This window comes from Gigantopelta aegis, unplaced genomic scaffold, assembly GCF_016097555.1.
Source record: "Gigantopelta aegis isolate Gae_Host unplaced genomic scaffold, Gae_host_genome ctg3148_pilon_pilon, whole genome shotgun sequence".
Taxonomy (NCBI): domain Eukaryota; kingdom Metazoa; phylum Mollusca; class Gastropoda; order Neomphalida; family Peltospiridae; genus Gigantopelta; species Gigantopelta aegis.
In genome coordinates, this window is record NW_024533200.1 from 12783 (window position 1) to 84871 (window position 72089).

The 72089-nt window shown below is 32.9% G+C and overlaps 1 protein-coding gene across 1 annotated transcript; it reads left to right on the forward strand.

Moving 5' to 3' along the window:
- The first annotated feature begins 14651 nt into the window (after positions 1-14651).
- LOC121391952 (tubulin-folding cofactor B-like) lies at positions 14652-18009 on the forward strand. The gene is made up of 6 exons (XM_041523397.1): positions 14652-14765; positions 14832-14975; positions 15267-15366; positions 15604-15774; positions 17758-17830; positions 17892-18009. The coding sequence occupies exons 1-6, from the start codon at positions 14652-14654 to the stop codon at positions 18007-18009; spliced, it is 720 nt and encodes a 239-aa protein (XP_041379331.1).
- The last annotated feature ends 54080 nt before the right edge of the window (positions 18010-72089 follow it).

Sequence of the window (72089 nt, forward strand, 5' to 3'; positions counted from 1 at the left end):
ACAATGATTAAAAGAGGATTGTTGGAAATGGGGGGATGGGGGGGCGGGCTGACAAATGGTAGTTCAAGTAATAATGGCAATAAAAAGAAATCAGGACCAACAAAATGGTGTGTCATTAGTTAAGTTGGAAAAACATTATGTACTGTCTCTGCTATAGGTGATAAAGCTAGTGATGATGAAATGATACTGATAGGGATACTGATATGCAAGGTGCTCGAGACTTAGCTGCCATGCAGTCCCCTCTATCCCTCCTGATGAAGTGAGACAAAGTCGGAGAAGGAGCCAGCAAGAACAGAAGGAGAAAGTGGTGATGCTGAGAGTGGAAGCCAAGGAGAGCAGCAAAATGATGAGGAGGAAGAAGTAGAAGAACGTATGTTAGGAATGTGCTGAGTTCTTTTTTAAAATTTTGTTTTTTTAGGTCAAGGATTTCGTTTGGGTCTTGGGACTTTATCTTTTATAGTGTGTTAGTGGTAAAGCAGTCATGACATACTGGAGACTGGGTTGTCATCCTCATCTTGTTTTTTGGCTATTCTCATTGTAAGTACACCATAAAATCAGTACCAGGGACCTATGTAGGGATGGTCATACTGTCTATTACCAGTATCTATAGGGATAGTTCAGACTGTCTATTACCAGTATCTATGTAGGGGATGTAACATGTGTGCTAGATAATTGACTTATTAGAACCTCGTTTTTTAATTATTTGTGATGTTTTTCTGTGAGAGCCAAATCATAAACAAAATGTATAAATTGCCCATTAATCTGTATGACCTACTTATATTAAGTAAAGCATTCTCAGGAGTCCTTGAATGGGCTTAGTTGATAAACCACTAGCCTTAGACTATAGTGATCAGGAAAGTCTTAGTTAGCAGGTTTTTCTGGACTGGACTATGTATCAGAATTTAGAAGATCCTTGAGTTTCTAGACATGTTTTCAAGTGACAATTGCACATTAGTATAATAATCCCTTTCTGTCGGGGTCTTTGTATGACACGTTGATATTGGGTATTGTCCGTCGAGCATTACCTGCTTTCCTATCTCCATCTTCTGTGGCCTTATCTTCTACTTCACATCACAAATATCTTCTTGCTCCTTTTGCTGTTGTCCTTTCTCTCAACACAGACGTTCATATAATGTGTGTGTGTGTGTTGTGTGTCATTTACAGCTCTTTTTTGTAATAGTTATTTGCTAACACAAGGGCACATTATGTATATAATGATAATGTTTCAACAATGTTCTATTAAATGCCTTTTAGTCCATTATTACACAGTTAAGATTGGACGTGGTTTAATCTCCTATACTCCATTACTTCATCTACTTCACACACTAATAAACTACACTAGTCATGTGAACATACCATTTCTATTAGGTCAACATGTAGATAGATATATATACAGTTAGTACTACACACTTCGTCATCACTACTACGCACTTGGTCATTTGATAGTACCACATACAGTAATACTACACACTAGCTGTTGATAAAGCTATATCACAGGCTGAACCATATTGATTTGAAATCAAAGGAATTAATATAAACAATATAGAAATAATGAGAATTAGCATTGTTGTTGTTGATAATAGTTTTTCTCCAATTAATTGAATTAAAGAAAGGATGTGATTTTATGTCTGCAATGCCGTTTAATCCTGAACCTAGTCGTGCAGGAAGATATACACACAACATATACATCAGTACTTACCAATTCTTTCTGCAGGATTGACTTGTAACAGCTGGAACAAAAATATAATGGATAAAATAATGATCGATGAATGAGTTTATGAATAAATGTATCAACAGATAGATTAATTGATGATTTGATTATAACAGTGTTAATGAACAGATCAATATGTATCACACACTTGTTGTAGAAATGATTTTGCTTCAGGAGATACAGTAGTTGGAATAGTAAGAGGAATATGAGAATGAACACCTCCAGGATGACAGTCAGTTAACAGCTAAAATTGAAGGAAAGAAAAGTCAACGTATGCATACAATGTTGTTGGCTATTGCTACTGACCTTTCCTGGTAAGTAATTCAAATAAAATGGCTCCTAAACTCCACCAATCTGCACTATCGTTGCTTCTTCCAATCCCTGAAGTTCTGAAAATATGACGACAGAATGATATATATTTATTGATAGTACTAGTATAGTTCACCTGGTGCTACATACATCATTTGAACTGCTTCAATTTTAATTGAATAAGGGACATAGTCCCATTTACCAAAGTAAGTCAACTTAACATCACCTAATGAGGAGAGAGACATAGACGGATAAAACCATTTTCCAACATAATCTTATACAAACCTGTTTCATCCAATAAAATATTATTTGGATGAAGGTCTCTAATAATAAAACAACAAAACAAAGATGTAAAAACAAGAATTCTAACGAACAAAATCATACTTGCAATGATGCCATTTATATGTAAATGTTCTAAAGCCAATACAATCTGTGCTATCCACTTTTTGATGTCATATTCCAATTGGAGTTTCCATTCCTCAGTGATGTTTAAAGCAGTGAGATCAGGAGAGTTACTTAGAGACATGACAGGAGAAAAATGAGGAGTTTTTGACCAGAAGACCTATCAAATAAATAATATATGGAAATATACAATATATGGGACATATGTACAATATATGGGACATATGTACAATATATGGGACATATGTACAATATATGGGACATATGTACAATATATGGGACATATGTACAATATATGGGACATGTGTACAATATATGGGACATATGTACAATATATGGAATATGTACCATATATGGGACATATTGTACAATATATGGAATATGTACAATATATGGGACATGTGTACAATATATGGGATATGTGTACAATATATGGGACATACGTATAATATATGGAATATGTACAATATATGGGACATGTGTACAACAACATATGGGACATGTGTACAATATATGGAATATGTAGAATATAATGTACACAATATATGGAGTATGTGCAAAATGTACATATTTGTTGAATGGTGTTAACAAAATGAATGAATGAATGGCAAATATGACTTACTTTTTTATTTCATCTACTGGTTTGGTGATCCAGAATTTTGGGTGAATTCATGTTTTTAGATAAAGAGGAAGACGGAGCAGAATGAACTGAGATAGGTAGATGTTTCAGATGAGGGTGTGGTAGGAGTGGGCGGGACAACACTAATTACAGTATGCTCACTAGAAGTGGGTTGGTCTTCTAGTTCACTCAATGGGTGTAATTTGTCAAATTGGTTTTCTACTTCAGTTAAGGGGTGTGGTTTATTTGGTTCATTTTCACTTCATTAAATGGGTGTGACACATCAGAATGACTTTCTATTTCATCCAGGAGGTTTGATTTATCTTCAGTAACAATTGTATTTTCCATAGTATCATCAGGAACATTTACAGAATTAAACTGGGTTCTCTTCATCTAAAGCATCAGTAGTACCTTTAGTTTGTTGAAATGGGTTCTTCATGCAAATTCAGTCTTGACTTCTTCCACTGGGATCATTGTCGTAAAAGCCATTAATTGTCTTTCTAACTCCATCAGGTTAGTATCATCTTGAAGTTCTCTCAACTGTCTCCTCAATTGCCTCTTCTAATTCATCTTCTAACTCTTCCTTGAGTTCTAATACAGTCTTTTTCCTTTGATAATTCTTCCTCCAATTGTTTCTCAAGATTAGCTTGGTCTCCCTTGGTTTGCAGGGTCTGACGTCAGCTCCATTAATTGTTTACGAAGTTCACTCAAAATATCTCTTTCTTCTTCTTCTTCTTCTTCTTCTTCTTCTTTGATCTCTTGGTCTTCTAATTGTTTTCGTAACTCATCTACTCATCTTCTCCAAATGACTGTCTGTTTGGCTATCAGTACTTACACCACCCAGACTATTGTAACAGTAATGAATTGGGAGGAGCTAATTGGTTAGTTCTTCCAGTAAATTTTCCATATATTTGTCATCATCTTCATTTCCAGTAGATGTAGTCTGATTTGTGTCATCCACTAACGTAGCATCTTCTGTCTCTCCCTCTCCCATCTCCTTCCAGCCTTTGTTCTTCCTCTCCTTCACTTTCTCCACAAATCACCACCCTCGTCATTTCTGAACTACAGTTGTTGTATTTTTGTTTTGTTTCTTAGATGTCTCTTTCTTGGATTTCTTTCTCTTTTCTTTTCTCTTTTTCTTGTTTAATTTGTGGTCTCGTATAGACTGGACATGATCCACTAACCTACCACCTTGAACACATGTTCTAATAACAAGAAAATCCGGTTTGACTGGGTCTCATAGTGGTGCAATAACTTAACCATTAAGGACATTGTGACTACAGAACAAGAGAGTCAGACATTTATAACTATTTATAAATAGCATACTGGTGTTCTATTTTACTCCGAGAAGCTTTTCCTTGAAGTTGAGTTTTTTCTTGTTGTGTTAAATGTTTATGTAAGACCTGATGGAAATACAAGAAATTAACTTCAGCTGAAATATTTAGAGATCCACTAACCTTAAAGACAAACTTCTGGTTTGTATGTTTGCTCTGTACTAGTTTACCTAATAGTACTATTTTATTAATAGTTATAATGTAACCTTGGTTACCTTGTTAGTTAGAATATCAATGATTTGAAAATCGTGTAACAAGTGAGGTTTAGCACTGCCAGTTGATTGAGCATTAGCCAACTACACAGAAATGTATGATAAACAATCATTCAAGCTTGGGATATCATGCGTTAAAGTTTAAAAGTTCAACTCAATAGGTTATACAAGTTAGTTTATTACTTGTAATTTCTGTTCTTTTTCATCAGTTTTCCTTGCAATATTTCAGCATATTGTAAGTATTCAGCAGTCTTTATACGCACAGCATCTCGTCTTGACGTGCTATTATCAGCTACAGAAAGAGAAATCAAATCAAAACTTCCTCTCTCTCACTTACTTTGAACTCATTAAGCAGTACATCCACACCAGCTTTAAACAAATCAAAGGCCTCTTCAATTTGACCAGTTTTTCTCATACTCCAAGCCCTTGAGTGATGAGTTTGCCAGCTTGTACAATATAGGTACCATTGTTGGGAGGTATAGATGGGACTGCTGCGTCTCTCCTCTTTTATCTTCTCACTCTTTTGGGGACTTAAAGAACGACTTCTCTTTCCCTCATGTCCATCTTTTCAACAGCAGTTGTAAATGAGTCTAGTAAATTAAAAATTTAGTTATTTCTTTTAAATAGGTTGTAAAATAGTAAATTTGTTATCCTATAATTATAGCTGTTGTTAATAATATTATTAACATGTAATAGTAATCCATATTAGATTGTAGTATAACATTCTATCCTTATATATTATACTGATATTTCTCTATACACATTATTACTGCACATATGGTGTGGTCTATGTTAATATTTGTGGTTTTGAAGGATTATGAATATAATGAACATCAGAAATACCAACTAATCAAAAAATTTCCTTATCTACAGAACATTTATTATTATATACATACAATACTATTCATATTACTACTATAATACATACAAGAACTATTTATATTACTATTATACATACAACAATCTACTAACTACCTCATATTACTATTATATACATACAATACTACTCATATTACTATTATATAACATACAATACTATTTATATTCTACTATATATACATACAATACTACTCATTATTACTATTATATACATACAATACTACTCATATTACTATTATTATACATACAATACAAACATATTACTATTATATACATACACATACTACACATATTACTATTATATACATACAATACTACTCATATACTATTATATACATACAATACTACTCATATTACTATTATATACATACAATACTACTCATATTACTTTATATACATACAATACTAACACATATTCTCTATATACATACAATACTACTCATATTATACTAATATTATATTACACATAGAATACCCAAACCTATCTACTATTATATATACCATACATAACTACTACTCATATTACTATTATATACATACAAGACTACTCATATTACTATTATATATACATACAATACTACTCATATTACTATTATACATATCAATACTACACATATTACTATTAGATATATACATACTAACTCATTTACTATTATATATACATACAATACTATATTTAATTACTATTATTATATTATACATACAATACTACTCATATTATATTATATATACATACAATACTATTTATATTACTATTATATATACATACAAATACTACTCATATTACAACATCACAATGACGAAAAGAAAAAAAACTCACTTTAGAGGTTTGCCCTTTGATTAGTAGTAGATGGATCTAAGCCTTCAATTAAGCTATCAAAATCATCAGTCATTGTACCTCCACTTAGTGCCAGAGCTTGTGACCACCAGTCTGGTCGCACTTAGAGTGTTCTAAGAGTAGGGTTACTAGCATTAAAACTTTAAAATGAAACTTATAATTCTTGTTTGACCATAAACAGTGATACCTAGAAATAAAACTTGTATTTAAACACATGTCATTGCACATATAGATTACAGTGATATTACTTATACATAATGACACATAGTGACTTACTTACCTCAGCCTGTGACAGAGATTTCTCTGTTCGTGTTGGAGTAGAAGGTAATGGTAAATCTTCTACTCTGACTGGTTCATTGACTTCATGTGACAGTGATAGTTCTGTACACTGGCTCTTCTTCTAGCTTCTTCTTCTGCATCTCCTTCATATAGAGTTGTGTCCTCTCCAGTCTCTCTTAACTTTAAGTTGTGTTCCAGACCCCACGTGATATCATCACTGAATTAGGTCGTTGTAGGCCTCCAGTGGTTGGCATAGCAACATCCCCTAAATCTGTTTTCTTCACATCTTCATTTTCATGTGTATTTGACTCATTCTCAAATCATCAGTTCCTTCAGTTACTGATGAGGGGTGGGGTTGTGGAATGAGAGGGGGTGGGGTTGTGGAATTGCTACAGGAAGTATACGGACAACAGCTGCTCCCTAAAGAGAGAATCAAGTGTCACATGCCAAACAGATACCTCAATAATAGTGTAAACATAACACATACAAGGTCATCCTGGATGGTCTACAATATGTAATACACCTTAGCTGTGCATGCATTTATACCATATAAGGTAGTATTCTGTGCATGGTAAGTTCAATACAAATTCTCTATTGGACTAAACTTTGACATATAAAGACAGTTTGTTGCTATAAAGAATATTGTTTAGTGTTCTATGTTTCATAATAATGAATGATAGTTTCTTATCAACAAAAAATAATTCTACCTTAGAAAGTTAAAGAATGGTACTGATGTAGATATGTGGATCTGTTTACTAGCAGATACAGTAACGATTCTGCAGATAAGCGCCTCTCCTCTATGACTGACTCTTTGAATCGATCTAGGAAAGAAAGAACAGACTCAGAGTCACCAGACAAATAATAGATACAGACAGACAGACAGACAGATGAGGCAATGAATTGAATCATACCGAAGTAATTTGCTTTAACTAATTGTTGGTAGATTCCTCTGTGGAGAAGAGCCAATGTCAATTTGTTCTAATTGTTTTGCTAGCTGTTGACAATCTGAGAATCTCTTACAAATCTCACACTAACAGATAAGAAGACAGAATTCAAACAAGAAGAAAAATACACCATAATATAATATCAATCATCACAAACAGTAGAGTCTATCTAGTATATAATATTAGTCTCATTGAAGACGGGATGTAATCTAGTACTTTTTAAAATATACAACTTACTTCCTCAATAACAGGTTGGCCTTTGAGAGGTCTCTGTTATTACCTAACAACACATTGACAATATATCAATTCACATAATGATCACATGATCAGACAAACGTTAACTCGTCTTAAACTGACCTTGAACTGGACTTTATATACAGTATATCCAGCTGGTGACTTCTCTGCATCTACTATGTGAAAGCTACCCTCTACTATATTTACTGCCGACTTGTGAAAAGACAGCACCGGTCCTATTCTATCTCGTCTACTGAATCTGGTGCTCTTGCCATGTCGGCTTATGGACTTTTTGGTCAGCCACACCCCAGCATAACTGTAATGGGCGTGGTAGCATCGATAGAAAGGTTAAATTTTTTATCATGGGTTTGCTGTCTATCTTGAAGAAAATGAGCAGAAGAGAAAAAGATGGTAGAATTTTGATGCTGTAAGTGACATATTTTGACGTAAATTCTCTTTATATTCTACTTATTAAGAGGTCTGGACAATGCTGAAAGACAACAATTCTGAAGAAATTCATCGGAGAAAGATAAAATAACAACAATATCTCCTACCTTTGGCTTCATATCAAAACTGTCAAAAAAAAAAAAAAAAAAAAAACATAAAGGGTTAATAATAGATACAATGCAATTAGTATACCCTCTAACATAACAGTGGTCACACAGATTAGTTAGGACCAATATAGCATTCTGGTATTAATAATTCTTAGGTATATTTACTATTTTCTAGCCATATTTTGTATTTCTTTAGATTTAAGTTAAAATTTGGGACGTGGAGGTCAGAAATCATTAAGGTCATATGGAGGAACTATTTCGAATGTACTGACGGTGTCCTATGGGTAGTTGATAGTGCTGATCATCGGAGATTAGAAGATTGTAAGGCAGAGTTACACGGCCTCTTAAAGGAAGAAGTAAGAATAGAACTAAATACTATTAATTAAGAACTTTCTTTTTTTTTATTGTAGAGGTTAGCTGGTGCTACATTATTGATTTTTTGCTAACAACAAGATTTACCTGGAGCATTGTCTGCAGAGGAAATAAGACAAGTTAGTAAACCAATATAGTAAACTGCACATGATATAATCTGTAAAAGCAGGAACCATAACATTGTTTATAGCAATTTACTAATGAGAAGTTTTTAAGTGCATGTCCTTTACTAAGCATCTTACAGTAAACACACTTACTTGGCTACTGTGCATTCTGTAACCAATAAGTTTGTTTTCTCTGTTCTTTTTCTAGGCTTTGGAACTAGACAATATTAAGACACATCATTGGCAGATACAAGCCTGTAGTGCAGTAACTGGTGAAAGATTATTGGATGGAATGAATTGGCTGACAAGTGACATTAGCTCAGGATTTTTACTATGGATTAATTCATTTATAATAATATACATATATAGTGAATCACTTATAACAAGATTACACCATTATCAAAGATTTATAAGCTATTGTAATTCAATGTTGGTCAATTCTTTGAAAAACATTTTTTTGTTACTCATCTTGTTTAGTCTCATTCCCAGACACCTAAAACGTGGATATCTGGGAGTGAGACTAGACCTTGCTAATGTGTCATGTATAGTAGTAGTCTGGGAATGAAAGTACTTTATGCTGCATGTGTAGTCTGGGAATGAGACTATTTGTAAGAATTGTATATGAATCAATTTGACTTTAACAATGAATTATTAAATAGAAAAACGATTAATCATTTTCTGGGACTACTTTATCATTAGTTTTAACATTAATATTATTTATTCATGAAGATATATAATAGTCCTTGTCTTAATTTCATACCTTAGGGTAAGTTTATGGAGACAAATTGACTGCACTTGAAACCACTTCCTGTATCTAAAAATTTGAACTATAATTATTATTAACTATAATTATATAACATTACGTGAGAGGGTATTTTAAAATTAAGAGCTTTAGTTTTTAATTTAACGAGCAGCTACAAAGTAAATGTCAAGACTGATAGTTTATTTAGTGATACTAACTACAATGAATCTAGCAGTAACAGGTTAGTAATATCATAATAGATGCATAATATTGTGTCTTTATAGCTAGACCTACTGCTTGCAGTGATGATAGTATCCAATTTGTTCAACAAGCCAAAATGAACAATACATTGGGTGTCTCGTACTATGGAATTGTTAATTGGACAAAATGGACATCATTCAGATAATGAAGACATTAGTCCATCATCTGGTAGTGGTAGTGGCAGTGGTAGTGGTGATAGTGGTGATAATGGACCACTTGATATTAAATGCAGTACTGGTGAAGTTGCAGGAGTTGTCTGTCAAAGTAAGTGGCCATTTTTTTGAAGATGTCCCACACATTATCATTCCTATAGCCTCATTTAAACATGATATATGTAATACTGGTGATGTGAGATGAGTGGTATAAAAGAAGGTCGAGTTGAGCTATGTGTTTAACATATATGGGCTGGTATATGCAATAATAGCTGGGACAATGTGGATGCTTCAGTTGTATGCAAACAACTAGGCTTTCCAGCAGAAAGTTAGTACACCAATGTAATCACTTTGTAAAAATACTCTCCCATTTTCAGATGCCACTGCTGTTAATGGTTACATCTTCAGTGGAGCCCTTCTTCCTATCTTCTTTGATAACATAGACTGTAATTTAAATAGTCTTAGCATCTTAAACTGTTCTTATCGAATTATTGGAGAACGCATTTGTGGAATCCATGAAACAGCTGGCGTCATATGTCAAGTATGCAACGAGGGAGCTATTAGATTATTAACTAGTAATGGTGAACCAATTGAAACATACAATACAAGTGAAGAGACAAAAGGGATTGTCCAGTTTTTGTGTTGACAATGAATGGGTTGTCATATGTGATACTGTTAACTTCTGGACTAAGTACGAAGCCAAACTAGTCTGCCAGCAATTAGGCTATTCATCACAAGGTATAAAAGGGACAGTACATTTAATATTATTTTCTTTTACAATAGATGCAATGGCACTACATCTGTCAATGGATATAATCCCTGTTATATTACCACAATCAGTGAGATGTGATGGAACAGTATCTCAGACTCAGTTACTCCACTGTATACAACCATCAACTAATGTTTATTGTTCTGATCATAACACTATAAGTGGCATTATATGCTGCAGTTCAATGCCAAAACAGGATTAAATAAATGTTATTGTTACTTTAAATGTATTTAATTGTAGCTAACAAAAAAGATTTTTGTAAGTGCACTGCAGTTCTTACCAAACAGGATTAAATAAATGTTATTGTTACATTACATTAACATAGCTAACTTTAAAAGAAAAGATTTCTTTCTAAAACATTAAACAGTGATCATTTCATGAACTGTAGATATAGCTATTATTTGAATGTGCAGTTCACAGTGTCCAGTACCTGACAGACACAGCTTTAAAATTTGATAATATATGTGACCTAATTTGCAAAAAGGGACCACTTCTGTCAAAACATTTGTGACCTGACTTTTGAACAAACTACTGTTAAAACATCTCAAACATCTCAGTTTTGTATACATAAGTTGATACATATGCATAACTATTCTACATGTATGTAAAACTGTTTATTGTTATGTTTTAACAGTGTTTTTTTTCACAAAATCAGGTCACAAATGTTGTGACAGAAGTGGTCCCTTTTTGCAAATCAGGTCACATATGGTTTGTGTTTGTGACTTCTACTAAATGGATCACATCCCTTTATGGTAAAATCATCTGTACACTTCTAGTATAAAGAAATCCACATGATTAATGAAGACCTACAAATGAGCATCAAACAATCCCCACATCCTGCCTGTAAATGCAATTATGCTCTTTCATTTACCACATTATCAGCTCTTAGAAGACTTATTTGGTTATAAATATAAAGTTATTCCAATATATAGACATATAATACAAGAATAACAAATACCAATAATTACACCTATTTACAACTGAATATACTATTTCCAGAGTTTTAAACATTTTGCAGAGCAAAGAAATAATTCAATGGGAACACGAGTTGAAACCATCTGATCAACAGCAGTAACAGTAGTTGACACTTTGTGTAGATCCAATCCAGCAATATAATGAAGATAAACTTCAAAGCATGCTTTATTACACAAACACTTTTTGGCCGAATCCAAATAATGACAAAGCATCACAGGAACTGTTTGTGGATCATAACAACCTAGAATAAAAATTATTATAAATATATTGGGTGCTGACATTGTGGTCCAAACCCCTGCCAGTTTTGGGTAATTAGATTAATTTATCTATAACAGACTTGTTGTATAAGGATATCAGATTTTGAATCTCTAATTCTTGCTGTTTTAGCATTATTTGTGTACCTGTATTGTTTGACAGCTCGAGCAGCTAACTCCATTAATCCTGGATGACTAAGGTTTTTACAGCGCCTCACTAGTCCACTGGCTTGAAAGGATACCAAATAAATCTAAAGACTCGAGTCGAAGTTTAGAAAAAGAATGGGGCAAAACAGCAAGTTGATTTGATGATGCAGACAGATAACGAAGAGATGATAACTTGCCAAATGTCCGAGGGAGAAGTTGTAACTTATTACAGTCTATTTTTTAATTGAATAAGTGATTTGAATTGTGAAAATGTATGAGGAAGAAAGTCAAGTTTGTTTCTAGATACATCTAAGGTTTTTAAATTCTCTGCTAAATTTCCATAACACAATCCAACAGGGAGTTCATTTAGGCTATTACCAGCTATTTTAAGTTCAGCTAAAGCAAGGACTTTCATTTGTTCTGGAAGAGTCTTGATATCATTACCACTCAAATCTAAACAACGTAAATTAATTAGTTCCAGCATACGTCTGTCTATTCTGTGTAGACCTATCTCGTTAGCGTGTATGGTCTCGAGAGTTGAGGGGAATCCTTGAATGGGGTAATCACCACGAGATTTTATGACCAGTTTTGTAGGAGGTTTGTCTAAGTCTTTCATTTTTGGAGGTAGAAGAGGTGCTATTGAAACAGTTTGTTGATCTTTAGGAGATAACTTCAGTAAAGTGAGAAACTCTTTGAGTTTAGTAGGATCAGCCTGAAAAAAAAATCAATTAAGACAACAAATATAATATGATGTTATAAATTTTCTAATAAGTAAGCACCAAACAGCCATTTAAATATTATTATTGATAATCAATGATCTTGCTTACTTTGCTGATTGAGAGGTCATGAGCTGGTTCTTTGAACCGAATTGTTGCTTTACCATCTTTTAAAAACTTTCCAAAAATATTAGTAATATTTCTTTGACCTATATTAAAAAAGTATATAATTTCTTAGCCACACCCCAAGACAATAGTGAACAAAATATAATAGTGTAGTTTCTAAACACTAGCTCTACATCTATTAACAGTAATATTTGTATTTCTATAATTATTAATCATACAAATTTACCTTATATTTTAATCCATTTACATTCTTAACTGTTGATACAATTAAATGAAGTCCTCTCCTTTTTTTGATGAGCCACTTTCTCCTCCCTTTCTTCCAATAGAAAGTATAGCTCTGGAACGTTTGCTTCTACCATCTCCTCCATTGGTCTGGGCAAGGATGTACACAATCTCCAAGTCACACGCCAGCTTCATCTCGGCATATTGTTTTGGTGACTCGTAACGGATTCATACAACCGCTGTATTTTGGCGGGAGTAAAAACGTTGCAGTAGTTCCCATATATCACGTGACTTAATAGCTTATCACAACACTTGTTACGCACGACTTCCTCGTGCCGTACCCCCTTTGAAGAACGCGTGCTAGCTCAGTTTCCATGACAACGGCCATTTTTTTCAAAATTGGAGGGAACTTTCAAAAGCCTATCACTCACCTTACCAGTATATGTACCTTAGCTTTGTGTGTGGCCAGTTCATTGCTTTTCAGTTGCGAACTTCATACACTCTGCTCTCTTTACTAACTAAAGACAAGCTCAAACGATGAATACTCCTATCAACAAGATGACCTCTAGTGTGTTCTTGACTCCTCCTTCATCTCTGGACAAAGACAGCCAAGAGCTAACAACTATGGCTCCTCTCTCGCCACCTCCTATCTTTTCTCTTCTAACACCAACTAAAGATGCTATAACAACAGAAGCTGTGGACTTCATCTCTAAACTCTACCCTTCATTCCGCCACATCAGTGACCAGATTTTGTCAAGCCTTGATCCAGTTGATCTCACTAACTGTCTTGCTGTCTGTAAGAGCTGGAGGCAGGCTGTTATCTCGAACAAGAGCTGTGTAAAAAAGATCAAAAATTACAGAAAACTAATCAAGAAAGATTCTGAAAATCTTCACCACATTAAATCTCAACTACAAACTCTACACAACCTCGTAGACCATTTGGAACAACATCTATTAATGTCATTACCACTACTACTGTCTCTATGGAGTCTCTTAAAGTCACTCCCAATACAATCACTACAAATGCCACTACCAGCCTGAGATATTGTCCCCAGTGCAGCTCTCCAGCTAGAAAGATTGATGTCCATAAAGCTTATTGTAAAATCTGTGATTACAACTTCTGTTGTCAATGTTTCAAGTCATCACACGAACAGAACTGTATAAGAGAACTTAGTCCTAAGAGACCAGCTGACTCTGACTCTATCGTTGGTAGCAAGAAGAGCAAAAAGAGATTAAGAAGACTTTAGTTTGTATTTGTTATATTTATCAACTGATGTTTTGTATTTGTTTTAATGTTTAATATTTTTTTTGTTTTAAATCATTTTTCACTTCATTATTCAACATCATAAATAATCTTTAAAATCTACTTTCAGTTAATTCACTACTATATCTATAGAAGTCTAAAATAAAATTTGAGTAGCCCGCCAAGTTATTATTATTATTATTATTAGTCGGGTTTCCCTTTGACAGCATGCTCGTTTTGAAAGAAGAATCAAATGGCTATTATAAATGAAACATCAGGTTATGTGAATGTATTTCTAAGCAGCAATGTCTCCACTTTTACTTCGCAAAAGAGATTCCCTCTCTCTACCACTATAGCAGAGTTAAAGGTAAGATATGATTGAGTGTATTTATAGGGTGCGTCTTACAATCATCATGGTTCTAATATGTGTTAGGGTAAATTGGAGCTAATTACAGGAGCTAATTCAAGTACAATGCAGCTGCAGCTTCTTGACAGACAGAGAAAATTGATTCAATCATTAGATGATGACACAACATCATTAGAGGCTTGTCATGTTCACAATGACATGATCATACATGTAAGTAAGTATTATGTTTTGTCTCCATTACCTAGTATACTACCTTCTATGAGAGTGAGATATTGAAGATTAAAACTGTCGTATAAAGTAAAACGATACATTATTGAAAGATAGATACTATTGTATAGCATCCTTGGTAGAGAAATACTTCATTGTGATTATTTTACTTAATCCTTTCCCCTAAACCTAAATTCTACCATAGAATTTTCACTTGGTTATTGAAGTAACATTAGTTACTGTGGGTGTGGTTGAATTGATGAGACTCCACCCACAATTTCATAATCCATACAGGTGATTGATAGTGATCCATCAAAATCTCTGGGAGAATTTGAAGATTTATCTAAAGTTGAGAAATATGAAATGCCAGAAGAGGAATATGCTAAAAGAGGAGGTATTGATATAACCTTACATTGACATCCTAGACAACTTATTAGGCTCAGAAATATTTTTTAATATATCCCTATTTATGGTGATAGTAATTTCTACAGCATAAATTAACTAATTTCTTATTGAGATAAGCTTATGAATAGAACTGCAATAGTTGGATTAGTCACTATTATTCATTAATATATTATTATACAGTCAATTCAATGATGATATAAATGTCTATAGTCTATAATAACTTTAGAGTCCTTACGTGCTTTCAAGGAGAAGATGAAGCTTGGTCGATTTGCTGAGAGAGACCCAGAAAGCAAGCTCAAAGAAGAGGAAGAGGCAACTAAAGCAATCAGTATAGGTGCTCGTTGTGAAGTGACAACTCCTAAAGCTCCACCCAGAAGAGGTGTTGTGATGTTTGTAGGTATGTAACAAGTAACTAACTATACCTATACATACAATGTTTTAATATTTAACTCCTTTTTATATAAATAAGAATGGGGTTAAATTTAATATATACATACATACATATATATAATATATATAGAACAGAATTAAAGGACAAAAGAACAGAGCTCTCGCTGTGTTGCTGTTACTCCGAGTTTCACGCGTTATGCGATCGTAAGACAGCTGGATACTACTCTGTTTGCAGGCTGGTTATATAGCATCGAGGTGTTAACTATAGTGTTAACTATTTCGCAAAACAGCACACCACAATCTCACAGCAAGACACCGAAATCATCTTCCACTCTAGGAAATCCCTACTCTTCGACAAAGACAAACCATGGATAAACGAGAGGGAAACAGCCTGTTCGACGTGACGATGGGAAGTTACGACGGAGCGGAAGTTTGTGAGCTGGTTGGTATCTACGTACTCAACACCCTCGCAAACAAGTACGATAAAAGCAAGATAGGCCTGTACAGAGACGATGGGCTAGCAGCTTTCAAAAACATCTCAGGCAGTAAAGCAGACAAAATCAAAAAGGATATAACTAAGATCTTCAAAGAGGCTGGCCTCAGAATCACCATCCAAGCCAACCTGAAAGTTGTAAATTTCCTTGACATCACCCTAAACTTGAACAATGGTAAGTACTACCCTTATAGAAAGCCGAACGACAAACCAGTCTACATACACAAACAGTCCAACCACCCACCTAACATCATCAAGAACCTGCCAGATTCGATCAGCAGACGCATCTCCGACATCTCGCATGACAAGGAAATCTTCAACCAAGCTGCCCCCTCTATGCAGACGCACTCAAATCCTGCGGCTACTCGGAAAATCTACATTACAGCGACGAGCAACCAAAAAAGAGCAGACGTAACCGACAGCGCAACATCATATGGTTCAACCCACCATTCAGCAAAAACGTATCAACAAACGTAGGTCAAAAATTCCTAAAGCTGATCGCCAAGCATTTCCCGGAAGACTCAAGGCTACACAAAATATTCAACAAAAAACACTGTTAAGGTCAGCTACAGCTGCATGCCAAACCTAGCCAACATCATCAAGGCACACAATAATGAGGTCTCAAAGGACACCAACACGCGCACGCAGAAACCCTGCAACTGCCGAAAAAAAGACCTATGCCCACTAAACGGCGAATGCCAGTCCAATAACATCATCTACAATGCAGAAGTCGAGAACATGAGAGGAAATGAGAAAAAGGTGTACATAGGCCTAACCGAAAACGCCTTCAGCAGAGATATTCCAACCACATGCAATCAATCAGGCACGAGAAATACGGAAATAGCACGGAACTATCGAAGTATGTTTGGCAATTGAAGAAAGAAGGCGAGGAATTCAAAATCACCTGGTCAATAAACCGAAGGGCACAAGCCTACTCCAACACAACAAAGCGGTGCGACCTTTGCCTAACGGAAAAGCTCTCTATCATCAACGCCGACAAAACCACCACCCTGAATAAAAGATCCGAACTCGTTTCAAAATGCCGACACGAAAACAAGTACTATTTAGCACACTTCTCTAGGGATAAGACATAGTTAACACCTCGATGCTATATAACCAGCCTGCAAACAGAGTAGTATCCAGCTGTTTGACGATCGCATAACGCGTGAAACTCGGGAGTAACAGCAACACAGCGAGAGCTCTGTTCTTTTGTCCTTTAATTCTGTTCTAACCCGCTCTGTCTAAACGACATCGAGCACTCTTCAACAGACTTAGATACTTCAGTATATATAATATATATATATATATATATATATATATATATATATATATATATATATATATAATATTTAAATGTATATTACTACTTATATATTGATGTTATATTTCTAGTGTGGCAATTTAATTATAATACAAATATAATATGAACATATCATTAATGACATTAAAATAAATCTGTTCACAAACTGTCCTATAAGTTCCCAATATCTTTTTAAGGAAAGACGCATTTCAAAGAGGGATATTGGATTGGAGTCAAATGCGATGAACCACTTGGAAAAAATGATGGCAGGTTATTTATATATAATAGTAATTATTTGCGAGTATTAATATATTGTTTTATCTCATAATAGTGTTGATGGACAAAGGTATTTTGACTGCCCTCCAAAATATGGACTATTTGTAAAACCCAACTCAGTTAAAGTGGGTGATTATCCTGAAGAGACACTTAGTGATGATGAAGAGATGTAACTATATTTTAACCCTTTAATGTCTTAGTCAATATTGTTTCTTTTGGAGTTGAGTTAGATTTCTTATAAAACACTTATGATTCAATGTCAAATGTTGTAATGCTCTAAACTCTGTTTGTGTGCAATAAATCTTAATTTTGAATGAAAATAAAGCAGTACTATAAACACAGTTTATGGTTTCGGGGGCATTTTAATTGACTAATTCAACTAAAGTAAGTAAACTCTTTATTTAATCAAAATTCTATTAACTGAGTATTCTAATGATATTGATACTAGCAATAAATAAGTGAGGTTTAAGTTCTAATATATATCTCATTAGGTAATTCACTAGATATCATAAACTGTTGCACTACTAAACTGAGTTAAAGGACATGTACAGATGGTGATGGTAAATCCCAATACACTAAAAATGCTTTATGTTGAAACTATAAATAGCATTGATTATATTCATATTAACATTTTTCATGGGTGGATCTCTCAGATACTATATATCCATATTTTACATTTTAAGGGTGGATATCTCTGGCCACATTTTATTTTAAGGGTGGATATCTCTGATCATATTTTATTTTAAGGGTGGATATTTCTGTTTGAGATATTATGTTTAAGTATAAGTCAATTTTGAACTGCAAAATGAAGTCTGTTTGGATTGCTCTATCAATTTTTTTGCTGATTTTAGTCCAGCCTGCTGAATTAAAAGACCAGGTCATGAATCACTTGAACATCTTGATATCTGGCATGAATGCATCCATGATAAGGTACAGTGGCTACTATTTCATCAAATTGCATGCAAACAATACTTCTGTTTTTACTGCAAAAATATACAATGCAATTATTATCTATCCACATTGTTTGTACTATTGTTTTCATTAGGTTGCTGTTCAAAAGTTTCCACATCATTTCAAGGAAGAAGAGAGAAACGTGATGTCGAAGAAACATTTGCTCCAGCTAGAATTCATTTAGTGCAAGATGCATCATTGCAAGAGGATGAGCTTCTAGCAGACCTTGTTAATAATACTGACAGTGCATTTTGGAGAGCTATTGATGTACTATCTAAAGCACTGATGGTTCGTCCTCTTCAGTCTAACCATACAATCACACCCACATGCACTGAGTATACTACTGGTCCCAATACAGGATACTGCATTTCAGGCACACTAGATCAAACTTGTGGAATATTTTCTGTCCCTGATGAACTGACAAGTTATGTCATTAGTTGTCCAAGTTATAATTCTAACTGTTCAAAAGAAGGTCCAGATGGACCTGGTGTTGCAGCAGATTATATTTTAATTGTAGGAGCACGTGACAGTAAGCATATAACATGATATTTGTATTTTGTTTGTTAATCTAAAAGCAATGATAAATTATTGATAGTATTGAGTATGGTATCCATTTTGCAGTACTCAAAAATGGGTGTACTGTTGTATTCCCCATTCAACCAATATACGAAAATTTATAGTCTAGAATAATTATAATCATTAACCATCTCCTTAATTTACTTCATGAATAAAATAGATTCTATCTATATTAAGTTTATATACTTGTTTATACTTTATCAACCCTTTCTGTTTTTGAAATCTTTCTATCACAAATCTTTACTTTTTTTAGCATACTGCAGTTTGTTTAGCTCAGTTTTAGCATTTGCATCTGGCTGTGATGTTACTAATGATGAATACACTCGTCTTTCAGCTGGTTATATTAACATTTGTCTCAATGTACGAATTAATAGAGGGATGAATTGACGGATGGACAAATGGATGGACAGATGAATAAGTGGATGGATATTATAATAATAGGCAAAAACTGACAATGCAAATAGTCAAATGACTAATCCTCTCTTATCAAATAGAATATAAAGAACTCACTTCCTATTATATTCAACACTGACCATCTTATGTTTACTTTAATTATACATGAATTGACTCATGCCTTTGGATTCTCAGCACATCATTTCAAAAGTAAATCATTTCCTTTTTTTTATTTTTTCTGCATTGTTTACCAGTACATTAGCATACCACTCAAACTTTACACTTGTTATGCACCACAAATTAATGTGCTTATTTACAAAAGTCATAATTATGTCAATATCATTATTATCAAACAACATACAGTTTGGACAATTAGCACTACAATTGTATTATTCCTATTACCTACATCAAGATTGTACTATGAGTATAGCTATGAAGTAGAGTGCATCATTTCCACCATACTATTTGCTATACAAGTTCATTATAGCTTTTTTTTTGTTTTCAGTTATTATCGCTACAACCCTTTCCAATATGTGTACAAAAATGGACAAGTAATTCCAGCCTTTAATTCTCACTGGTAAGCTCCCACAAAAGTATATTGTACATTATAATATGACATTTCTTTATTAGGTAAATGAAGAAGCTAGAAACTACTTTAACTGTCCATCATTAGATTATGTTCCATTAGAGAATCATGGAGGATCAGGCAGTGCTAAGTATGTGTATCATTATATAATGTGAAGTAATTATATATCTCATCCCTTTATATCACACAGCTCTCATTGGGAAGGTCGTGTATTCAATCACGAAACAATGATCCCCTATATCTACTGTATGTAATTTGTTAATAACTCATGAAAGTCTTTGACCTTAGTATTTTTCAGACAATAATTATATATTATTTACCTTAGTGATTATGCAGTGTATAGTAACTTTACATGGAAACTATTTGAAGACTCAGGATGGTACAAAGTCAACTATACTTTTACTGAGACTATCGAGCAATTCAACTTAGAGTGGGGAAAAGGTAAGTCAATAGATAATTGTTACAAACAAGTAAGTTTGTTTTTTACAAACAAATAAATGGTCATTATAACATAATAATTATGAAGTTTTAGTCTCTTGTGAAATTAATAGCTATACTCTTGGCTTTAAATAACCTCACAATTAATTAAGTGTTCTTTAACGAACTTTTATATCATATGTGGCTGTTTGTGTGTTTGTGTGTTAACTGTTGCACTTAAAGATAATTATTTTTAGTTATATGAAGAAGTTTATACTTCCTTTTTAATAGGTCTTGGATGTGAATTTGTTGAAGGATCATGCTCAATTCTAAATCCTCTTAACAATTCTTGTACTACTCATGGCAATTTTCAATGTACTGTAGACCATGTTGCTAAAGTAAGCAATTAGAAATGATTACATAACACAGTACATGATATTGTTAGGGATACTGTCGAACTGATTACACTTTCTTTCCTGGATGTCCCATGGCTCTCGGTTATTATGCTTGTCTCTATCAAGATAACTACAATGTATTCAACACAAGTAAGTGACATCTCTTACAAAGATATATTTTCTATAATCTTTTTTTAGGTAATTACGTGACTTGTTTCAAAGATATGGACCAAATGCACGATGTTTTGAAACTAGTCTAGATGCTTGCTCTCATATACCAGCCTGTCTTGATACTTATATTGTTAGATACAATGGTACTGGACAATTGGCCTACCAAATCTTTGGACATGATAGTAAGCGAACATTATAGCTTATACATTGGCATTACTATCTATGTCTCTCTCTCCTTCTCTCTTTCTCAGGCTACAATGACAGTCCTGTTTGGTGCCCAGAAGGAAAATATGTGGGAACTAGGAGATCGATATATTCTGTGTCCATATGTTGAGATTATAGCATTACATACAAAACCTGAAGATATTCCTACTGTGGATTATGTACCACCTTCATGTTAGCAGACATTAATTTAACTATGTTACTAGCTCCTTCCTTCTTTAGTATGTCATCAGAGTTGTGTTACATGTGCAGCTCCTAAAAATGCCTCTCAATGTACATCTTGTCCATTGGGTTCAATGCTTGTAGGTCCTGCACCGAATGCATGTAATGATACAGATTATATAGATCTACGTAAGTCCAATTACTGAAAATGACTTCATTTATTTATTTTCATCTTTTCTTTACAGAATGCAGTAAGTTATAATACTTATTAACAAACTCATTACAATTTTTTCATTTTATTGTTACATTATTTGTCTGTCTCCATTTTAGACATGCCAGTTCCTCCAACAGGTTTGATCTGACAATACTTCATCATATGTACTTTAGAACTATTTTCATTTTTATAGGATCATCATCTGGTTCAGGATCAGCTGATTATTTAGTTTTCCTTGATCTTGGATCACTAGCTAATGTGTTTAGTAATGTTGATGATGGTACTAGACTAGTTAATCTTCCTTCATCATTTCATATTGGAAATCTAAACTTCTTAACTTCATATGTGAGATTTAGTGACTATGTTGTCATGATAATATTTGTGTTTACTTTGTCATTTAGATAAGTTCAAATGGTCTAATCAGTTTTGGAACATCCTTTTCAAGCTATACCCCAACATCATTCCCATTGTCATCTGTAACAGTTATAGCACCATTTTGGGATGATATCCGATTAACTCAAACAGGAATAGTGAGTATGGTATTGTCACTACTCTACTAATAGCCAAGTATCATTGAGGAAGTGGAAATTTCTAGAACTAAATCAAAATGTTACTTTAGACTTAGATTGGGTGTTGGTGGCAAAGTGGGTGACTGTCTGTCCTTATGGAAACTCTAATTGTGCTCAGTAAATTATACTATATTATTTTAAAAGATATAGTTATATTTCTTTAATTTATAGCCTAACACATTCCAAGTTGTGGTTGCATCTGAAGGATCAACATCATATGCTTATTTACTTATAAATGTGATCTTTTACAAGGGACTAGACACAATGCAGCAATGGTTATAGTGCTGGACTTGACTATTATGAAAATCATCCACTTTCCAGAACATCAAATGTTATAAATATTGACTGTGTAAATTATCCACATTCTGTTTGGTCAAATGTAGTTTACAAACTAAGTGAAGGTTAGAATTATAACAAAAGTAGTCATTTAATAAAAAACCATTATTATGTGTTAGTCATTTTGGATGGTTTATGCTTTAAGTGCAATTTGTATGTTATATGTTAAAGACTGTATATATATGTTAAAGACTGTATTAAGTAAATGGGCTAGTCTATTTAAGCTAGGCAGCTTTCAGACTTTTAAAGTTAGCTGTAGTTACTGTAATGAACTATTATAATGTTAAGTGCTCAGATATGAGTAAGAAATTTACTGTTTGTAGTTAAGGTTAAAGTGTGTGGACCTGTACAAAACTTTACCTCTACAGGTATTGTTATTAATACTACTTGACTAATTAATAATTAATAAGGGAAAACTTCAGGATATTTTCATTTGCCTTCCTATCACTATACAATATCACTTTACTCTCTCAAGTTTTGTGTTCTCATTACAACTGTTTGTTTTTAATTAGATAATCATGTTTTCTCATCTTTATAGATATAAGTAGTGGATCTTTCAGTTTCTTCATCTCCTATTCCTTCCACAACTGCTACATCATCAACTATAGTCATACCTACTCCAACTGGTATCTAGGTAAATTTATACTTGTATATAAATTTAACTGTATATAGGTATAACTGTATAACATGAGGTAATATTAATAGGTAATAATGGGTTATAATAGTACTGTGTATGTATGTAGGTATAATATGGGTAATAGTAATAGGTAATAATAGTAAACTGTAATATAATGGTAAAGATTATAATGAATTAGTAATTATAATAGTAAGAGTTATACCAGTATATATTATATTGTTTTGTAATTGACCCCATGTCTTATTATAATAGCAATAGTGTTTAATTAGGTATGTATTTTGAGGTGTTACATCAACAGTGAGCCAAACTAAAAGAATATTATATTTTTATAATATCATCAGTATGTACTTTATAATATCATAAACACAGTAGATATATCCCTACCTTAATAAAAGAATTACAGTGTTTAATGGAAAGTATTGTTAAAGATTTTAATATGACAGTTTGACAAATTACCCAATATTGTAGTAGTACACCAACAATGAATGAAGATAAAAACACGTTTGTTTAAATGTGGATAGTCATAACTTCTTCTTTGTCATTATGTACTAAATGATACAGTAGTTTGGGGTTCTGCTCTAAATTGGTTTTAATCTTGTTTTGTTTAATAAACAGACATAGAACCATTTCTACATGTCTTTCTGGTTTATAAAATATTTTATATTTTATACACTTATTTTATATAGGATCTGGTTCAGGATCAGCTGATTATTAGTTTCCTTGATCTTGGACCACTAGCTAATGTGTTTAGTAATGTTGATGATGGTACTAAGACTAGTTAATCTTCCTTCATCATTTCATATTGGAAAATCTAAATTCTTAACTTCATATGTGAGATTTAGTGACTATGTTGTTATGATAATATTTATGTTTACTTTGTCATTTAGATAAGTTCAAAAGGGTCTAATCAGTTTTGGAACATCTTTTCAAGCTATACCCCAACATCATTTCCATTGTCATCTGTAACAGTTATAGCACCATTTTGGGATGATATCCGATTAACTCAAACAGGAATAGTTGAGTATGGTATTGTCACTCCTACTAATAGCCAAGTATCATTGAGGAAGTGGAAATTTTCTTAGAACTAAATCAAAATGTTACTTTAGACTTAGATTGGGTGTTGGTGGCAAAGTGGGTGATGTCTGTCCTTATGGAAACTCTAATTGTGCTCAGGTAAAATTATACTATATTATTTTAAAAGATATAGTTATATTTCTTTAATTTATAGCCTAACACATTCCAAGTTGTGGTTGCATCTGAGGATCAACATCATATGCTATATTTTACTTATAAATGTGATCTTTTACATGGGACTAGGACACAATGCAGCAATTGGTTATAGTGCCCTGGACTTGACTATTATGAAAATCATCCACTTTCCAGAACATCAAATGTTATAAAATATGACTGTGTTAATTATCCACATTCTGTTGGTCAAATGTAGTTTACAAACTGAACGAAGGTAAGAATTATATCAAAAGTAGTCATTTAATAAACCATTATTATGTGGATGTCAGTAAGATTTTGGATGATTATATATTATATGTACAATGTGTGTATGTTAAAGACAAGTATGAAACAATAGTTAATTTGTTAAAAAAGCAGCTAGCTGACCTAAGTATTATTAGTGTACCGAGGAGAGAAGTTCTGACTTTAATATATGTCTAGTTGAAAATTCAGCAGAATATCAATGTTAGTATTGTACTAATATTTTTTATGCAGAAACTGCTAATGGAACAACAGCTAGTGATACTCCACTCCTTCAACAAGTAGTGCATTTCTTTCAACAACTGTATTATTTTTCTACTGTTTCTTCACCAACTGATACATCATCAACTACAGTTACACCTACTCAACTGATACTCTAGGTAAATACTTTAAATAAAATACTCCCATTCATTTATAATTTCAGGTTTGTGTGTGGCACTCAATCTCACTACTCTGGATGTTGTGTGTCTTCTCTATCACCAACCTGTTTATTAATGGATGCTGGTGTGATCAAGTTTGTCATGTTTTTCAGGATGTTGTAGTGATGTAACTGATATTGGTTGTTATCCTGTCACCAGTAGCTCCACATCATCTACACCCACTTCTTCCATGAGTAGTTAACTACTAGTGAAACTATTCACTTCTCCAACAAGTACTTCAACAACTAGTGAAACTGCACTTGATCCAACAAGTACTTCATCTTCTCTTATTCCTTCTCCAACTGAGACATTGTATCAGCTACAGTTACACCTACTCCAACTGGTATTCTAGGTAAATAATATAAATAGAAATAGTTGTTATTTATCAGGCATGTGATGTTGAATTGATGAACTTTTGTGCCTGTTGTAAATGCTATTAACAGTGGTAAAATGATTACTTTGGGAAGCATCAAATTAGTATAAAATATGAGCGAAATTAAAAAAATTTTACATTATATTTTAGTAATATAATCTTCTGTCATATAAATTGAAACTCATATTGTAACCAGCATTGTATATAAAGGATGTATAGAGGATAAGAATGTCAAGGATTTAATTTAGTGGTTTGTCAAATGAAAAATTGAAATTAATCCACCACAACAAAATAATTATTATAGATAAGGACAGTAATGTCTACTATTTTGTCATTACTTATAATTTGTGTCATTATGTTACTATAACACTTATGGTATTTCCATTATCACTTTGTTCATACAGAATTATTCCTGTATTCATTATACTTTAGAACTATTTTCATTTTTATCAGGATCAATCATCTGGTTCAGGATCAGATGATTATTTAGTTTTCTTGATCTTGGATCAATAGCTAATGTGTTTAGTAATATTGATGATGGTACTAGACTAGTTAATCTTCCTTCATCATTTCATATGGAAATCTAAACTTCCTAACTTCATATGTGAGATTTAGTGACTATGTTGTTATGAATATTTGTGCCTTCACTTTGTCATTTAGATAAGTCTCAAATGGTCTAATCAGTTTTGAACATCATTTTCAAGCATTTTCCCCAACTTCATTCCCACTGTAATCTGTAACAGCTTTTTCCTTTGTTATAGCACCATTGGGGGATGATATCATATTGACTCAAACCAGGAAATAGTTGAGTATGGGTATTGTCACTCCTACTAATAGCCCAAGTATCATTGAGGGAAGTGGAAAACTTTCTTAGAACTAAACCAAAAATATAGATTTGGACTTAGACTGGGTGTTGCGGTGGCAAAGGTGGGGAGTGCTGTCCTTTTCTTTCTAACTGTGCTCAAGTAAATTAAACTATATTATTTTTAAAAGATATATTATAGATTTCTATAATTTATAGCCTAACACATGCCAAGTTGTGGTTGCATCTGAAGGATTCAACATCATATGCTATATTTACTATAAATGTGATCTTTTACAATGGACTAGTAACACATTGCAACAATTGGGGTATAGTGCTGGACTTGACTATTATGAAAAACCATCCACTTTCCAGAACATCAAATGTCATTATAAATATTGACTGTGGACAATTATCCACATTCTGTCTTGGTCAAATGTAGTTTACAAACTAAGTGAAGGTAAGAAATTACATCAAAAGTAGTCATTTAATAATCCTATTATGTGCAGCCATTTTGGATGGTTATAGCTTTAAGTACAATTGTATGTATGTTAAAGGACTGTATAAGTAAATGGGCTAGTCTATTTAAGCTAGGCAGCTTTAAGACTTTTAAAGTTAGCTGCAGTATACTTAATGTGAAGTTTTTAGATATGAGTAAGAATTTTACTGTTTATAGTTAGATGAAAGTGTGTGGACCTGTACAAAACTTTACATCTACAGGTATTTTTGTTAATACTACTTTAGGCCTAGAATTGACTAATTAATAAGGGAAGAACTTAAGGGTATTTTATTTGCATTCCTTCACGATACAAAACTCACTTTACGTCTCTCCAGTTCTGTATTCTCATTGCAATATCACTTATATTAGATAAATCATATTTTTTCAATCTTATAGATATAAGTAGTGGATCTTAACACTTTCTTCATCTCCCATTCCTTCACAAATGATAATCATCAACTATAGTCGTACCTAACTCCAACTGGTATTCTAGGTAAATTATACTTTGTATATAATTTAAGCATGTATTAGGTATAACTGTATAACATGAGGTATAATATAGGTGAATAATGGTTATATAATAGGTTACTGTGTATGTATGTAGGTATAATATGGGTAATAGTAATAGGTAATAATAGTAATTGTAAAATAATGGTAAAGATTATAATGAATTAAGTAATTATAATAGTAAGAGTAATACCAGTATATATTATATTGTTTGTAATTGACCTATGTCTTATTATATAGCAATAAGTTTAATTAGTGTATGTATTTGAGGTTATACCATCAAACAGGTGAGCTTAAAGTAAAAGAACATTATATTTCTATAATCATATACAGTATGTACTTTATAATATCATAACACAGTAGCCTATATCCCTACCTTAATAAAAAGAATTATAGTGTTAATGGAAAAGTATTGTTAAAGATTTAATATGACAGTTGACAAATTCACCCAATTATTGTAGTAGTACACCAACAGTGAATAAAGATAAAAAACACGTTGTTTAAATGTGGATAGTCATAAAATTCTTCTTTTCATTATGTACTAAATGATACCGTAGTTTGGGGTTTCTACTCTAAATTTGTTTTAATCTTGTTTTGTTTAATAAAACAGTATAGAACCATTTATACATGTCCTTTCTGGTTTTATAAAATACTTTATATTTTATACACTTATTTTATATAGGATCTGGTTCAGGATCAGCTGACTATTTAACTTTCCTGATATTGGATCACTAGCTAATGTGTTTGTGATGCTAATGATGGTACTAGACTAGTTTAATCTTCCTCATCATTTTATATTGGAAATCTAAACTTCTTAACTTCATATGTGAGATTTAGTGACTATGTTGTATGCTAATATTTGTGTTCACTTTGTCATTTAGATAAGTTCAAATGGTCTAATCAGTTTTGGAACATTCATTTTCAAGCTTTTCACCAACATCCCATTCCACTGTCATCTGTAAACAGTTATAGCACCATTTGGGATGATATCATATTGACTCAAACAGGAATAGTTGAGTACGCGTATTGTCACTCCTACTAATAGCCAAGTACTCATTGAGGAAGTGGAAAATTTCTTGAAATAAATCAAAATGTTGATTTAGAGTTAGACTTAGAATGGGTATGGTGGCAAAGTGGGTGACGGTCTGTCCTTTTGGAGACACTAATTGTGCTCAAGTAAATTATACTATATTATTTTAAAGGTATTATTATATTTCTTTAATTTATAGGCCCTAACACATTCCAAGTTGTGGTTGCATCTGAAGGATCAACATCATATGCTATATTTACTTATAAATGTGATCTTTTACAATGGAACTATTATAATGCAGCAATTGGTATAGTGCTGGAGCTGGAGTATTATGAAAATAATCACTTTCCAGAACATCAAATGTTATAAATATTGACTGTGTCAATTATCCACATTCTATTTTGGTCAAATGTAGTTTACAAACTGAAGTGAAGGTATGATTATATCAAAAGTAGTCATTTAATAAACCATATATGGGATGTCAGTAATATTTTGAATGAGTTATATATTATATGTACAGTGTGTGTATGTTAAAGACAAGTATGAAACAACATTTGTTAAAAAGCCAGCTATGACCTACGTATTATTAGTGTAACGAGGAGAGAAGTTCTGACGTTAATTATGTCTAGTTGAATTTCAGCAGAATATAAAGTTAGTATTGTGCTAAAATTTTTTATGCAGAAATGCTAATGGAAAAACAGCTAGTGATACTCCACTTCCTTCAACAAGTAGTGCATTCCTTCAACAACTATATTATCTTCTCTGTTTCTCACCAACTGATACATCATCAACTACAGTTACACCTACTCCAACTGGTACTCTAGGTAAATACTTTAAAAAAATACTCCCATTCATTTTATAAAATTTCAGGTTGTGTGTGGCACTCAATCTCACTTACTCTGGATGTTGTGTGTCTTCTCTATCACAACCTGTTCTATGGAATGGATGCTGGTGTGATCAAGTTTGTCATGTTTTTCAGGACTGTTGTAGTGATGTAAACTGATATTGGTTGTTATCCTGTCACTAGTAGCTCCACATCATCTACACCCACTTCTTCCATGAGTAGTTTAACTACTAGTGAAACTATACTTATCCAATGAGTACTTCAACAACTCTTGAAACTCCCTTCTCCAACTGATACATCAACAACTATGAAAGTTATACTTTAGTCCAACAAGTACTTCTTAGGTAGTGAAAATATACTTAGAAATAAACAGTATTTCAAAAGTATGTTGAAACTGATCACTTCTCCAACAAGTAAATTCAAATTACTAGTGAAACTAAACTTCCTCCCAACAAGTACTTAAAACAATTAGAAGCATCACTTCCTAGTATCAAGTATTATTAGCTGTGAAACTCCACTTGTTACACAATTTTACTTAATACAACTATCTGTCAATATAACTAGAAGTAACAGCAGTACTTCAAGGATGTATAGTGGAAATCCACCTCTCCAGCAACTATTCAACAGATAGTGAAAACTATAATTACTCTAACAAGTACTTCAAGTACTAGCGAAAACCAGTTGCTCCAACAAGTATTATAACAACTAGTACCACACTATCTCCATCACCATCATCTTCACCTTCACATTTGTGTATCAATAATGCTGTTCGTATCAATTCAGGCAGAGTAGTAGAATGGTGTGTAGAGGGAGAGTGGAGTCCAGTTTGTTATGATTCCTTCTGGAATTATGAAGATGTTATTGTCTTGTGTAAAGAACTTGGATTAGAATGGAGTGGTAAGTTTACTGGTAGAATGAAGAAATAATAACTTTGTAATAATATTTTCATTATAGGAGCTTTTGTTAGGATCAGCAGATACTTCGGGTTATGATCCAGCTAAAGTGGGTAATGTAAAATGTACTGGATCAGAGAACTCACTTTCATCATGTGATTATGATACATTAACTCCTGGTCAATGTACTACTGAAAGATAGCTAGTGCAATACTGTGTTGAAGGTAAGTATAACTGGAATTAATTATTATTGTTTCTTTTCTCATTATTAGGAATATCTGATGTTTGTCTTGTATAAAACAAAGTAGAATGTGCCATGGATGGTATACTGAATGGTGAACAATGTGTATGTTTGCTACCATGCTATATATTATGTAGTACAGATTTCATAAATTTTTTGCATGTATTTCACTTTTATAGGACTATTACTGGCTCAATGTTGTCAGGCGTTATTTACTTCAATCCTGATTTAGTTGATCTCTCTACTACTACAATGTGAGTGACTTGCTATGTTTTTGACACAGAATTGGAGGAACACTTGGCTTATTAGAATGTTTCTTTCTTTGATTTTTATTACATTTGCTCATAGAAGTCTAATTTATTTTAAGTGCTGTATATAACAAAAACAGTGATTTAAACAAAAGTTAAGAATAGGCTGTCTCAATCATGAATTCAGTCAAGTTTAGTTATTATTTACTTTCCACTTACCACACACAAACTAAATAGGATACAAATAAGAGAGCTTCTGGATGCTTTGTCATTTGACCTTTGATAAGGAACTCACATGAGTAAAGTGAGTCAGTAAATTTAAAAAGTTGTTTACATTGATCTCTTTTAGTCGATTTAATGAAAGATAGGGCATTATAGTATTTATAGTTCAAATGTCTTCTTTTATTTTAATAGTCTTTTCCAATTTTACAGTGATGGATCTTACAGACAATTGGCTACCTCACCTGCTGAATCAACTTTTCTATTGGATCAACTTGGGTGATCATCTCAAAGTATCCATAGAAATGTATTCACGAAAGGAATGCTGATCAGTTTGAAGAAGATAAATAGTCAGAAACCACCAGGCAGCCTTGTGTAAACATGGTTTAGAGCAGCATAAGTAAGTGTGTCATTAATTATAGGATACACTTTTATATAATATAACTGAATTGTTAGCTTAATTTTTAACATACATTTAGGTTCTTTAGTGACTCCAGTGGTTACATTGAAGGAATTCTGAAATATCCCACATCACTTGCTATCCTGTACTTGTATTGTTTTTTTGGGTAGGAATATAGTAACTACTTCAACTTTTAGATATCAAACTACTAACCACCCCTCTGAGGGTCTTGCTTTTACAAATGATCCATACGCACACTGGTGAGTAATGACACTGCTGTATGGTCATGACATCAAATTGTCCAGATCTTATCCATCATCCATCTGTCAAGTAGTGATGGACTAATGTCTTTTTTTTATATGTTTAACCATTCATCCATCCATTGATTGAATATATTAATGATGGATAAGAATGGATGGACAAGACACCTTAGATGAATGGATAAAACAGGTTGGATAGACTGAATGGAGTCACAATGGGCAAATGGATATTGGTTACTACTAGATGGCAATGGATAGTTCCAATAGATAGATAGATTAACAAGGAAAAAGGTCATACTGTGAGATGAACACACAACACACAACACACACATCAACACACACACATGGGGCAATGAATATGCGCCAAGATCAGTGAATATGTTATCTCTTACTAATTCATCAACTATGATCCATCTCTTTTCAACAGCCTACCTTCTGGAGGAGTACTCACTAAATTCTATAATTCCAGACATTAGTTGTCAACTTCTTTACAGTTTTCTTGTACTGTGTGGTAGCGAGTACCAAGCCGGCACCTCTATGTAAGTAGGGTCCTGAACCAAGAGCAAAAAATACTATGTCAATGTACCAGTTCATTGTCATAGTCCATACACTTCATGTAGTGCTGTATTTGAGACTGATCCATCTGCTATTTCAGGCTATTATCCTATTATTAATGTTGAAGGAGTAGTTACTGTAGTGTACTGTATTAAACCATGATATACATTATAATGGCTACATAGTTTTTTACTTGTAGGGAATTTTAGATTTGTTCATTTTTAGTTTCTTTTTAATATTTAGTAATTAACCATGCTGTAATAATCCTTTTGACTAATACTTTCTGTAAGATTTTATAATAATTGACTATAGTAGTAGTCTTTGATATATATTATATATATCAAGAAGTTTTGGCTCTATCTGCACACGACATGTGAACATATGGAAAAACTGACTACAGTAAAATTTCATTTCAGGTACGGAAGGACTTGTAACAGGACATGTTGTTAACAAAGTAAACATAAACATGAAACATAATGGTTGGGGTTCATAAATTCTCATTTTTTTCAGTGCACAAGAGTCATCACAAAAATGTTTGCCAGTTGTGTTAACATTGAAACAGGTGAAGGTAGTGTGAAAATAGAGGTAGTTGAAGACTGTAAAACTGTTAAGTTATTTTGTATTCATGTTTTACTGGGTAAAGGGGTGGGAACTCTCAGTTTAGGAGGTGTTCCAGTACAAACCATTTGCAAAATATGAAGTCTACTTGCATTGTTTTATCAGTTCTCCTGTTGATTCTACTGCAGTCCTATAGAATTGAAAGGTCATGGATCACCTGAAAAGTTAGATATTGGCATGAATGTATCCATGATGAGGTACAGCAATCAAAATTTTTATTATAAAAATACACATTGCAATAATTATTTATCAGTTAATATAGTTTTATTGTTTAGCACTATTGGTTTCTTTAGGTAGCTATTCAAAAGTTTCCACATCACTTCAAAGTGGAAGAAGAAAACGTGTCATTGAAGAGTTTGCTCCAGCTAGAATTCATTTAGTACAAGATCAATCGTTGCAAGAAGATAAGCTTCTAGCAGATCTGTTAATAACAGTGACAGTGCATTTTGGAGAGCTATTGATGTATTATCTAAAGCACTGATGGTTCGTCCTCTTCAGTCTAATCATACATTTTCACCATTCTGTGATGTATATACTGATGGTCCCAATGCTGGGTACTGTATTACAGGCACAATACGCAAATCTTGTGGCATCTTTACTGTTCCTGATGAGCTAGTGAATTATGTGATGAGTTGCCCAACTAATAATTCTAATTGTTCAAAAGAAGGTCCAGATGGACCTGGTGTTGCTGCAGACTACATTTTAATGTAGGAGCACTTGACAAGTAAGCTTATATGTTTAATTGGTAAATTTACAAAAGTAACATTTGTCTAAGTTCATAGTATATAGTGTGTCCAAATACACATCTTGGAGGTCCAATAGGGTGGTATAACTATGTTCATTTGATTCTACATTTATTAAAGCGAGATTCTTTAGAGTTGCAGCTGAATATAATGTATCAATATGATTTTGTAGAATTTACTGGACCTTTCATAAACTGTAATTTTGTATTGTCTTTGAAGAAACTATCTAGGGAATTGATAAAAAAGATTGTTTCTGTCTTCCTCTTTGTCTTCAACTCTTTGTAAGCAATCTGAGAAAAAGCTAAGGATAATTGTATTCATATTCTCCAATCAGCCCATAATGAATTATACATTAACATAGATCTTAACTAGATTCATAGTAATGTTGTTAACATGTGTACTGCTGTTTCAAATATGATATAATCCATCTCTATCTTTTCTTTTAGCATACTGTGTTAGCAGTACTTCAACATTAGCTTTTGCATCAGGTTGTGATATTGATGAACATAATCGTCTTTCAGTGGTTACATCAACATTTGTCTTAATGTATGAAATGGATGTATGGATAGATAAATGGATGGATGGAAAATAAATGAGAATGATGATCAGACAGATGGTGGATGAAAAAAAGAGAGAGAAATATAGAACAAGGGATGGACAAAATAATAAAAGATATACAATTAAGTGACAAATGACTAATCCTCTCTTATTAAATAGAATATAAAGAACTCACTTCCTATTATATTCAACACTGACCATCTTATGTTTACTTTAATTATACATGAATTGACTCATGCCTTTGGATTCTCAGCTTATTATATTTCAAAAGTAAGCTATTGAGTGTTGTTAATTAATTGATATTATAACGATAATTAATTAATTAATAATTAATTAATACATACTTATTAGTTAATTCATGTCTTTGTTTCTAGTTTTTATCAATACAATCCTCTTCAAGTAGTCTACCAAAATGGTGAATATATTCTTGTTTTTAATTCCTCAGTAGTAAGTTGACCACAAAAAGTAGTTATATAGCACATTATAATATGATGTGATTTATTAGGTAAATGAAGAAGCTGAAACTACTTTAACTGTCCATCATTAGATTATGTTCCATTAGAGAATCATGGAGGATCAGGCAGTGCATAGTATGTGTATCATTATATAATGTGAAGTAATTATATATATCTCATTCCCTTTATATCACACAGCTCTCATTGGGAAGGTCGTGTACTCAATCATGAAACAATGATCCCTATATCTCACTGTATGTAATTTGTTAATAAACTCATGAAAGTATTTTCATTTTTCAGACAATATAATTATATATTATTATTTACCTTAGTGATTATGCAGTGTATAGTAACTTTACATGGAAAACTTATTTGAAGACTCAGGATGGTACAAAGTCAAACTATACATTCATCAATACTATTGAACAATACAACTTAGAATGGGGAAAAGGTGAGTTGACATATCACTAGTAAATAATAATAACAATGTTTATATATTGAGTGGACTCTGTTGAAAAATTAAAATTCATGGATATGCTCCTAGCCTCATGAATTTATGTTATGACTTTACTATTGGGATCACATCCTCAAACCTCTTATTTAATTCTATTAAAATACAATATTTAATTCATATTGGTCTTTCACAGGTCATGGCTGTGATTTTGTTGAAGGACCATGTACCAGTACAAAACCCAATTGATCATTCTTGTTCTACTGTTGGTCGTTATCAATGTACTTTTGATCATGTCTCCAAGGTATACTACTACTAAATATATCATTATAATATGAACATCTGATTTATTTGTACTGTTAGGGTGTTTGTCGAAATGATTATACTTTCTTTCCTGGTTGTCTCATAGCTAATGCTTATCATGCCTGTCTTTATCAAGACAATTACAATCCATACAATACAAGTGAGGAATTTATATGAGCTAATTATATCTATACTTTGTTTTTAGGTAATTCTATTGACTTGTTTCAAAAGTATGGACCAAATGCACGATGTTTTGAAACTAGTCTAGATGCTTGCTCTCATATACCAGCCTGTCTTGATACTTATATTGTTAGATACAATGGTACTGGACAATTGGCCTACCAAATCTTTGGACATGATAGTAAGCGAACATTATAGCATTATACATTGGCATTACTATCTATGTCTCTCTCTCTTCTCTCTTTCTCAGGCTACACTGACAGTCCTGTTTGGTGCCCAGAAGGAAAATATGTGGAACTAGGAGATCGATATATTCTGTGTCCATATGTTGAGATTATAGCATTACATACAAAACCTGAAGATATTCCTACTGTGGATTATGTACCACCTTCATGTTAGCAGAATTAATTTAACTATCCTACTAGCTCCTTCCTTCTTTAGTATGTCATCAGAGTTGTGTTACATGTGCAGCTCCTGAAAATGCTTCTCAGTGTACATCTTGTCCATTGGGTTCAATGCTTGTAGGTCCTGCACCAAATGCATGTAATGATACAGACTATATAGATCTACGTAAGTCCAATTACTGGAATGTGACTTCATTATTTATTTCCATCTTTTCTTTACAGAATGCAGTAAGTTGATACACATATTGCTGTACGTAAATGTATTCAAAATTTTTGATTTTATCATATTTAATAATTTTATGTTAACTTTAATTAGGCACAGCAACAGCCAACAGCCCCTGTTCCAACACCGGCTGCAGGTTTCAATATAAATTAAAATTCTTGAAAATTGATAATTTTTTCAGGACCATGTGCTGCATCTGGACACACTAATGGGTGTTGTACAGGTGGTAGCTGTAGAGCAGGAAGCTGTACTGTGATATTTCGTGTTACATATTTAACGATTGCTGTTCAGATATCCGAGATATTGGCTGCTATCCACGTGAGTATCAACTAGTCTCAATTGTTACAATGATGTCCTCGTATTTATGAAGATATTGTATGTAGATAAATCATGTAATGTCTGGTTATATATACACATAGTTTACTGTATGTAGTTTTATATGCTTAATAGTATAATACCAAGAAACTTACTGGCAAATATTGTGGTAGTTACTTTAACATTATCAGAAGTATTGATTTACATATAGTATTAAGATACATCATGTCCTTAAAATGGCTTTTTTGTATAGCTGGCCTCCTTCATCAAGTACTCTCGTTCTTCTTCTTATTCCCTTCTCCAACTGATTACATCATCAACTTCAGTTATACCTACTCCACTGGTACTCCAGTAAGTAATATAAATAGAACATGGTAATTATTATCAAGCATGTTGTGTTGAATTGATGCAGAACCATTTGTGCTTGTGTGAACATGTATTTTGAGAAGTATCATTGTGTATCAATGTTTATGCTCAAATTAAAATAATGTTTACATTAGTTTTTATAATGTAATAATCTGTCAATATAATAGAACTGTATTATAATAATTATAATATATAAAAGATATGTACATTTGTATAGTAGATAATATTGTCAAGGATTTTATTTAGTGGTTTGCCAAATGGCAAATTCAAATTAATTCACACAACACAATAATTTTATGGATAAGGACAGTAATGTCTACTATTTTGTCATTACTTATAATTTGTTTCATTATGTTTCTATACACTTCTGGTGTTTTTCATCACCATTTTGTTCATAACTAAATTTTCCTATTTTGTTTATACTATAATACCACTTTCATTTATATAGGATCTGTTCAGGATTAACTGTTGACTTAGTTTTCTTTGATCTTGGATCACTAGCTAATGTGTTTAGTAATACTGATGATGGTACTAGACTAGTTAATCTTCCTTCAACATTTCATATTGGGAACCTCACTTTCTTAACTTTATATGTGAGGTTTAATCATATTTTTATAATTATGGTTTACTCATAATTAGATAAGCTCAAATGGTCTACTCAGTTTTGGGCAACCATATTCACAACATTTCCAACATTATTCCCTCTGTCATCTGTAACAGTTTATAGCACCATTTTGGGATGATATCATATTGACTCAAACAGGAATAGTTGAGTATGGTATTGTCCACTCTACTAATAGTCCAAGTATCATTGAGGAAGTAGAAACTTATTTAGAAATAAACCAAAATATAGATTTGGGATTAGAATGGGTTGTTGGTGGCAAAGTGGGTGACGTCTGTCCTTTTCTAGAACTCTAACTGTGCTCAAGTAAATTAAACTATATTATTTTAAAATATATAATTATATTTCTTTAATTTATAGCTAACACATTCCAAGTTGTGGTTGCATCTCAAGGATCAACATCATATGCTATATTACTTATAAATGTGATCTTTACAATGGATAGTTATAATGCAGCAATTGGCTATAGTGCTGGACCTGAGTATTATGAAAACCATCCACTTTCAGAACATCAAATGTTATAAATATTGACTGTGTTAATTATCCACATTCTGTTTGGTCAAATGTAGTTTACAAAACTAAGTGAAGGTAAGAATTATATCAAAAGTAGTCATTTAATAAACCATATTATGTGGATGTCAGTAATATTTTGGATGATTTATATATATATGTACAATATGTGTATGTTAAAGACAAGTATGAAACAATAGTTAATATGTTAAAAAAGCCAGCTCGTTTACTAGCTGATCTAAGTATTGTTAGTGTACTGAGGAGAGCTGGCAGGGAAGCTCTGACTTTAATATATATTTAGTTAATGTGATAATGTATAGAGTGTGTGGATCACACATATGGCTTTCCTAAAGATTTTAAGACCATTGTTATAATTACAGCTGCTAGCCCTAGGACCTTGTTAATTGACTAGTACTTAGCAAGCTTTCAATTTTTGGGTTTTTCTTTTGCTTTTCCCTTAACTATACCACATAATTTTATTCTTCTTAGTTCTGAATTTCAGGACGATATAAAAGTTAGTGTTTACTAATATTTTCTATACAGAATTGGTAATGGAACAACAGCTAGTGATACTCCACTTCCTTCAAACAAGTACTATAAACTGCTAGTGAAACTGCACTTATCAACGAGTACTTCATCTTCTCTTATATCTTCTCCAACTGGCGCATCATCAACTCAGTTACACCTAGTCAATTGATATACTAGGTAAATAATATAAAAAGACTAATCATTATTATCAGGCTTGTACTATTGAGTGATGTACTCTTTGTGTGTAGTAAAAGGGGAAGTATCACTGATTGTCAACACTTAAGCTAAAAATTAAAATAATGTTACATTATGTTTTATAATACAAAAATTCTGTCAATATAAATAGAACTGTATTATAACAAGATACTATATAAAGGGAAATATACTGCATAGTAGATAAATTTTGTCAAGGATTTTAATTTAGTGATTTAGCAAATAGCAAATTATCACCACACAATAATTATTATAGATAGGATAATAAATGTCTACTATTTTGTCATTACTTATAATTCGTTCATTATGTTACCATAACACTTCCTGGTGTTTCTATTATCATTTTGTTTTAGTTTTATACAGAACTATCTCTACATTATTTATACTTCAGAACTATTTTCATTTATATAGGATCGGGTCAGGATTAACTATTAACTTAGTTTTCCTTAATCTTGGATCACTAGCTAATGTGTTTAGTAATACTACAACGATGGTACTAGACTAGTTAATCTTCCTTCAATTCATTTCATATTGGGAACGCAACTTCTAACTTTATATGTAAGATTTAGTCATATTTTTGTAATTATGATTACTTCATAATTAGATAAGCTCAAATGGTCTACTCAGTTTTTTGGGCAAGCATATTCGCTACCTTTTCCAAATCATTCCCTCTGTCATCTGTAACAGTTATAGCAACCATTTTGGATGATATCATATTGACTCAAAATGGAATAGTTGAGTTTATGGTATTGTCCACTCCTACTAATAGTCAAGTATCATTGAGGAAGTGGAAACTTTCTTAGAACTAAACCAAAATGTTGATTGGAACCTTTAGATTGGGTGTGGTGGCAAAAGTGGGTTGACTGTCTGTCCTTATGGAAACTCTAATTGTGCTCAAGTAAATTAAACTATATTATTTAAAAATGATTAGTTATATTTCTTTAATTTATAGTAAACACATTCCAAGTTGTGGTGCATCTGAAGGATCAACATCATATGCTATATTTACTTATAAATGTGATCTTTTACAATGGACTAGACACAATGCAGCAATTGGTTATAGTGCTGGACTTGACTATTATGAAAACCATCCACTTTTCCAGAACATCAAATGTTATAAATATTGACTGTGTTAATTATCCACATTCTGTTTGGTCAAATGTAGTTTACAAACTGAACGAAGGTATGAATATAATAGAAATATTAATCAACTATGAGTCCTATATGAATCATTTGGTCATTTGGCATAATATAGATATTATATAGCATAATATATATATATAATACAGCCCTCTTTGAAATCCATTAATAGCCAGGAAGATCACTTTAAAACTAACCAAAGACACTATATAAAGAACACTTAATTATAATTAATGAAAATGGTTTAGTTTATTCTTCACTTTTCTTTTGCTAATATACCACATCTTTTATTTTCCTCTACTTCTAATGTTCAGTATTTGATATTTACTTAACTTATTTTCTATACAAGACATAAGTACTGGAACTCCACTTCCTCCAACAAGTACTTTGAAAGCTACGGGAATTCCACTTCCTCTAACAAGTATTTTGACAATCAAGTGAAACTCTACTTCTTCCAACAAGTACTTTGACAGCTACGAAATACTACTGCAACTTCAACACTTTCCTCTAACAAGTACTTCAGCAGCTAGTGAAACTCCTTCTTCCAACAAGTACTTCAACCGCTACTACAATTATTAGTGAAACCCCAGTGCTCCAGCAAGTATTATAACAACTAGTACCACACTATCTCCATCACCATCATCTTCACCTTCACCTTTGTGTATCATAATACTGTTCGCATATCAATTCAGGCAGAGTAGTAGAATGGTGTGTAGAGGGAGAGTGGAGTTCAGTCTGTTATGATTCCTTCTGGAATTATGAAGATGTTATTGTCTTGTGTAAAAAACTTGGATTAGAATGGAGTGGTAAGTTTACTGGTAGAATGAAGAAATAATAACTTTGTAATAATATTTTCATTACAGGAGCTTTTGTAGGATCAGCAGATACTTCAGGTTATGATCCAGCTAAAGTGGGTAATGTAAAATGTACTGGATCAGAGAACTCACTTTCATCATGTGATGATGATACTTTAACTCCTGGTCAATGTACTACTGGAAAGATAGCTACTGCATACTGTGTTGAAGGTAAGTATTAACTGGCAATTAATTATTTAATTGTTTCTCTTCTCATTATTAGGAATATCTGATTGTTTGTCTTGTAATAAAAAGTAGAAAGTGCCATAGATGGTATACTGAGTGGTGAAATGTGTAAGTCTATATATTATATTATACATTGTGAGAATATCCCACTTTCTATAGAACTATTACTGGATTAATGTTGTCATGTGCTGTCCAGTTCAATCCTGATTAGTTGATCTCTCTCTACCACTACAATGTGAGTTGCCTTAGTAATTTTGAAATTCTACAGAAAGACAAAACAAAGGAGAACACAATCTAATGATCATTCAATATTTTATCAAATTAAAGTGATTGTGAAAAGACAATTATTAAAAAACTAAATTAAATTGTCCTATTACTTTTAATGATCTTTTTCCACATTGTACAGTGATGAGTTTACAGAGATTCGCTACCTTACTGGAGAGTCGACATTCTTGTTAGGTCAACTTGGTGTTATCACAAAGTAATCAGAAATAAAGTGTATTAAAGATTTTATAAATATCTATTATAGAGATGATATCAGTACCACTAGACAACAATGTGTGTCTACATATGTATTACCACAACATGGGTAAGTGAGTTATTAAGTAAATGTTTTAATAATTATAGTCTTATTAATTGTTGTTGATTTATTTTCTCTACTAGTGATCCAGTGATTACACTTCAAGTGATAAATATCACATCACTTGCCATATTGTAAGTTGTATAGCTATTTCTAAATATAGTAACTACTTCTAATTTAGATACCAAACTACTAATGGCCTCTCTGAGGGTCTTGCTTTTACAAATGATGATATATACACACACTGTAAGTAATGACTCCGTCTGGTCATCCACATTCAAATGTCCATCCATCAATCAATCAACTATTGATCTATTTATCTCTTCATCATCCGTTGTAATAGAAAAATGGATGGATAGTCAAACAGATAGATAGATAACAAGGAAAATGAGCATACTGATGGATGGATATATATTAGGAAAGATCAATGAAATATCTTATCTCTTACTATATATCTCTCTATTTAATAGCCTACTCTCAAAGGAGTACTCCACTATATTCTATAATCCAGACATTAGCTGTTCATTCCAACATTTCTTGTACTGGTTGACTAAAGTACCAAGTCTTGTACCACTGGAATGTAGGAGTCCTGAACCAAGAGCAAAAAAATACTATTGTCAATGTACCAGTTCATTGTCATAGTCCATACACCTCATGTAGTGCTGTATTTGAGACTGATCCATCTGCTATTTCAGACTATTATCCTATCATTAATGTTGAAGGAGTAGTTACTGTAGTGTACTGTACTAAACATTGAGGTGGTAGTGTTTTTTATATTTATTTATAGAGTAGGAACATTGTTTTTTTCTTATTTTATAACTTCCACTTATCAATAACAGTTATAATGAAAAATGACCTTTGCTTTATCAGCATTATCCTATGTACACTGTGTGGTTTCCTTGTTATTTTACTAGCTATAACACTATTCAGGATGTATTGTTTGGTGAATTACTTGGAATTGTACAAGTCGTCTGGGGACATTCCCTACTAGGAGGATTTTCTCTTTCTGTAACATAGCTTACATGCTATTGATTTTGTTGTTTTTGTGATGGATTCCAAATTTCCTGACATCAATATACCTAAGGACCAATATTGTGATCAATGCCTATAATATGGAAGACTTACAAAAAGTACTTGGAAGTGTCCCATGGAAAAAAAGGAAAAAGTGCCACAACTGAAACGGTGAGCAAAAGACTAAAGACTGCACAAGAAGAAACAAAATCCCAAAGCAATGACTGGAGACATATGCCAACTTGTGATATGGATTTAATGATAATATCATCATTTGGAGATGAATGGGATTCTTCTATACAAGTTGTCCATAAACAACAAGATAATACTACTGCTATGAATGGCAAGATAGTGGCTGCTAGAAAGGAAATGGAAGCTGTTATTGATCAATGTAGAGGAGATAAAGGATTGTTTTTACAAAATGTATGTCCTGATTTTCCTGGAGCACAACTCTCTAAAGATAAACCACATAGATAGAATAAAACAATTTCTTGATAAAAGTGAAAAAAGAAGGAGGTTAGTAAGTATGTTACATTTTATCTGACTTAGCTTTCTTGTCAATTCTTTAGCTGTTATCTGGTATACTGGTCATGGAGAGAAGAACACTGGTAACTGGTGTTTTAGAGATGGTGTCATCACCTTTCAGGATATCTTGGTCTATATATGGATTGCTTTTAGAGGAAAACGACTTACAATTGTCTCTGATTGTAGCTATTCTGGTAACTGGATCAAAGACTGTGTTAAAACTTTAGATGACCTTGGTATCCCATCTTGTGGACATCACACAAGAGAACAAAGAATATTGCTCAAACTTTTCTCCTCTTGTAAGTCGAATGAAGAAGCCACAGTTACAGCTTTTATAAATGAAGCAGTGGACTTAATGAAAAGAAAACAGTCACTTATATTGAAAGCTTGTAAAAAACTATCAACAGGACACAAAGCACAACACATGGTGACTTCAGACTAATTCGTTGCAATAAAGTCACTGGGGCCCTGTGAAATTCATTCTACAATGGAAGGATTATTTGTTACCAGGCTATCGTATATTTTTGTTACGTGGCAAAGACAGAGGTAGGAAAGCCTGGCACTATTTATTAGTTGATGAAGACAAATTGGATGTATAATGCTTTATTCTCTGATGGCAATAGACCTAAGCTTGATTGTGCTAAATATGGCAAGGTGCTGTACTCTGGATGGGGAGAAGATCCTCCAGAAGATATTAAGCTTAAAAATTGAAATGTGACAAACATGATCCTATTCTATATTGTAATGCACATAAAATATAGGTTATGTTTATACCTCAATATTTTGTATTGATATTGTAATGGTCTGAAAATATATATAATGCACATTAAATTCATAACAAATCCAAAGATGTTGACCAAATTATATAAATATAGGATTCATGTGCCCTATAGGTATTGATAGAGCTGTCAATATTATTTTATCATATTCATAGCAACTTTATCTGGTGAGAATTTATGCTTAGAGAAATTTAAACGGAGCCTATTCTTCTGTACATCAACCTATCAATGGTCCAAACAAAGATAAATGCCTATAAAATTATACATGAAAGTCTTACAGAAACAAGAAATGTGATGATAATTCAGAAGGTGAGAATAAATCTGAGGGGACTACATGTCTTACCTCATCCCCCCATTTTTGGGCACATCCACTAAGATATTTGAATCTTTGGTAAGTAGAAAAATTGTAATATCACTAGACAGATATTGTATTCTCCTTTACTTCTCAGAGGAGAGGCCATCTTTCTGGATATGACTACACCCATTCCTTGCCCTATTTCAAATGCATTATTTACACTAAAAAATTCATCCATTATTGATCCATTTACTCATTTATATATTTGTCCATCCATAGTGTTAGCAAATAGTGTAATGGATGGATGGTCATATAGATAGATAGATAATGAGTACAAATGGACATGGATGATGGAGGGATATTATATAAATAAACAATAGAAAGATCATCACTTATTATCTCATTGACTCTATCTCTCTCTATTCAATAATCTACTCTCAAAGGAGTACTCCACTGTATTCTATAATCCAGACATTATTGTTCATTACAACATTTCTTGTACTGGTTGACTAAAGTACCAAGTTGTACCACTGGAATGTAGGAGTCCTGAACCAAGAGCAAAAAATACTATTGTCAATGTACCAGTTTATTGTCATAGTCCATATAGTTGATGTAATACTGTATTTAAGACAGATACATTGTTATTTCTGGCTACTATTATCCTATTATTAATGTTGAAGGAGTAGTTACCATACTATAGTGTATAAACAATGAGGTGATAATATTTTAGTATTTATGGATTAGGAAACATTGTATTTTCTATAATATTTATATGCTACATTATACACACCTCCTATTTTATTGAAAACCAATTGATGGACCTATAAGAAATGACCTTTGCTTTGTCAGTAGAAACTATGTACACTGTGTGGTTTCCTTGTTATCACTATTCAGCACAATTCTCAGAATAGTAGAATAAACAATTATGTATTACCAGGAATTTATACTACAACCTTTACTTAGACTCATACCCAAACGGAACACATTCTTCTGAGCATGAGACTAACCTTTAACTCTTAACAAATATGGTAGTATCACTGTCATTCCCATCAAGAAACGGTTCTGTGACACAACCATTGATTCTGCTGTTTGTGTGATGGATCCCAAATTTCCTGAGATCAATATACCCAAACCAATACTGTTATCAATGCCTATAATATGGAAGTCTTACAAAAAGTGCTTGGAATGAAAGTAGGGAAAAATGCCAACACACTGAGTCTGGAGAAGCAGCAAAAAACGAAAAGTAGTCCACAAGAAGAAACACCGTCTGAAAATGACTGGAGACATATGCCAACATGTGATATGATTTAATGATAATATCATCATTTGGAGATGAGTGGGACAATGTCCCTAAACAACAAAGACGGCTATGAGTGGCATGATTGGATGCTAGGAAGGCGTTAGAAGCTATTATTGATCAATAGAGAAAGACAAAGGATGTTCTTACAAGATGCATGTCCTGATTTTCCTGGAGCTCACTCTCTAAAGATGACCACACTGACAGAATAAAACAATTTCTCCAAAAATGTGAAAAGGAAAGTTAGTAAAAGTATAAAGAGTATTATAAATCTTATGTATATATATATATATATATATATAATCCTTATATATATATATATATATATATAATATATATATATATATATATATATATATATATATATATATATATATAATATTCTTCATTGATTCAACTATCTACTTTTATAGCTATCATCTGGTATACTGGTCATGGAGAGAAGGACACTGGTAACTGGTGTTTTAAAAATGGTGTCATCACATTCCAGGATATCTTTGGTCTATATATGGATTGCTTTAGAGGAAAACGACTCACAATTGTCTCTGATTGTAGCTATTCTGGTACCTGGATCAAAGATTGTGTCAAAACGTTAGATGACCTTGGCATCCATCTTGTGGACATCATACAAAAGAACAAGAATTTACTAAAAGTTTTCTCATCTTGCAAATCCAATGAAGTTGCTACAGTTACAAGTTTATAAATGAAGCTGTGAAAGTTGATGAAAAGAAACAATGTCTAATATTTTATTCTCCTAAAATGCTCTCAACAGGACAAAAAACACAGCACATGGTGACTTCAGACAAATTCGTTGTAGTAAAGCCACTGAACCATGTGAAATAAATTCAAAATGGAGGATCGTGTCTTAGAAGGATCTCGGCTGTTTTTGTTGCGTGGCAACAACAGAGGTAGGAAAACCTGGCACTATTTGTTAGTTGATGAAGACAAGTTGATACGTACAATGCTTTATTCTCTGATGGTAATAGGCCTAGTATAGATTGTGCTAAATACGGCAAAGTGGTGTACTATGGATGGGGAGAAGATCCTCCGAAAGAAGTTTTGCGTAAAATTGAATTGCAATTTCATTCTGTTGTTGATCCAGAACAATGAAAATTAAAAACATCCCAGTTTTGTGTGTTTTCATAATTTTATGTAATCTAGCTTGTGTATATATTTAATAATCTTTTAAAAAATATCATTATTCATAATGCTGTGCCAACCAATTCACAGAACTTTGTTATGATGAAATTAGTTATTGAAGATACTCAGGTACCAGTTATGATCCAGCTAAAGTATGTAGTGTAAATGTATTGATTCAGAGAATTGCTTGTCATGTGATTATAATACCTTAGCTTCTGGAATTACTGGAAATGCATGCTGTCCTGAAGGTATATGTATCTCATAATAATTTATAATTTTCACACATCTCTTATATTATTAGATAATATCCATCAAACAACATTAATTGTTGTTAATCTATATATCTACTCTTCATGATCCAGTGATTAAACTTCTGCTGATAAATATTTGCTTTGCTGGATGCTGTCTAGCTATTCTAAATATAGTAACTATACATCTATTTTTAGATACCAAATGCTGGTGGTTTCTCTGAGGGTCTTGCATTTACATATGATATTGATGCATGGACATGATGATCTCATTTCTTTTGGTTTATACAATTTCAAAAATTGCTTTATTAGTAGTAGAACTATGTACACTGTGTACTTTCGTTGTTACTACAAGCTATCACTAGTCTATTCAATACAATTCCCAGAATGGTTGAATAAACTTTTTAGTTAGTCTCGTACATGGGGTTCAAATTTTAATTTTTTTAGCGTCGATATTTTTGAATGAAATTCCTGAAAAATTAAATTTTATCGAAAAAAAATGGTTGGTATAGGTTCTTGAAAGTATCACCAACCAAGAACTCTTTTTTCTGTAACATAGCTATTTATTTTTTGTTTTCGTGATGGATCCCAAATTTCCAGACATCAATATACCTAAGACCAAAATTGTGATCGATGACTACGATATAGAAGTATTAAAGAAAATGAGACTTGGAACGGAAATGGGGGAAAATAATGACTCAACTAAGCCTAGCAAGTCTGGAGTAACAGAAAAAACCTAAAATTAATTTCACAAGAAGAAACTAAGTCTGAAAATGACTGGAGACATATGCCAACATGTGATATGGATTTAATGATAATATCATCATTTGGAGATGAGTGGGATTCTTCTATACAAGTTGTCCCTAAACAACAAGATAATACTACTGCTATAAATGGCAAGATTGTGGCTGCTAGAAAGGAAATAGAAGCTATTATTGATCGATGTAGAGGAGACAAAGGATTGTTTTTACAAGACGTATGTCCTGATTTTTCTGGAGCTCAACTCTCTAAAGATGATCATGCTGATCGAATAAAAACAATTTCTCCAAAAAATCTGAAAAGGATGGAGGTTAGTAAAGCATACACATTGTAAATCTTTGTCATTAAGTAGTGCTTGCATGGTAGGATAAAATGGCCGCCACAAATTTTATCACGCAGAATGGGCCTCAAACTTCACATAACAATCGTATAGACTTTTATAAGGTCATATTTTCAAGTGGTTCCAAAGACATTGAGGTTCTAGCCTAGACTGGCATTGGTCAAGTTACTTGCTGGTTTTCTAGTTTAGCAAAATATTGTTCTTCTGATTCTGAATTCTAACATAATTTAATCTCAGATTCTTACTGACCCGCAAGGTCTTTTCTGAGTTAATGTAAAAAGGAGAAGGTGTTATGATTGAATTTCACTATCTCTCTTGTGATTAAAAGAAGAGCATATATTTACTTATTGTATATAGTATATATACATACATACATAACATTGTTGCTTCACATACTAACACAGTTCAAGTTAACATATACTTCAATCTAGCATATTAGTAATGAACCCACTTTTGGCTGGTGTTTGCTTCTTTGTGTAGGATATTAAAAGGACCCACCTAGCACTAATAACACATTCAAATACCACTAGTACAACAAACATCTTTCAATATAATATACAATTGTCAATTCTTTTATTCATAAACCCTTTCTTACTATATGTTTCCTCCGCATTGGTTTACAAGAAATCAAATTAGGACCAGCAATGATTAATGATTTATTATAACCATAATTATGATATAGTTATGAAAAATGGTTTTTAATTACATTCATTATAAAAGTGGAAGGTCATTCTTTAAGAACAATATATGTGTCATCAGAATAACTGAAACAGCTAATATTTTATAAGCAATTAATCACAAATAAAAGTTTGTATGTTTATCAAAACCTACTTTAATTGATATTGTTCATACAAAGAGGGGAAAGTAATATGAAAAAAATTACAAAAAATAGATATAGGAATGATAATACCAAAAAAACATAGAAATAAGTTAGGGATGATTACACAATTCCCAGCATACAACAATCACTACTTAAGTAGCCTAAAGGTTTCTAAAGAGAAGGAAGAGTTGTTAGCTACAAACTTAATATAAATACTGCACAACAGTCTGTCAGAGGTAATATATCAAGGACTAAAAAAATTACTCTTACTGATTGGCAAGCAACTTATATAGGGATTTTTTGAAATGAAGTTGTATTATCACTAATCCCTCTTTTTTCTTCTTTTTGGCAGTGTCATTGGTACATCTAAAATTGCTTTTAATTTCATTACTTTTATATACACTCATTGTGATTAATTATCTATTTATAGCCCTCATCTGGTACACTGGTCATGGAGAGAAAAATACTGTAACTGGTGTTTTAAAAATGGTGTCATCACATTCCAGGATATCTTTGGTCTATATATGGATTGCTTCAGTGGAAAACGACTCCACCAATTGTCTCTGATTGTAGCTATTAACTGGTAAATGGAAGAAAGATTGTGTCAAATCTTGTGACCTTGGTATCCCTCCATCTTGTGGAATCATACAAGAGAACAAGGAATATTAACTAAAAGTTTTCTCATCTTGCAAATCCAATGAAGTGGCTACAGTTACAAGTTTTATAAATGAAGCTGTGAACGTTAATGAAAGAAACAGTGTCTAATATTTTATGCTCCTAAAAAGCTCTCAACAGGACAAAACACAACACATGTGTGACTTCAGACAAATTCGTTGCAGTAAAGTCACTGGGTCTTGTGAAATAAATTCTAAATGGAAGGATCATCTATTAGAAGGATCTCGACTATTTTTGGTACGTGGCTTAGACAGAGGTAGGAAAGCCTGGCACTATTTATTAGTTGATGAAGACAAGTTGGATGCATACAATACTATATTCTCTGATGAGAGCAGGCCTAGATTTGATTGTGCTAAATATGGCAAGGTGTTGTACTCTGGATGGGGAAAGAACCTCCTAAAGATATTAAGCTTAAAATTGAAATGCGACAATAAGATTTTTTAAAATATTGTAAATAAGTGATTGTCCTCATCTATTCTTCAATAACAATAAAATTTGTCTTTAAATCTTACAATATAATGGAATATGCAACTTATTAAATTCAAGGTTTGAATTATAATTAGTATAAACATTACATAATCTTCCATATTCATATATTCATAGTGTTTTCTATATATAGTAATTTATTATATTCATAACCATACTACCTCTTACTTGTGAAGTTAAAGTTTATTAGAGCAAGCAACATGAGCCTTTTCTTCCTGACAATCAATCTATTTAAGACCCAAACTAAGATCAATGCTTATAATTTATACAAGTAGAATGGATACAGGAAAAATATGATGATGACCAAGTAGAAACTAAGGAGAATCCCAAGGAGACTGCAAACCAAAGAGATACAAACTGGAGACATATGCCAACTTGTGATATAGGATTTAATGATAATATCATCATTTGGAGATGAGTGGGGATCCTTCTATTAAAAAGTTGTCCCTAAACAACAAGATAATGCTACATGCTATGAATGGCAAGATAGTGGGAGTCCTAGAAAAGAAATGGAGGCTATTATTGATCGATGTAGAGGAGACAAAAGATTGTTCTTACAAGATATATGTCCTGACTTTCCAGGAGCACAACTCTCTAAAGATGATCATATAGATAGAATAACAATTTTTTCCAAACATGTGAAAAGGATGGAGTTAGAAATATAAGGTCCAGCCACAATCGTTGCCAATAATTATTTTATATTTAGTTGTTTTCTGGTACACTGGTAATGGAGAGGAGAACACTGGTAACTGGAGGTTTTAAAGATGTGATGTCATCACATTCCAGGATATCTTTGGTCCTATATATGGATTGCTTCAAGGAAAACGACTCACAAATTGTCTCTGATTGTAGCTATTCTGGGTAACTGGAAGCAAATGTCTGCTAGAGGGTAATGGATGAACTAGGATTCCAGCATGTGGTCATCACTTCTAGGGATCAAAAGAATTCTTTCTCAAGTGCTTTTTGTTCATGTCAACATGACCAAGAAGCAACATTAATGGCGTTACCAGTAATAAAGTTGAACAAAATGATAAAGGTTCAATATTTTTTTTCCATTTAAAGATTGGAATCTGGGCAAACTCCTTGTTACTCTGACTTTTAGAATGATTCGTTGCTCTAAAATAGTTTACTGAATCGTGTGAAATTTTAGGAGATCTCCCTGTAAAATGGGAAGATCGTTTATTTATAAAAAGTCGTTTGTGTACTTAGTTCGTGGGGTAACGATCGAGGTAGACAAACATGGCATTATATAATGGTTTTGCATGAAGATAAAGTTGCAGCATTTCAAAAGTAAGATCAGCAGTGGAACAATTAGATTGTTTTTTGATTATTGGTAAGGTTCTAAATCATATGGGGATAAAATCCTCCAAAGGATATTAGCCGTAAATTTGACTTAAGATTTTTACCAACCATTTCTTTCTCTCAGAATAACTATTTTAATATAACATGTAGTATAGTTTTTTGCTGATACTGCTTTTTTCGCTACATTATTACATGTACTAGTTATGATTATTCATTAGTTCTTGTATGGCCCACAAAATTAATTTTTTTCTCTACTATGAATCATTAAGTTATAATATAGGTTATAATGTATACCATAGGATATGAGATCCACAGGTAAGTTGTGTCTTTGTTTTAGTTTGTTCAATAATTCCTCTTAAAGTATTATATCAAAATGGTGAATATATTCTGTTTTTAATTCCTCAAGTGAGTAAGTTGACCACAAAAGTTAATAAGCACATTATATTGATGTGATTTATTAGGTGATGAGAAGACTAGAAAAACTACTTTAATTGTCCAGCATTAGATTTTATGTGCCATTAGAGGAATCATGAGGGATCAGCAGTGCATAGTATGTGTATGATTTTAATGTGAAGTAATTATATATATCATACCTTTAATCACAACAGCTCTCATGGGAGGTCGTGTACTCAATCATGAAACAATGATCCCCGATATATCACTGTATGTAATTTGACCTTAGTATTTTTCAGACAATAATATATTGATTATTTACCTTTAGTGATTATGCAGTGATAAGTAACTTTACATGGAACATTGAAGATCAGGATGGTTACAAAGTCAAACTATACATCATCATATACGTTGAACAATACAACTTAGAATGGGGAAAGGTGAGTGACATATCAATTGTATTATGATAATAACAATGTTTATTATATTGAGTGGCCTATGTTGAAAATTAAAATTCATGGGACAGTGCTAGCCTCATGAATTTATGTTATGACTTACTATGAGGGATCATCAAACTCTTAGTTAATTCTATTAAACATACAATATTTATTCATAGTGGTTCTTTCCCAGGTCAGGCGTGATTTTGTTTGAAGGACCAGGTACCAGTACAAACCCATTGATCATCTTGTTCTACTGTTGGTCGTTATAAATGTACCTTTGATCAGTCTCCAAGGTTATACTACTACTAAATATATCATTATAATAATATGGATAATCTGTTTATTGTATGTTAGGGTGTTTGTCGAAATGATGATACATCTTTCCTGGTTGTCTCATAACTAATGCCTATCCTGCATGTCTTTATCAGGACATTCACAATCCATATAATACAATGAGGATTATATGAAGAATTATATCTATAATTTGTTTTTTAGGTATTCTATTGAATTGTTTTCAAAAGTATGGGACAAATGCACGATGTTTTAACTAGTCTAGATGCTTGTTCTCAATACCAGCCTTCTTGATGACTATATTGTTAGAGACAATGGTACTGGACATTAGCTACAAATCTTTGGAAATGATAGTATACGTGAACATTATCGTTATACATGCATCTTCTATGGTCTCTCTCTTTCTCAGGCTCACTGATAACAGCCTGTTTGGGCCCCAGAAGGGAATATGTGGAACTAGGAGATCGATATTATTCTGTGTCCATAGTTGAAATTATGCATTACATAACAAACTGCAGATATTTATGTGGATTATGTTCACCTTCAGTAGCAGACATATTACATATCTTAAACTCATTCTTTAGTATGTCAGTCAGAGTTGTGGTGACATGGCAGCTCCTGAAAATGCTTTCAGTGTAATTCTTGTCCATTGGGTTCAATGCTTGTAGGTCATGCACCAAATGCATGTAAGATACAGATAATTGATCTCGTAATCCAATTACTGAAAATCACTACATTATTATTTATATCTTTTCTTTACAGAAATCAGTAGTGATAAAACATTGCTGTACGTAAATGTATTCAACAATTTTTGATTTATCAGATTAAGATTTATGTTCACTTAATTAGGCACAGCCAAAAGACCAGGCCCCTCTCCAACACTGCTGCAGGTTCAATATAAATTAAAAAAATAAAATTTTTGAAAATGATAATTTCTTCGGACCATGTGCTGCATCTGGACCACACTAAGGGTGTGTACAAGTGGAAGTGTTAGAGCAGTGAAACTGTTACGGTGATATTTCGTGTTACATTATTTAAGATTGCTGTCAGATATCCGAGATATGGGCCTGCTATTCCACGTGAGTATAACTATCTCAATGATAAATGATGTCCTCGTTATTTATGAAGCTATTGTAGTAGATAATCATGTAATGTTCGGTATATACACAATAGGTTACTAATATGAGTTTTATATGCTTACTAGTATATACAAGAAACTATGGCAAACTTGTGGTAGTTACTTTAACATTATCAGAAGTATTGATTTACCATCTAGTATTAAGATACATCACGTCCTTAAAAATGGCTTTTTGTATAGATGGCCTCTCATCAAGTACTTCGTCTGCTTTAGTCATTCTCCAACTGATACACCATCAACTACAGTTACACATACTCCAAAGGTGTCAAGGGTAAGTCATATAAATAGAACATGGTAATTAATATCATGTTGTGTGGAATTGATGCAGAACCCTTTGTGCTGTTGTGAAAATGTATTGAGAAGTATCATTGTGTATCAATGTTTATGGCTTCAAAATTAAAATAATGTTTACATTATGTTTTTATAATGGAATCATCTGTACAATATAATAGAAACTGTATTATAATGAATATAATTAATAAAGAATATATACATAGGGATAATATGTCAAGGATTTTAATTTAGGGTTGCAAATGGCAAATTACATTATTCACCACAAACCAATAATTTTATGGAAATAAGACAGAGATGTATACTATTTTGTCATACTTATTAATTTGTTTCATGATGTGATCATAACTACTTCTGGTTTTTTCATAATCATTTTGTTCATAATAACTTTCCTATGTGTTTATACTATAATACCATTTCATTACAAGGATTGGTTCAGGATTAACTGTTGATTAGTTTTCTTGATCTTGGATCACTAGCTCATTGTTTAGTAATATGATGAGGTACTAGATAGTTAATCTTCCTGCAACATTTCATATTGGGGAAACCTCCTTTTTAATTATATGGAGGTTTTAATCATATTTTTTATTTAATATGTTTCTTATAATTAGATAAGTCAAATGGTATACTCAGTTTGGGCGCATATTCACACCTTGCCAACATCATCCCATTGTATCTGTAACAGTAGAGCCACCATTTGGGGTGAGGATTCATATTGATCAACAGGAATAGGGGAGTATGTTTGTCATCCCGCTTTCCCCCCACGCCCTCTCCTCTTCCCTGTCTCCCTACTAATAGCCAAGTATCATTGAGGAAGTAGAACTTATTAGAAATAAACAAAATATAGATTTGGGACTTAGAATGGTGTTGGTGGCAATAAGTGGGTGACTGTCTGTCCTTATGGAAACTCTAATTGTGCTAAAGTAAAATCTACTAGTATATTTAAAAGAATGTTATATTTCTTCAATTAGAGCCTACAACACATTCCAAGTTGTGGGTTGCATCTGAAGATCAACATCATATGCTATATTACTTATAAATTGTGATCTTTTACAATGACTAGTATAATGCAGCATTTGGCTATCGTGCGGGACCTGAGATGATGAAAACCGCCCCTTTCAGAACATCAAATGTTATTTTTTTTTCAATTTGACTGTGGTAATTAGCACATTCTGTTTGGTCAAATGTAGTTTACAACTAAGTGAAGGTAAGAATTACATCAAAAGTAGTCATTTATAATCCATCTTATGTGGGCTGTCCCCCCCCCCCCCCAGTATATTTTGGATGTTTATATAGTATGTACAATGTGGTATGTTAAAGGACAAGTATGACACAATAGTTAAAATGTTAAAAAGCAGCTCGTTGTCTAAGTAATGTTAGTGTACGGAGAGAGCTGCAGGAAGCTCTGGCTTAATAATGATTTAAGTTAATGTGATAATGTCTAGGTGTGTGGATCCACATAGGCTTTTCCTAAAGATTTTAAGGACCAGCATTGTTATAATTAAAGCTGTAGCCCTGGACTTGTTAAACTTGGACTAGTACTTACAAGCTTTCAATTTTTGGGTTTTACTTTTGATTTCCCTTAAAACTAACCACATCATTTTATTCTTCTTAGTTCTGAAATTTAGGACCGATATAAAGGTAGTGGTGTACTAATATTTTCTATACCGAAATGGTAATGGAACAACAGTAGTGATATCCACTTCCTCAACAAGTACTATAACTGCTAGGAAACTGCACTTTATACAAACGGGAGTACTTCATCTCTCTTTATCTTCTCCAAATGGAGCCATCATAACTTCCAGTTATTTGTCACCTTCCAATTGATATACTAGGTAAATAATCTAAAAAGACTAATCATAGTTATCAGCTGTAATATTGAGTGATGTACCCTTTTGTGTTGTAGTAAAATGGGAAAGTATCTCTGATTGTCACACTTAAGCTCAAATTAAACTAATGTTAATTATGTTTTGTATCTACAAAATTCTGTCAATATAAATAGAATTGTATTATAACAGATAAGATATAAAGGAAATTAATGTATAGTAGATAATTTGTCAAGGATTGTAATTAGTGATTTAGAAAATAGCAATGTTATCACCACACAAAATATTATAGATAGGTTAATGTCTACTATGGTCCTTACTTATTAATTCGTTTATTAGTGTTACCATAAAACTTATGGTGTTCTATTATCATTTTGTTTTAGTTTATACGAAAATATCCTCTGCATTTATTATACTTCAGAAATATTTTCTTTATATAGGATCGGTTCAGGTTTCAAAGATTAACTTAGTTTTCCCTTGATCTGGATCAATAGCTAATGTGTTTAGTAATACTGATGATGTACTAGACTAGTAATTCCCTTCATATTTCATAGTGGGAATCGCAATTCTAACTTATATGTGAGATTTAGTCCATTTTTTTAATTATGGTGATTTCATAATTAGATAAGCAAGGCTACTCAAGTTTTGGGCAACCATCACCCTCCCACACAACTTTCCACATTCATTCCCCTGTCATCTGTACACAGTTATAGCACCATTTTGGGAGATCCTATTGACCTCAAGGGATAGTTGAGTATGGTATGGTCAATACTACTAATAGTCCATAGTATCATTGAGGAAGTGGAAACTTTCTGCGAACTAAACCAAAACTGTTGATTTGGAAGATTGGGGTGTGGTGGCAAGGGGGACTGTTTGTCCTTATGGAAACCCCCGCTAATTGTGCTCAAGGAAATTAACTTAATTATTTAACAGATATAGTATATTTTTGATTATAGGCCTAACAATTCAAGTTGTGTGGCATCTGAAGGATCACATATATGCTCTCATTATTACAAATGTGATCTTTTACAGGACTAGACACAATGCAGCAATTGGCTATATTGCTGGGACTTGACTATTAGTGAAAATCATCCACGGTCCAAGAAACAGCAAATGTTATAAATATGACTGTTGTGAATTATCCAATTCTGTGTAAATGTAGTTTACAAACTAGTGAAGGTATGAATATAATGATCATATAATTCAAACTATGAGTCCTATATGAATCTATTTGGATGTGTTGCATAAGATATATATATTATATATATATATATCTTATATAATATAATACAAGCCCTTGGAAATCCATTAATAGCAGAAAGACCACTTTAAAACTTTAAAAAAAAAAAAACTAACCAAAAGACACTATATAAAGAACACTTAATTATTAATAATGAATATGGTTTAGTTAGGTCTCAACTTTCTGTTGCTGATATATAACATCTTTTATTTCCTCTATTTTAATGTAGTAATTATTTACTTAAGTTATTTTCTATATAGACAAAGTACGGAACTCCACTCCTCCAACAAAGTCTTGAGAGCTACTGGGAATCACTTTCTTAAAATACTTAAATACTAGTGGACAACTCTTCTCCAAACAAGACTTCAACCGCTTACTCAATTATTAGTGAAACTCTCATTTGCTCCAACAAAGATTATAAAAATAGTACCATACTTCTCATCACCAAACCCCCCAAATTTCATCGCACCTCAATTTGTGTATCATAATACTGTTCGCATCAATTCGACAGAGTAGTAGCTGGTGTGTGGAGGAGATGGAGTCCAGTTTGTTCTGATCCTTTGGAATTATGAAGATGTCATTGTCTTGTGCCAACAGAACTTGGATTAGAAATGGATGGTAAGTCACTGGTAGCAAATGAAGGAAATAATAACATTTGTAATAATATGTTCATTACAGGAGCTTTTGTAGGATCAGCAGATACTTCAGGTAGATCAGCTAAAAGTTGTAAGTTGGTAATGTAAACTGTACTGGCTCAGAGAACTCCTTTCATCATGGATATGATACTTAACTCCTGGTCAATGTTATACTTGGAAGATAGATCTCATATTGTGTTGAAGGTAAGTATTAACTGGAAATAATTATTAAATGGTTTCTCTTATCATATTAGGAATATTGATTGTTTGTCTTGTTAGATAAAACAGTAGAATGTGCATGATGGTATACTCATGGTGACAGTGTAGTCTATATATTATATTATAATGTGAGAAATATCCAATTTCTATAGAACTATTACTGGATTAGGTTGTCATGTACTGTCAAGTTCAATCCTGATTAGTTGATCTCTCTTACCATACAATGTGAGGTGTTTAGTAATTTGAAATTCTACGGAAAGACAAAAACAAAGAGAAACACAATCTAATGATCATTCATATTTATAAATCAAATTAAAGGCTTTGGAAAGACATATTAAATAACAATTGAAATTTTCCTATTATTTTAATGATTCTTTCCACATTCTACAGTGAGAGTTTACAGAGCTTCGTACCTTATGAGAATCTACATTTTGTTAGGTCAAACTTGGTGGTTATCACAAAGTAATCAGAAATAAAAGGTACTTAAAATTTTATAAATATCGATTATAGAGATGATATCAGTACACAACAACAATGTGTGTTCATATGTCTTCCCACAACATGGGAAGTGAATTATTAAGTAAAATGTTAATTAATTCTCGTCTTATTAATTGTTGTTGATTTATTTCTCTACTATGTCAGTGTTACACTTCAAGTGATAAATATCCATCACTCCATATTGTAAGTTGTATAGCTATTTTCTAAATATCGTAACTACTTATAATTTAGATACCAAACTATAAGGCACTCTCTGAGGGTTTGATAAAAATGTTCCTCCGCATTGGTTACAAGAAATCTTAAATCCGTTTGTTAGAAAAATGGAGATAGTCAAACAGATAGGACCAGCAATGATTAAATGATTTATTATAACCATAATTATGATATAGTTATGAAAATGTATTTTTTAATTACATTCATTATAAAAATGGTGAAGGTCATTCTTTAAGAACAATATATGTGATCATCATGTTGAAATAACTGAAACAGCTAATATTTTATAAGCAATTTAATCACAAAATAAAAGTTTGTATATTTATCAAAACCTACTTTAATTGATACATAGCATTGATTGTGTTGTTTGTGTTCAAAAAAGAGGGGAAAATAATACAAGGAAAAAATTACAAAAAATAGATATAGAAATGACCCATGCCAAAAAACATAGAAATAAGTTAGGGATGATTACACACATTCCCATCATACAACAATCACTACTTAAGTAACTAAATCTTTCTAAAATAAGGAAGAGTTGTTAGCTACAAATTAATATTAAATACTGCAACAGTCTGGTCAGGGGAATACATCAAGGACTAAGAAAATACTGGATTGGCAACTTATATAGGAGATTTTTTGAATGAACTTGTATTATCACTAATCCCTACCTTTTTCTCTTGTTTTTGGCATTGTCATTGGTACATCTAAAATTGCTTTTAATTTCATTACTTTATATACACTCATTGTTGATTAATTATCTATTTCATAGCCCTCATCTGGTACACTGGTCATGGAGAAAAGAATACTGGTAACTGGTGTTTTCATCAAAAAATGGTGTCATCACCTTCCAGGATATCTGTTGTCTCTATATATGGATTGCTTCAGAGGAAAACGACTCACAATTGTCTCTGATTGTAGCTATTCTGGTAACTGGAAGAATGATTGTGTCAAAATTCTTGATGACCTTGGTATCCCATCTTGTGGACATCATACAAGAGAACAAGGAATATTACTAAAAGTTTTCTCATCTTGCAAATCCAATGAAGTGGCTACAGTTTACAAGTTTTATAATGAAGCTGTGAACGTTAATGAAAAGAAACAGTGTCTAATATTTTATGCTCCTAAAAAGCTCTCAACAGGACAAAACACAACACATGGTGACTTCAGACAAATTCGTTGCAGTAAAGTCACTGGGTCTTGTGAAATAAATTCTAAATGGAAGGATCATCTATTAGAAGGATCTCGACTATTTTTGGTACGTGGCTTAGACAGAGGTAGGAAAGCCTGGCACTATTTATTAGTTGATGAAGACAAGTTGGATGCATACATACTATATTCTCTGATGAGAGCAGGCCTAGATTTGATTGTGCTAAATATGGCAAAGTGTTGTACTCTGGATGGGGAGAAGAACCTCCTAAAGATATTTAAGCTTAAAATTGAAATGCGACAATAAGATTTTTTAAAAATATTGTAAATAAGTGATTGTCCTCATCTATTCTTCAATAACATATGAAATTTGTCTTTTAAATCTTACAATATAATGGAATATGCAACTTATTAAATTCAAAGGTTTGAATTATATTAGTGTATAAACATTACATAACCTTCCATATTCATATATTCATAGTGTTTTTCTATATATAGTAATTTATTATATTCATAACATACTACCTCTTACTTGTGAAGTTAAAGTTTATTAGAGCAAGCAACAATGGAGCCTTTTCTTTCCTGACATCAATCTATTTAAGACCCAAACTAAGATCAATGCTTATAATTTACTACAAGTAGGAATGGATACAGGAAAAATATGATGATGACCAAGTAGAAACTAAGGAGAATCCCAAGGAGACTGCAAACAAAGAGATACAAACTGGAGACATATGCCAACTTGTGATATGGATTTAATGATAATATCATCATTTGGAGATGAGTGGGATCCTTCTATTAAAGTTGTCCCTAAACAACAAGATAATGCTACTGCTATGAATGGCAAGATAGTGGAGCTAGAAAAAGAATGGAGGCTATTATTGATCGATGTAGAGGAGACAAAGATTGTTCTTACAAGATATATGTCCTGACTTTCCAGGAGCACAACTCTCTAAAGATGATCATATAGATAGAATAAAACAATTTTTTCCAAAAATTGGTGAAAAGGATGGAGGTTAGAAATATTATTCAGCCACAATGTTGCCAATAATTATTTTATATTTAGTTGTTGTCTGGTACACTGGTAATGGAGAGGAGAACACTGGTAACTGTGTTTTTAAAGATGGTGTCATCACATTCCAGGATATCTTTGGTCTATATATGGATTGTTTCAGAGGAAAACGACTCACAATTGTCTCTGATTGTAGCTATTCTGGTAACTGGAAAGCAAATGTCTGCTAGGCTAATGGATGAACTAGGGATTCCAGCATGTGGTCATCACTCTAGGGATCAAAGAATTCTCCTGAAGTGCTTTTGTTCATGTCAACATGACCAAGAAGCAACATTAATGGCGTTAATCAATAAAGTAGAACTAAATGATAAAGGTTTCAATAAGTTTTTCCATTTAAAGAATGTGCTAAAATATGGAATCTGGGCAACTCCTTGCTACTCTGACTTTAGAATGATTCGTTGCTCTAAAATAGTTTCTGAATCGTGTGAATTAGGAATCTACCTTGTAAATGGGAAGATTGTCTATTTAACAAAAGTCGTTTTGTCTACTTAGTTCGTGGTAAGGATCGAGGTAGACAAGTATGGCATTATATAATGGTTGATGAAGATAAAAGTTGAAGCATTCAAAAGTAAGATCAGCAGTGGAAACAATAGATGTTTGCTGATTATGGTAAGGTTCTAAAATCAGGATGGGGAGAAAATCCTCCAAAGGATATTAGCCGTAAAATTGACTTAAGATTTTTTACCAACCATTTTCTCCAGAATAACTATTATATAACATGTAAAGTAATTTGTATAGTTTTTGTGGATACTGGCTTTTTAAGTAGAACTAACATTCATTACATGTAAAAAGTTATGATTATTCATTAGTTCCTGTAATGGCCACACAAAATTTATTTTTGCTGCTACTATGAATCAAATTAGTTATAATATAGGTTATATATATGTATACCATAGGATATGAGCTCCACAGGTAAGACTTTGCATTTTATTTTTGTTACCATTGAAACAGAAAATTAAATAGATTTACAATTCTATTTCGTCTCTCTCATATTCTCTTTTCCACCAAGGTAAGTTCATGGAGACTAGCTCTTCTTTATGAGCTCTCTCAGCCATTATACCAACAGCTCGTGATCCTGAAGTGAACTGAGAGGATGTTTCTTTTACACTGGATGAAAGGGAGACCATATTTAGTAACTGTTGACATTGACAGGAAAGCTAAACAGAGAAAAATAAAAAGATCATTATACAATGAGGGTACAGATTACTATGTATGTACCTGTGTATACAAAAATGATCTTTGATCAGCTTCTCTTGTTCAATTCGACTATTATAAAACCATTCTAATAGATCTGACATCTCCTTATTAAGTCTCTGTTGCTGTTTCCTCTTCATTTTTAGGATTAGTCATAGAGAAGGAATGGTTAGTAAGTTTGCCTTGAAGTTGCTCTCTCTCTACAGCAGTAAGTGGAGGTAAGCCATACATTTGGAGACTATATGCATTAGATAACAATAACAGAGGATCATTGATATAGAGTAGTGTTCTGGTTTTTTAAGTGCCTACGATAAGCTCTTTGAATTATAATGGCACTTCTTTTCTTGTTTTTGACGAGCTCTTTTCTCTTTTACTTTCTCCGATCTTTCTCTCCTCTCCACCATGACTGGATTTTAACAGCAGTCTTCACTTCTTGCTCAGCCAAATACTTACTCACTGATGAGGCTGGTAATTGCTCCAACATAGCAACTTGATGCTCATGCTGTTCCATCAATGTCTGAATCTTAGTGATTTCATCACTTCTAACAGTATCATCTGATTCTTTAAAGTTTCGTACTTCTGTTTCTGAGCCTTTCTTTGTCGATAAAGATGCTGTAGTTTAGTGATGCCCCTTTTCATTCTTTTCAGTTTCATTCTTGTAGTGTGACCTCGCCATGTGGACTGAATTATAGCAGCTGCTTTATATAACTTGTACTCTTCATCTGATACTTTGACTCTCTCAAGTAATGTAGTGACAAATTTGAACATGGAATTGTCCATTGACTCTTTACTCCATTTCTGTAATATAAATGACAGCCCCTCTATATCTCTCACTAATAAGGTCAAAGGTCGAGGAAGAGGTGCTGGATAACAATGCTAATACCTTCAGTGACATAATGGCAAGATCTTTATCAGCTCCACCTATTTTGTAAACCAGTTCATCAAGTATACTTTGTAAGACGTCTAAACTCAAATGTTCTATAACCTGTTCATCTAGTTTAGCCAGTTCTTGGATTGTGTTCAGTATGGACATAGAGTAGGTGTGGTTATCTGAGATCAACAAGTGCAGAAGATATGAAGATTGGATGACACGTAAAATGCATGAAAAGTGGGCAGAGCATAACCTTATAAGGGCATCAGTTACTGCCTCAAACAGATCCAGATAGACAGATGAATTGTTAGATGAAGGATCTGATGAATGCTCAAATTCATTAATATTATTAGCTAATATTAAGAGAGAGTCTGTTGCCGTCGGTAACAATATCTCATAATATTCTTCCACTTCCTCTTTATCATAGTCCAATACAGATTTGCTTCCAAATTTGGGATTATTGGCTGTCACAACCACGCCCCTTTTAGGACGTAAGGCTCCACACACAGTAGCTAGTATTCGTGCTAAACCCACGGCAGTGTACCATTGACCATGAGTGGTAGAGAAATCTTGTCGTAACAGTTCTATTATAACATGGATGATATCACATTTCCATATAAGAAGATATGCTTCTTGTAGAGTTTTGAGAGTCCAATGTACTGTCTCTTAGAAGATCTCGTAGTTTTGAGGAGGGATTGAGATGAGTGGGTGGGGTCAGCTGATAGAGATGTGTCTGCAATCTCTGAGGCGACACTTAAAATAGATGATCGTACTGTTATCTAAGGTGAGTATTATAATAATAAATTACTGAATGAACGAATACAACTTACCAATTTATCCTCCCTGGAAGACATGTTGCTCGTTATTATGGCAACAAAATTTTAACCCTTATGACTACGTGTATCAGGAGTTAAAAATGTATTATACACGCTAGTACGCCAAATTCATTCTATATACATGTAATTATATTATATAACATATAGGTTGTTCTCTCCATCTTTTTTGGGAATATCTATTGGTCGATTAGATAGGCCTAACAACTCTATTCTTAATAAGATAACATATTTGTTTTAAACACATGAAAACAAAGTAATGATATCATGATATATAACAATTACATAACTTTGGCAACAAGATTTGCATAAAACTTATTCATATACAATTATATATGTAATAAATGTGAGTGTCTTACTAGTTATATTAATGAGTATGGAAATTGGTTATTAATATCTGGTTCATATAAAACTCTACAAGATTTGCAAGCAGTGCTGCAATCTGGTCTAGTAGGTGTGTTGTAGTGACTGGGGGATAGCTATCGAAGATGTTGATTTCCCCATCTTTGCAACCAATGTTGGAAACTGTTACCCAGTGGGCATGTCCAGTATGTAAAATTTGAACAAACTCCTCTGTTTGTATAGCAAATGACAAAGTAAGTCCTAGTGTCACATCCTGAAGTCCATTAAACATAAGGGTATTTCTTCTTCAGTAAACTTTGAGCTTCATTGATGATCTTGTCTGTCAGCCAGCCATTATTAATAAGTACTGCTTGATTACTTTTTGTAAGACCATCTACCCAATGTTTCTCATGTTCTTGAGAAGACAGATTATGGCTGTCCACATTGATGACTATAGTCTCTGGTTCTGCAGTGATCTTGCCTGTTGCCTCAACTTGCAAGCCAGTGCTTTTGCTTTGTAGTTAGTACGCAGCTTTCTTGTGGTGCAGATGGTATAGAAAGCTGCTTAGTAAGTGGAGGTGGTCTTGCAGGAGATGAGGGTATAATAGATTTAGGAGTAAGTGTCAGTGGTTTCGTTGGAATGGATGGAGTGAGTGGAGGTTGTCTTGGAGGAGTGGATGGAAGCTGCTTAGTGAGTGGAGGTCGTCTTGGAGGAGTGGATGGAAGCTGCTTAGTGAGTGGAGGTGGTCTTGGAGGTGTGGATGTCAATATTGGAGATGGCAGATCATACGAGGAAAATTCTGGAATGAACCCAGCTTGTTTAATTGGAGTACTGAATGCATTGACTCCTGGTGAATGATCAAGAATTGCTACATTCAATTTGTATGATGTAGGTGAAGGAAAGCTCACATCCTGTTGTGAAAATGGCAGTATATGTGTAATTCTTGGAGGCAGTGGAGGTATGGAGTCATCTATTCTATATTGATTCTATACAAATGAAGGATCAAGACATAAAATACATTTTGCCTGCATATATGTACCTCATTTGGTTCCTGGTCTCCATCACTATCATCAACTCTTTGGGGACATGTATTCTCATCATTCTTATTCAGAAAGTATCTCTTTAAGTGAAACCCGTTGACTTGTTGTACAACCTAAAGTATACAGTATAAGTAAATTGATATAACTGTGCAAGCATGCATGCATGTACTAGCTCTCTCACTATAGCTCACATAGAATTATATAGCTAACCTTCTCCCCATTTAGTTCCTTTAACTTGAAAAGCCCTTTACCAAGTGATGCAATGATTACAAATGGGCCTTGCCAGCGATAGTCAAGTTTTCCACCCTTGCGCTTTTTCCTAGTGAAGTCTTTTTTTAGGACCAAAGAGCCAGTGTTGAAACAAGACGCAGCACCATGTTTCAAGTCATAGTGTCCTTTTGTTTTCTGTTGTGCTTGTTTGATGTTTTCTTTAATAACTTCTGCAGTTCTTTGACGCTTTGTACCATGTTCAAAACTACCTGTTCTTGTGCCATCTTGGTATATCTTCACTTTCGCATCAGCATCATAGAAGGTGGCAATATTAAAGTCAACAGGAAGGCGAGCAACTCTTCCAAACATGGCCTCAAATGGTGTGTGTTTTGTGGATTCTTGCACAGCTGTGTTATATGCATACACAACCTCCTGCAATTTATCATCCCACATATTACGATTTTTCCTGTGCAAAACTTTGCCAAGCTGTTTATTAAGGTCTGGTTTAGCCTCTCATCAAGGCCGTTGGCTTGTGGGTGATAGGCAGTTGTGAAGCGATGCTTTATTCCAAAGACCTGCATGAGCTCTTTGTTTAAATCATTTATGAAATTCTGTGCCCTGATCTGTTGTCATCACTGAAGGCATGCCCATGACATAGAAAGCTGAAAGGAAAAGGTATTTAAAGTAGAAAATAAATTATATTAAATTTATATTATGACGGAGTTACATTAATGCTAACCTCTCTGAGTGCTGAGACTACATTTATAGCCTCTTTTGTTGGCATAGCCTTGGCCCATGCAAACTTAGTGAAATAGTCAGACACCGTCAGGATATACCGATTACCATTATTACTAGGAGGACTATTGGACCCACAAAGTCCATCCCCAGTGGTACCATGCAGATTTCACAGGCACTGGATGTAACTCAGGCTGTTCAGTTGTCAGCTTTTTGTTCATATGCTGACAAACAGGGCAGTACTTTACCTACAGATGACAGAGAAACTGACAACTTCATGGTGACAGAACTTACTAACTCCTTTACTTCCTTAGACATTCCTCGCCAGTAAAATCGCTCAGCAACTCTTCTCCACGTTTTTGTTATGCCAAAGTGACCAGAGGTGGGATCTGAATGGCATGAGGCAAGGATTCTGCGTTGGTCTTCAATATAAGTCACAAGTTTTTACCTGGCGACCCTTCCTCTTCAAAAAGACTTCTCCTTTGTCAACAGTGAGAGTAGAAGCTCGTTTTCTAACTGCTCTCTTTCTCTCCTTTGACAACCCTGATGTATAGCTGCGATGTACAGCATAATGGATGGCTAGATCTAAAATCAGGTCTTCGGGCTCAGTGGTACTGATTTCACTTTCTGAGTCCATGCTCCGTTCGTCCAGTAGATCTACTGTAACACCAAGCGCTCAAGCATGCCATTTTATGGTCGCTCAATGATATGTTACTGGCATCTGACAGAGAACTTGAAAAAAGTGTGAAATATATAAAGGGGGTCCACTACATTTCAAAGGCGGCCGTTTCCTTTCATTTAAAACTTTGAAATAATTGTTCCGGGGAACAATTATTTCGGGGGGTCCAGATATTCCGTGACAGTCCCCATGACCCCATAGAGCATTAATTGACACCATGTTGGACTGTAGAATAAGCAGCATTACTAACAGTGTGTAACTTGTCATCAGTATGATATACTATATGAACACGAGTAGTTGTCATTATTTCTGCTTTCTCGTATGCATCATTAATTTTCACTGAAACACGTTCACTTTTTTTCTATATAGGATTATGAAAAGGAACTAAGACATTTATAATTAATATTCTTACTTTGAATTCTCACAAGACAAAAAACTAGGATACCAATCACACAGAAAGCAATGACTGTCATTGTTATAACTAATGATTTATATAAATTTATATATAATGAAATGTAGTTACCTATTAGGACAATGATTGGTATTAAGCTGTTGTTGAAAGATTCTGTATCAGTAACTGATGTTACTCCACTAGTAATTGTAATGCTACTACTCTGTGTAGAGCTCTGTCTAAGGAGTGACAGACTTCTCTGTGTAGAACTGGACAAACAAAAGTTATCATAGATGTTGAAGTGGTTATTGATGTGTCATAAGAAGACACTTCAAAGTTACTATAATAGTTTGATGTAACAGCAATAAGTGATATGGATGTGATGGCAATAGTGGATGGCATTGCCTGTTGACTTGTGAGGAATGAAACTAGGGATTCCTCACTACTGTAGACTGTTAGTATTGCAACATCTGGTGAAAAAAAAACACACTGAATTGTTGTCCCATTTTGTGATAGAGTGACATGATCAATGACTAATCCAGTTGTGTTAAATGAGAAGCCATTGGGTAGAAACTGAATATCATATAGTTGTCCATTGATCCTCCAAAATGGTACATTTTTGTTATCAGAAGTGCATGGAAAGTATGCAACAGAGCCTTCTAACAAATTTAGGTTTGTTGGGAACTGAATTATTATAATAGTACCTATAATAAAGTCTTGAGATCTTACTAACTTTTCAAATAAAAACAAACCTGACAGAGGTACAATGCCTAGTACTAGAATAATTGAGAATTTGGATTTCATCTTTGTCTGCCCATGCACTAGTCTGCTAAAATTGAATCTTACTAACTTTCAATGTTGTGACAAATGTTGTGACAATTGTACACTCCCTCGTTTGCAAATTAGCTACACTGTATGCAGGTAATATAAATTGAGACAGCTGCCCTCCTATCCTTAGATATCTAGTGGAATCACCACTCCACACGCAAACATGTTAAACTCTAAATCTTCCTCTAACTTCTCAACAACTCATCACTATATAAACAATTGACAGGTACATATGCATACTCAACTATCCAAAGCACAATCAACCTTTAACTCAGCAACTACTTCAAGTGGATAATATGATATTGCTACCCTTGACAGCATGGTAATACATAAACACAGGTGCATAAAATCAAACTATTAGGACACCAGCATAATTTCTGTAAATGAAAGCATCTACTGAATGAGTACTAATAACCTGCTCATGCATGACCCAAGAGCTATGTTCCTTGACATTCAGTTTTAATTATTAAATTTGAGAATAAAAAGCTTTTGCAACATACATTCAATCCACAAATGTCACATATATTTTCTTTGGTCTCTATTAATGTAACTACATCAGTTTTGGGTCATATATCAAATTTATATAGAATATGTAATTCCAATGGAATAGTTGTATCTTATATTTTGCACGCACCCTAATCAATTAAGGGACAAACCACACCTCTGTATTATACTATTAGTAAAAAGTACTAGTACTGTAGGAACTTTTATTGATTTCAAATCTGCTTTGAATCCAATATTGGTGACATAATTAAATAGGTACAATCTTTAAACAACTGAATTGAGTCATTACTATAATACTCTATAGCACTATCAAAGCTAATAGTTATATCTTTAAATACTGTTATGAGTAAGTTATGATACTAAACAAACTAATGTTGTGACAAGTGTACTCACTTTCATAGATAACAATCTATATTTACATTCAAAATAATCTAATATAGCAATGGAATAAAAATATTATAATTACTTAAATATTCATATAATATAATACTAGCTAATAACAACCTATAAAGCTCTTCTCATAAACTCTGTCTGAGAATTATGAAGTTTATAACCAATCTACTTCTTCCAGAAATCACATCAGGATCCATAAACATTTACTATCAGTATACCTACAAGTGTCAAACACTCCTGATTGTATTCTCTGCTCTGATAAAGTAATAATGATCATACAATTACTCATGAATAAAGAGAATACCTATGTGTGTATGACTGTCTGAAGTGGGAGAAACTGAAGGTAAGGGAGACATTGAAGACAAATTAGGACACACTGAAGATGATACTATTGAATTCATAGAGATACAGATGCATATAAAGTAAGTGAAGGATACTGACCTAAAGAGTGTGTAGTACCACAACATAAACTACTAATTCACTAATGCTGGTCTCCATAGATGGAAACGTACTAGTAGGTTCTAAGTAAAAATAAAGATAATTTTGTTTTTATATTTTAACATTTATAGTACCTATATGAGTTGTAGCTTGTAAGGTATAACTGCAATATTCAGGAACATGTTTGAGAGACAATTGTGGGGGGGTCAGCTGATAGAGATGTGTCTGCAATCTCTGAGGCGACACTTAAAAATAGATGATTATACTGTTATCTAAGATGAGTATTGCAATAATAATAATAAATTATTGAATGAACGAATACAACTTACCAATTTATCCTCCCTGGAAGACATGTGTTTGTTGTTATGGCAACAAATTTTTAACTCTTTATTTCAATACTTATGACTACATATATCAGGGAGTTAAAATGTATTATACACGCTAGTACGACAAATTTACATATAATCTTATTATATGATATATTGGTGTTCTCTCTATCCTTTTTAGGAATATCTATTGGTGGATTAGATAGGCCTGACAAAACCACAACTCTTAATTTTCTGACTTTATAAGATAACATATTTGTTTTAATATGAAAACAAAGTAAATGATATCATTATTAACAATTACATAACTTTGCAACAAGATTTACATAAAACTTATTCATATAGAATTATATATGTAATAAATGTGAGTGTCTTACAGTTATATTATTGAGTATGGAAATTGGTTATTAATATCTGGTTCATATAAAACTCAAGATTTGTCTACAGTCCATTAATTGACACTAAATTGGACTGTAGAATAAACAGTATTACTAACAGTGTGTAACTTGTCATCACCATGATATACTATATGAACTCGAGGAGTTGCCATTATTTCTACTTTCTCGTATGCATCATTAATTTTCACTGAAACACGATACTGTTTTTCTATATAGGATTATGAAAAGGAGCTATAGACCGTTTATATTGATATACTTACTTTGAATTCTCACAAGACAAAAAAAACTAGGATACCAATCACAAAGAAAGTGATGACTACCATGCTATAACTAGTGATTTATGTAGATTAATATAACAATTGAATGTAGTTACCTATTGGGACAATGATTGATATTAAGCTGTTGTTGAAAGATTCTGTGTCAGTAACTGGTGTTACCACCAGTAATTGTAATGCTAACTACTCTGTGCAGAGCTCTGTGTAAGGCTTGACAGACTCTTCTGTGTAGAACTGGACAGAGTTATTCTAGATGTTGAAGTAGTTATTGACGTCATGACGTGTCATAAGAAGAAGACACTTTAAAGTTGTTATAATAGTTTGATATAACAGAAACAAGTGATTTGGATGTGATGGTAGTAGTGGATGGCATTGCCTGTTGACTTATGGGGGGATGAAACTATGGATTCCTCACTACTGTAGACTGTTAGTATTACAACACCTGTTGCAACATCTGGTGAAAATACACACTGAATTGTTGTCCCATTTTGTGATTGAAGGACATGATCAATAACTAATCCAGTTGTATTTAATGAGAAGCCATTGGGTAGAAACTGAAAACCATATAGTTGTCCATTGATCCTCCAAAGTGGTATATATTTGTTATCAGAAGTGCATGGAAAGTATGCAACAGAGCCTTCTAACAAATTTAGGTTTGTTGGGAACTGAAATTATTATAATAGTACCTGTATTATAATAAAGTCTTGAGATCTTACTAACTTTAATGATTATAAAACTAACCTGAGAGAGCACAATGACCAGCATTAGTATAATTGAGAAGTTAGATTTCATCTTTGTCTGACTATTATGCCCCTGCACTGTAAGCGCTACAGCGGATAGCCCAGATACAGCGTCTAATACCTGTTGTTTTTGACAGCAATTCTAAATACTGTCGCGTCACGCGACCCTCTCCCCGTAAACCAAAATGACGTGTGTTTTCCAAAAATAATTTGGAGACGCCCCTAAATGTTATTATAACAACATAACCTTGCAACAAGATTTGCATAAACTTATTCATATACAATTATAAATGTAATGTATGTGAGTGTCTTACTAGTTATATTAATGAGCATGGAAAATTGGTTATTAATATCTGGTTCATATAAAACTCTACAAACTTGTCCGGATCCATAGAGTATTAATTGACACCATGCTTTGGACTGTAGAATAAGCAGCATTACTAACAGTGTGCAACTTGTCATCATATGATATACTATATGAACACGAGTAGTCTGTTAAAGTCTGCTAAAGTACAGTCTGCTAAATCTACGTCTACACAGATTACAAGCTTTAATTTCACAAATTCCATTGTTTGTAAAGCATAGAACAAATAACCTTATTCACTTATATTTATAGCTATAGGTAACGTCTCAGTCTATGTACCTACACTAGTGTCCTATACATGTCCAACACACAATGTGCCAAGCCTTAAATCAGCCCGCCATTGCTACTTTGTCTGCAAGGTGCATATGAACACAGGTACATGGAAACAAAATGTTAGGACTGCTAAGTTAAATTATGATAAGAAACAAACCGACCCAATGAACAGTATGGTTAGTGCATACTCCTTCATAGAATAGAGAATATGAGGTTTACATCTAATAAAGTGGTGTATGTTTTATATACAATGTAGCAAACTATACTGAACTTATGAGTATTATAAGTTATGATTCTAAACAAATCGAAGTTATGACAAGAGTACTCCCTTCATAGATAATAATCTGTATTTTCAAAAAATCTAATTAAATATTCATATAATACTAGCTAATAACAACCTATAGAGTTCTTCTCATAAACTCTGTCTGAGAATTAGACAATCTACTTCTAGGAGAAATCACATCAGGATCCATAAAACATTTACTATCAGTGTAACTACAAGTGTCAACACTCCTGATTGTATTTCTCTGCTCTGATAAAGTAATAATGATCATACAATGTACTCATGAATAAAAAGCATACCTGCGTGTGTATGACTGTCTGAAGTAGGAGAAACTGAAGGTAAGGGAGACATTGAAGACAAATTAGGATACACTGAAGATGATACTATTGAATTCATAGAG

Excerpts from the sequence above, each read along its gene's own strand:
- LOC121391952 (XM_041523397.1), top strand. The coding sequence starts at position 14,652 with ATGGCTATTATAAATGAAACATCAGGTTATGTGAATGTATTTCTAAGC. Across the intron at positions 14,976-15,266 it reads ACAATGACATGATCATACAT|GTGATTGATAGTGATCCATC; the intron begins GTAAGTAAGTAT and ends TAATCCATACAG. Across the intron at positions 15,775-17,757 it reads AGGTGTTGTGATGTTTGTAG|GAAAGACGCATTTCAAAGAG; the intron begins GTATGTAACAAG and ends TATCTTTTTAAG.